Raw genomic sequence first — 72089 nt, 5'->3', positions numbered from 1 at the left:
CATCAAACCATAAACCCAATGTTGTTGAAAAACTTATTGTATATTAACCTCTTATAAAATGACTATTCTGTTTGTAATAGAGCATAAAAGTTTTTAAGAATTCAAATGAGATATTGTAAAGGGAAGGGGGTGTCACTACAAGAAATTAGTCTTTTAGAGACTAATATTTAGAGACTAACTAAATTTGGTCGCTAAAAATAATCTTTTAAGGACAAATTTAAACATATGATAATTATTTATAAGATTGTAAAAATAACTATTAATATTCTCACTTAATATTTACATAATTTTTTTAGACCAATAAATTTGGTTACTAATATATTATTATCATCTTTAAGGACCAAATATTTTCATCATTATCAATTAAGTACGTTTTGAGACCAAATATTTTTATCATTTTAACGATTAAAAAGTCAGGACCTCACTTCAGCCCCAACTTGTTCATTCTCTCTTCAACGGGTTTGCTCAATCTTCAGCGCTAAAGTTGGGAGCTCCAAGGCATATTGGGACAATCTTCTTCAAATTTTGGTGCCCCTCTCCCTCTCTCTCTCTCTCTCTCTCTCTCTCTCTCTTTCTCTCTCCGCAATCGATCCCCGTAATCAACCTGTAAGAGCTCCAATTCGAACTTTCAATTCTGATCGTAATCGATCTCCGTAATTGACCTGTAATAGCTCCAATTTGAACTTTCAATTTCTTATTATTTCATAGATTGAACTTTTTTTGTGCGTATATATATATATCTTAATGCGTGTTGGAATTGAAGAATTCTTTACATAGATTGAACTTGTGTGTGTGTATATATGTATATCTAATTTAATGAGTGTTAGAGATGAAAAATTGTTTTCTCGCATAGTTTGATCAATATTGTATTTCGTATGCTGTTAATTTGTTGTTTTAGTGAGTTTCAAGGTGTTACAGTATCATTTTCGTTTTTTGATTTTCAATTTCTAATTATTACATGGATTGAACTTGTAACGCCCTCAAAATAACAACCTTAAACCCATCAGATAAGACATGCATTTACATATAAACTAACCACGTTCTTTATTCATTAGAGTTCCATTACATAAGTATTACATGTTAGCATCAAAACAAAATGCCCTACGGGCTTACAGCTTTCCAAGTTAACACTTGGTTACAACAAAAGAGTACTAACTCGTTTACACATTAAGCCCTTGGCTTGAAGTTACATGTAATACATCAAAAGTTAAGCGACAAAAGTATGTCCGCCTCTAGCCTCCCAGCTATGTCCCTGGAGGTGGCATGCTACCTGCACCTGAAAATGATATTCCCATATAGGGTGAGCCACAGCCCAGTAGAAATACACTAAACCAACCATGAACAATGACTAAAATATTAGCAATTGATAGATGGCCAACACTGATACAATCACATAAATCACATATTTATGTTATACAACTTATGAGTCCAAGTTTCCTTTCATTTTCCCTTTTTCAACGGATAGGCATATAAGCACTACCCACATTCTCAACAGATACGTATAACAACAATATCCACAGATAAGCATATAAGCTATATCCACACTTCACAAAGATAAGCATATGAGCTCTATCTTCACTTCTCTAGACAAGCATATGAGCTGTATCTACGGAGTTCATCCCCTATCTTCTCCCAACACTATCCGGTTTAGAGGTACATCCCCTATCTTCCCCTAAACCGCGGAGTACATCCCCCATCTCCTCCTCTACACATAACGTATATAAACTCATTGGTTCTATATACAATCACCTAACACATACAGTTAATGTATTCTATCAACCGTCAAGTTCCATGACACATTTCATTGATTAGTTTCAGTTTGCCTAATCATCATGCATTGTCTACAACAATCACGACTATCCTCCACCGATAGCCCAAAGCAGTTATTTCTAAACAGAAAATAAATGCACAAATGGATATTCAATCAACATTTCATTTCCTCATTCTTCTCAATTAATTATCCCAATTAATTAAACAATGTAATTAGGTTAATTCCCATAATTAACATTTCAACCCTTAGGTCCCATTTTCATCAATGATTCAACATTTATTCCATTTCTCTATGCCAAACATGCATCTAGGTTTATTATGATTAAAACCCCAACTTTTGTAAAATTGCACAAAAGCCCCAAACTTTTACCAAATTACCAAACCAAGCCCAACATCTCAAAATACCAAAATTTAAAGACAAAATCCATAGAGAGGAGTAGGATATCCCTACCTCAAATTCGGAGTCCTAAAGGAGAAGACGACAAAACCCAACGTGCTCCAAAACCCGAGATTTTCAGATTAAAAAGTAGCCCTCGACGATCAACAACTTTTTTGTAAAGGCCAAAGATGAGCAAATCACTCCTACTAGATCAAAACCTAGAGAGAAGGTAGAGTTCTAGAGTGAGAGGCTCAACAATGGTGATTTTGGAAAAGTAAGAGAGAGAAGAGAAAGTAAAAAGTGATTTGAAAAGTCACAATTTCGGGACTTAAACCCAGTCTCCCGCTCGAGCGTAAAACACCCCGCTCGAGCGTCACTCACAGACGCCCGCTCGAGCGTCCAAATTTCCGCTCGAGCGCCGGATGCACTCTCCCAGCATTTATACAGAACCAGGCCTCCGCTCGAGCTTCCAACTCTACGCTCGAGCGTCACTCAGACAACCCCGCTCGAGCGTCCAATACCACGCTCGAGCGTACAACGTTGCACAGGAAAAAAAAATACTGAATGGGTGTAATCTCCGCTCGAGCTCCAAAACCCCCGCTCGAGCGTACAGGCCAAAATCTGGGCAACTAGTTTTGGTTTCTAAACTCAACCAACCTGTAACAAAACCCGCCCAACACATCCTATAACTCAAATACAAAGTAAAGAGGATGCAAACAAGATGATAAACAACTACCAACATCCACGGACACATGTCCGGATCTCTGTATAACAAGGGTAAACCCGGGATCGCTATAGAACTTGTGTGTGTGTATATATATGGCCTTCTTCTCTGTTTTCTCTCACTAAGAATAAGAATGATGAATGAATTGTCTCTCACTGGGCCATATGTATGTAGTATTGCTATCAAACTCTTGAGATTTTAATGACAATAAATTGCCTACTACTCAACTAATGACGGTAGTAGTAGGAATGACGATTTTTAAACTTCTAACAATTGATCTTAAACATTAGGAATGACAATTTTTAAACTTTCCCCTCTTGCGAATCACAAGAGTTAATGTCCATGCTAGTTTCACCTCCATTTTCCAATTTTTGGTTATTCATAAATTTCTCATTTATGTATTCTTGTTTTTTTTTTTTTGGGCTGCTTACAGGATAAAGATGTGTCTAGTGAGATATAGAACATTAGAATCGTATATGTTTCTGTTGTTATTTTTCAAGCCTTTTAGTATTGCTTTTGAGACATTACGGGTACTTTTATTGGGAAGTCTTTTCATTTTCATAATGGATAGATCTATCTGTAGATCATGTGACATTTTTCCCGTGGAACATATAATAAACACAGGCTGAAGGTTCTTTGGTCTGCAAATTGTTTTTTGAAGGCTATTGCGATTCATGGTTTTCAATTGCTCGATATATGGTGCCATGATTTGGCAGGGAACAACACAAATTGCCAAAGGTCCAAACTCCTTGATATATCAACAGCAGGTAGTTTGCGAACTTTTTTTATGTAGCCATGTTATTTTGTTGTTGTGTTACCAAGTGGTTGGGGGTTCTCATGCTTTCTGGTCCCGTTATTCATTTTTTCCTTATTTTCTTATAGCTCCCAATTTTTTTTGTGATGCATTTATTTTGCTGTTTTCTTTCTTCATTCCTCTAACTCAGTATTCCTTGTTCTTTAAAGAAGATGTGTTTTGTGAAGCATGGCACCGTGTAGTTTTCTTTATATTCTTTTCCCTTTTCCCCCTATAAAATAAAATTATTTGAATAAACAGGTAAAACATGTTAAGCCAACTATGTTACCATTTTTTTCTTGTCAACTTATATCTCATAAAAAAAAAAAAAATTTAGTGCTGCATTTATTTTGCTGTTTTCTTTCTTTCTTCCTCTAAGCCAGTATTTTATGATCTTGAAAGAAGATGTGTTTTGTGAAGCATAGCACTGTATAGTTTTCTTAATTTCTTTTCCTTTTTTTTTTTTTTCTTTTCTTTTTTTTTTTCCTTCCTATAAACATAAGGGGGTTTGTTGCTTGGTGCAATAGTAAAAGCTCTACAGGACCTTTTTACCTATGCCTAGCTTGCTCAGTTAGTGTCAATGTCAAGAAAATGCACCAATCTCTATCTTTTTTTCTTAAAGGTTTATATGTTTGTGATTATTTTAATTTGACATGTTTTTAGTTGGTGGGTTGTCTTGGTAATGTTTATATGTTTATTAATTCTTTCTAAGACCATGGCTTTCCATGATTCTTGCCAATCATTCGTTTTCTATTGTTATTGTTGATGCTGTTGCTAAAGACCAAGGGTACCTCTGATTGTTGTTGTGGATTGGATTTGTCATTATTGTAACTTAACAAATTTGAGTGCAGGTTCATTTTGTGAATGGAAAGGCATTCTCATACGGAACTTGGGTTTTCTTCTGGACATCATGACGTTATTGATGGCACTTTGTCATTATGTGCATATCTGGTGGCTTCATGGCATGAAATTTCATCTTGTGGATGTAGTTCTTTTCCTAAATATATGTGTAAAGTTTCTCGCTATTTTTTTGTAGCAATATATTGACATTCATTTGACTTGGACTTTTCAACATTATTATTTCATGTTTATTTTATTTAGCACTTCATATTATTGACCAGGCCTTGTTAGGTGCAATTGTAAAACGTATCAAAGGATTTATTAGGTTGAAGATAGCTTTAGGCGCCCTTCATGGAGCACTTCCAGATGCAACACCTGAGGAGATTAAAGCATATGATGATGAATGTGCTATCCGTAGGGTGAGCTTGTTAGCTTAGTTCATTCTCAATTCCCTGTTTGATTTTCTGTTAATCTCCAAGTTGTTTGACGGGTGGGCAAATGACAGGAACCAATGGCAAAGGTGAAGAGACTATCTTGTAAACATCTTTTCCATCTAACCTGTTTGAGATCATGGTATGATCTATGTTGCTTGTTACGATCTTGGACCCCCCCATCATGAGCAGAGAGGAATTTGAAGCTCGGAAAGCTGATCTATGGAGGAAGCATACAACGGAATCTATTGCGGCAAAGGTACTATCAATAAGCATCATTCCTTATTATCAGCTATTATTGCTTGAGTTTTTGTTCCTAGGAAATTTAGCAAGAAATAGAACTTAAAAAGTTTTACTAGCAATAATGCTTCCTCATATTTATATCTATCTGTGGAAGTGGATATCAGATGCTACTCTGTTTTTGCTGCATAGTGTGAGAATGCTGCTTTGAGTTTGTAGGAAGCTACTTTTTGCAAGTGCAAATGTTGCCAAAGGCTTCATAGATTCTAATCATGCCATTAATTTAACTAGGCTCTACAATCCAAAATTGAATCCCAATCAACAAGGGTCCATCTTGGGCCTGTAGGCCTGCAATGAGTTGTTCACATGTGCACAACTACAATGACAGAGATCCTAATCTTCCACTATGGTGTAGCTTAATTAGATGGTAGTTCATAGATTGAATTCCTTTGTTTTGTCATAAAGGGGTCCATGCCATTGAGTCATTTACATTTTGTTTTATTGCCAAAAACCTAAGACTAGCTTGACAAGTGACAATAATGTGAAGAGATAGTTATTCGTAATTGCTTTTATGTGTTGTACTTTGTAGATGAAGCTGTCCTTTGTTTTGTTACATGTCTTTGGCAATCCTATGTAAAGCACAAATAGAATCATTTAGAAACACAAATATCATTTAGCTATAACAACCACAACTAGCTGAGTCAAATATCATTTAGAAACACAAATATCATTTAGCTATAACAATCATTTAGAAACATAGATATCATTTCGATAAACCTGTTGCACCCACCTCAGAGCTTCTGAAGAAACTTAGGACCTATTCAGGTATATTGAGGCTAATATTTTTCTTTTTCTTTTCGTTATCTTTCTTTGAAAAACTTCTTTTCATATGAAAAAACTAGTCTCATCGATTATGTACCATTTTTACTTTTAGTCACCTATATGAATGAGTATTTAGATGAAGCCTTGAAATCATTGTTGACAGAATAGATGTATGATAATATTAAGATTTTACTAAGCAATTGACAAATCGTGATGAGTATTACGTAGTAGAGCTTTTCATGACTAGGTAACTGTCTAATGTTTATCACATTTTTCTTCTCTAGTATCAATGAAGATGAAGGAATTCCAGGCAGGAGCAGATCGGGCAGGAAGGGTAAATTCTGGTTTTTAATAATTGTGTTCCTTTCTACCTTAGGGAGCTTTGGTGTTTGTGATGCTGACAACAAGGAGTCCCAAAAACCTACCAATTCAGTGTATAATTGCCAATAACCATATTTTTTGCTTTCACATTTTGAACACAATGGCATGGCATACATTCAGAGAAACATGTCCTCAAAGATGTATATATGCCTGCATTTTCTTCCCCTCCCTAATCACACTATTGAACCCACAAACACACCATCTCTAACACCATCCCCCACCAATCCCTTAGGATACATGTTTGGATTTTGATTTGGATTTGGAACTGAGTTGGGCTTTGCAAATCCCCCTCAAATCCATCATCCAAACATAATATTAAAGAAAACTAACAATAGAACAGAGGAAAACTATTCCCATTACACAAACAAACAATAATAAGCCCTACCCATTAGCTATCATTCTCTGCCGGTTATGAAACTTCATAGATGGTGTCGTTGGAAACCTATCTTCCACTTCATTTATAGAAATATGAATTGTACTCTAAGCTGAAATTCTGCACCATACCTTGTAGTTTTTATTAATTAGTTCTATGACACTGAATTATGGGTGGCATGAGTATCCCAAAAATTATCCTAATATCCTATTGTTTTTTCTCTGATAAGGAGTTTCTTTTGCTTTTTCTCTTTAAAATAATTTGTGCCAGTCAACTCTTCTTCTGATGCCTTTCCAACAAAGTTGTGCGTTTCTAAATTGTGATATTTTACTTCATAATGTGTGAATTTAATCTGTTATTTGTTAACTTATCTATATTGTCCTTATCTTATTCCTATAGGTACAGGGTTTCAGTTCTTTGATTTGAGTTAGGAATAGATTCTTAAACAATATGATATTGGAGATGCATGTGTAACTCTTGAAGATCCTCACACTGAAGATCTGAGCCAAGAAGTTAGAGGCTTCATATTCTCTAGAATTCTGGTTCATTTTTGAAAGTCATATTTGCCTTAATTGCAATTCCATTTCAAAATACTTTTGGTCACTTCTATAGCTGCATTAATTGCTGATCTTTCTCTCTATACATGATCTACATATATTTAGCAGATGTATGTTTACTAGAGACCATTATAATCTTTTATTTTCTGGATGAAGAATCTTTTTTGGCTGAAAACTCAAGTTTGAAAAATGTTTTCAAGCAATCACGAGCGGACTTTTGTTCATTCTGTAACAGCCTATCACATAATAGGAAAATAAAGTTCTGCTTGCTCAGAAACAGATTCTTGATAGCAAAGACGCAGACACTTGGCACGAACATGACACAACATAGATATAAATACTAAAACAAGACATAGACATGGCAACAGCATTAGAATAATGAAAATTGCGTATAAACATGGGAATAATTAAAAAATGTCCATTGCATACTTGAGTTGTGGCAGCCATGTCTATGATGCCAGTGTCTTGCATTTCTTCCTTTATCTATTTATTTGAATAAATGGTTGGGTGCTTTTGGGTATGTTCATCCTTTTAATAAGGCTGTTCGTATGGCTACAATTGTTGGCTTTGTGTTTGAGTAAGTGTTAGCCGAGGCCCCAAAGTTGCAAAGCATATTTAAATAATGTACACAGCCAAGAAGTATCTCAAGTCTCTAGGTGTGTCCAAGTGTAGGTATTGAAGCAGTGTTCTACATGGACACTACTTATTTGTGTCCGTGCTGCTAAGACTATAGTGGGTTGTTAAATGGTATGGAGAGTCTAATTTAACTATAAGTAGTTTGACTATTAACACTTTTTGACAAATACTATATTGACTACTATTATTATTTTTATTGTTATATTTAGTAAGACAAGAAAATTGACTATCACTAATACATAGGATACAGTTACAGCATGGAAATGAACTTTTTTCAAAGTAGAGACAAAATTATGTGTTTACTCTCGTGTATATTTGCTAGGCAATGTTGGACTTGCTCTAAGTTAGTGATGTGATTAATAGGAGCTTGCCATGTACAAAGGAACTTATGGTTGTTAAGTTAGACTCATTGTGTACACAATTTGTATTGACATGGATAGAAAGGTCTATACAATGTAATTGATAATATATTAATGTTTGCCTTATTTATTTTCTTTGCAGATTGGTTTTGATGACGTTCGGGAGCATACTTGCAAATGAAGATCAACTGTTGAATTTTTTTTCCTAAACTGATGCTTAGTTGTAGTTGCAAAATAAGATTGAGTGTTGATTTTTTTTTTTTTTGTGGACTCCACGTAGTTGATTTTGAGATTTGCTTTGATGGTTTTTTTGTGATACTTAATGGATTATTATTAAAGTTGTTTGATGGATACATTTTGATTTATAATATAAATTGTTTAGTGAATTTTTTTGTGGAGTGATGTATAATAGCTAGTGGATTTCTTAGTACAATTAAAAGGCTATTGGGATATGAGCAGGGATATTTGTGGAATAATAATTTAAATTGAATATAAAATATGGAACAAGTTTAGTGACGAATTTGTTTTGTCATTTATACTTGTTATTATGACAAAGTGATTATTCATCACTAATAAACTTTTTTTGTGACAAAATTTACTGCAGTTTATATATAAAAGTTTTTATTTATTTTGTTGTTTGGTGACTAAAAATTTCGTCACATATAAATATATTTGTGACGAACTATATTTCGTCATCCATGTATGACTTTTGAAGACGAAAAATTTCGTCACCTTTACATCTTATTGTGACGAAATTATTTCCTCATCAATGATCAATATGCGTGACAAATTTATTCGTCAACTAAAGTTATAAACATGGTACTAAATAACTATTTGGTGACGAAAATGAGAATTTTTTGCGACAAAATGTTGTTTCATTGGTGACAAAAAATTATGACTTTTGAAGACGAAAAATTTCGTCATCTTTACAGCTTATTGTGACGAAATTATTTCCTCATCAATAATCAATATGCGTGACAAATTTATTCGTCAACTAAAGTTATAAATATGGTATTGAATAACTATTTGGTGACGAAAATGAGAATTTTTGGCGACAAAATGTTGTTTTATTGGTGACAAAAAATTTTGTCGCTGAAGTAATTTCATTGGTGACGAAATTATTTTTCGTCACGTTGGTTTTTAGTGACAAACATTCAATGACGAAACCGGTGACGAAAATATTTCCTCACAAATATCTATAGTGACGAAATTAGCTCTTTGAAGACAAAAAAATTTCGTCATTCAAGACCCAACTTGTTGTAGTGGATTCACGATTCAATTCACTTTTTACGATTCATGCAATTCTTGAAACTATCGTGTCCGACATATTTTTAACTTTTTTTCTCTTCATCTTTTAGTAAAAATAACATAATACAACTTTTACTAGCATTTAAAGCCAAAATAACCAATATATATACATGGTTTATTGTTATTTTAGTGATCATGGAGTTTTTAATAGGATCCAATTAGATTCAGTCAAACTCAACATGTTTTTAATCTTTCCTCTAATTTTCTTTTTCTTTTAAAAAATCAGAATATATCTTCTAAAATGTTGAAGATTAAAGTAACTTAAACCATAAATTATCTATTTCTATATTATTAAATTAAATATAGTTGAATATTACATGGGTGAGGTCAGTTGTACATGTTAAAATGTTTTACGCTTTAAAGTAAAAGATCCTAAATAATTATTTCTTATTATTTGGTCATTGTTGCTTGAAAAAGTGTGTATGTTCATTGTCCAAATATCAATATCGTTGTCAAATTATTGTTACTTTAGAAATTGAGAGTTTGCCTTTGTTTACTATCTTTTATTAAGAAAGGTTGATAAGAAATATCTAAAAAAAGGAAAAGGTAAGATGGTGATCTTACATAGGAACCTTTGGTAACTTATTACATATTAAACTACATGATCAACATTCAAAATAACATTTTCATTGATTTAAGTCTAAATATTTCATATTCACAAGATATGTTTAACATCAAAATGTGTAGATATATTTTTCTAAACAATTTAGAAAAAATGACAAAATCTTTACAATCTACTATTCGATTCAATTCGGGATTCAGTACGACGCCATTTCGATTCACGATTTGAATCCCAATTTGACAGAGTATTAGGGATGTGAACATATGTTTACTTCTAAAGTGGTGGTGGAGATTTGGTTGCGATGATAATGCTCTTTGGAAAAAACTAGTGAGCATTAAATTTAATGTTGAGGGTGGAGGGTACCATCTCTCCAATTAACCAACTAAGTTTCAGGTATTTGGTGGGATATAATCTCAATTTCTTTCTCTAATCCGAATCTGATAACTTTTATTTGGGAAATACTGAGATTTTTGTAAGGGTTGGTACTAGAATTCATTTTTGGGAAGATAAATGGATTGGGAATCGAAGACTAAAAGAGAAATTTCCTAGATTGTTTAGCTTATCAATAGAAAAAGAGGGTACTCTCAGGTTGTTTGTTGATAAAAAGGTTAGCTATAGGAATTGGAATTTTGATATCAGAAGAGCTCTTTTCGTTTGGGAAATTGAGGAGGTTGATAGGTTATGTGAATTGTTAACCTCATGTCAGGCTCTAGGGGAAGGTTTTGTTGATAGGCTAAAATGGAAAGCCTCAAATTTTGGCGTATTCAATGTTAAATCATTTTTTTTATGGTGTGAATCTGTATTTGGCCTAAAGTGCAGAGTTCCAAGGTTACTATGGAATAATGTTGCTCCTCCTAAAGCTCAGTTCTTGGCATCGCTTACTTGGAAGGGTAGGGTGAAGACTTCAGTTTTTTTGGCACAGGATTGAAGTTTTGGACAGAAATGCAACTTTCAGCTGCTTGTTTTGCAAAGATGAGCTTGAAATTTTGAATCATGTTTTTTTATTGTGTTCGTTTGCGTGGAAGGTCTAGTCGAGCATGATCAATTGGTGGGGACTTTAGTGGGTAATACCTAGTTCTGTCACTACCTTGCTGGTGTGGTGGTTGTAAATCAAATTCAATAGCATGGAAAGTCAAGTTTGGAAAGCCATTCCTGTTGCTATGCTATGGTTGGTATGGAAACACAGAAATGATTTGTCTCTTCAATGGGAAAAAACCAAATCTGGTTGAAGTATGTGAGTTGATATAAGTAAGGGTTGTGATTTGCATGAAGACTTCTACAAAAGAATTGCATTATTCAATGAATGACTTCATATATAATCTAGATCAAGTGAGATATTGCGCCATGGGTAAGTAATTTCATGATTTGGTAATAGTGGATCTTGAACTGGAACTTGGATGCTACTGGTTTATTTTTGCATTTGTGGTAATGCTCATGTTTGGGTAGAGTTGGACTGCTCTTCTGTTGCTGATAACAGAGGGAGCTGTTATGCTCAAGTTTGTTTATTGCTGTTGTTTTGTTTTGTTTTGTTTTTTATTTTATTTTATTTTTTTCTGTTTGGGTTGTCCTCTTGTCAACATGTTTTTACTTTGTTAGAAGTGTTCGCACATGATTTTTGTGAGCCTCTATAGTGCCAACCTAGTTGGGATAAGTTAAGTTTTGCCATGATGCACATATTTTGCACTTCCTCTCTTTCCTTTATTGATGTAATATTTTGATCTCAATAATAAAAGGTTGCTTTCTTTTGATGATCAAAAAAATTCTCACCGTATTCATAATTCCATCTAACCTAATCTGGCAAGGAAACATGGCATATGGTTTGTTAATGAACCCTGCATCAGTAAAGGCAATAAAGCAAGGCATCATGAGTTTTGTGACTCTATACAAGTAAACAATTTGTAATTCCACAATTTATCTTTTCCTGATTGTGTATGCCTTTTGATACTCATTTTGCTGTGTATATGGGATCTATCCAAAATAAAAAATCATTCTCCTCCCCCCCCCAAAACCATAGAATTTGAACTAATACAAAAATAAAAAAAGAACAAAAGGGGTTGCATTTCTCAACTGTATGAATTCAATTCATAATTCGTATAAATCTTTCAAATATGTAAAAGAATGAACAATGTCATTCAGATGTATAAATAAAGAAGAAAGGTGGTACTCCACAAATATGAAAATGACTTCTAAATAAATTTACTCAACAAGATACATCCTGTTAAATAAAGAATCAAGCAAATCACATATCTTTTTTGACAGTGCATGAGAAAGATCACCTGCAAGTAACTCTTCAACAACACCATTCACCTTTATAACACTGCAACCAGGTTTCTTCTTCATTCTCGTCTCTGCGATAAATCTTCTTACTCTCCCTGCCTCTATTTCCTAGCCCGCTTCCCTATAGATATTGTACGATAGCACATGCGTTCGATAATCCGATACTCCCATACTAGCCAACTTTTCCAAACTCGATTTCCAATTTCAACATTTCCATACACTCTATAAGCACCCAATAGAGCTCCGCACACATTTGCATCTACTCGTTCTACACCACCCATTTCCTCCTTTATAAACTTCTCGACTTCCTTCAACATACCTGCTCTAGCCAAAAGGTCAACTACACATGCATAATGCTCAAACTTGGGTTTGAACCCATAGAAGGTATAGCGACCTCGGTCTTTTCTCTTTAAATTATTGTATCCGGACTTAGGTTCCGTGGATCCTGTCATTACTTATTGGTTGTCGTTGTCCTTTAATCTCTTTGTATTTGAAGTATAGGTTGGGTTGGGCGGGTCTGTTACAGGTTGGTTGAATTTAGATGCCAATAGGTGATGCCCAGATTTTGGCCTTTACGCTCGAGCGGAAGTTTTAACGCTCGAGCGGTCCCTTCGTTGTTGCTTCTCCGCTCGAGCGGTAATTTTGACGCTCGAGCGTGATTTTCCATCTTGCAGTATTTTGCTCTGCAGTTCTTCCGCTCGATCGGTAGTTTTTACGCTCGAGCGTGATCCCTTGTTTTTGCTCCTCCGCTCAAGCGGTGAGTTTGACGCTCGAGCGGGTACCAGCGCCTGCAAAACTTCTGGAAGGGTGCAATCGACGCTCGAGCGGCTTTCTTCACGCTCGAGCATGATTCTGTGTCTTACGCTCGAGCGGGGCTTTCTACGCTCGAGCGTAGAGTCGATTATATCAGTCCGTGATTTCACTTTTTGGATCACTTTTTGACCTACTTTTCCTTCATAACTTTTTAAAAACCGCCCCTGGAGTGTTTTTATCTCTCTCTCTCCCTCTACACACCTTCTCTCTTTCGATTGATCTACTTAGAGTGAGTTTCTACCTTAGATCCTTTATTAAAAAGTTAGAGTGGGTTGAGGGCTTCGTTTTAATCTGAGAAACTTGGGATTTGGAGCACGTTGGTCTTTGGTCTTCATCTCCATCTTCTCAATACGGGTTATTTTCTTCGAGGTAGGGATTTTCCTACTCCAATTTATATGTTTTGTTCTAAGTTTGGTATTTTGATAGGTTGGGGACACTTTGAAAATTTTGGGAACAAAACCTAGTTGAATTGCTAAATTGATTTGAGTAATTAATTTAAGGAAATTGGGGAATTTGGTTAAATCCATGAAATTGGGGAATTTATTGATTAAATGGTGTAGTTGGTTAATATAAATCACTCGCCTATTGAATTGTTGGTATATTTATTTTTCGAGTTTAGAAATAACTGTTTTGGGCTATCGGTGGAGGATAGTCGTGCTTGTTGTAGACATTGCATGCGGATTAGGGAAAATTGAAACTAATCAATTTGTTAAGTCATAAATTTAGACTATTGAATTAATACAGAAATTACATGTATTGATTGAGCATTGCATATGCATATTGTTTGGGAGGAGATAGGGGATGTACTCCACGGTTTAGGGGAAGATAGGGGATGGACCTCTAAACCGGATTATTGTTTGGGAGGAGATAGGGGATGGACTCCATTAGCACCATATTTATGTGTGCTTATTATATTGAAGTGTTTTTACATGATTATTGATACAGCACTAAAATGTGTATCAAATGGGAAGTATGAAGTGTTTTGATATGAGCATGAGTCTCATTTGTTTTGTTGATATTGGAAGTAATGTGAAGATGATATATAATTCACTGTTGTAAGTTTGGCCAGGTTCAGAGCCATGATTGATAATAATGGAAAGTGAAATATGTCTTAGACATTAGTGTCATGAGACTGTTTAATGATAAAATTGATTATCTTGGTTAACCATCTATTGAATGCCGTAGCTTTATTCAATGCTTATATTTGGTTTAGTATTTTTCTACTGGGCTGTGGCTCACCCTTTATGGGAACATCATTTTCAGGTTCAGGTGATAAGCTACCTCCACGGACTTAGCCTGGAAGGATTTGATATTTGGGATTTTGAAGACTTGTCTTTAGTTATATGTTTTACTTTGTTATTTTTTTTGAGATTTCATGTAAACATTCAAGCCTAGGGCTTAACTTATAAGTGAGTTAGTACTCATCCTTTTTGTGTCCAAGTGTTAGCTTGGAAAGATGTAAGCCCTTAGGGCATTTATTTTGATGTTGCAGGATGTTACATGTGATGTCTTTCAATAAGAATACTCTGATGAATAACCCAAATGATTCGTTTTCTTTTATAAATGCATGTTAATGTTATGGTTATTATGGGTTTATTTGAGGGCGTCACAGAAGGTAACCATTTGTTCAAACAATTTAAGGCCATCCTTAACCAACCTTGCGTGCGTGCAAATGGTGAGAAGAGCAACAAATGTGATCTCTGTGGGTCGAGTCCCATCACTACAAGAAATGTCACTTTTGGCTACCAAAATATTGGTCGCCAAAAGTCCAATATTTAGTCGCCGAAACCATTTAGCGACTAAAATATTTTGTCGCCAAACTCGTCGCCTATACCCTGTCGGCGATAGTATTAGCGACTAAACTATTTTTGGTCGCTAAAAGTTAACGTTTTGGCTACTAAATTTTCGTTAGTCGGCAAAGGTTATGTTTTGGCGACTAAAATATTAGTAGCCAAAAGTAAGCATTTGGCTACGAAACTTTGAGTAGTCGGGAAAGGGGATATTTTGGCGACTAAATATTTAGTCGCCAAAAGTGTTCAAATAAAATTAATTAAACTTTCAGCGACTAAAACTTCTTGTCGTAGATAAGTTTTAGTCACAACATTACTACATTTAGGGACTAAAGAATTTAGTCACCAAAAATATTATTTTTCATTTTATTAAACTTTTGGCTACTAACCATTTGGTAGCCGAAAGTCTTCATTATATTTTTAGCTACTAAATTTTTAGTCACCAAAAATCTTTGGGTTCTTTATGGCTACCAAATATTTGGTCACTAAAAATATTGATTTCCTTTTTGGCTACCAATTGGTTAGTCACTAACAAATTCACTTCTTTTTTTTTTGGCTACTAAACATTTAATGGAAAAAACTTTATTTCGTGTTTTTTTTTATTATAATTAATTTCTTCGTAACCTGTATTTATTTCGTACAACCTGCACCCTGTATTTAAACAAAATAATACATATATCTATTTCTATTTCGTTTCAACAATACAAAAATTTGATCTTTTAACATCAAATTCTATACAAATCTGAATTATCCAACCCAAAATAATAATTCCATACAAATACAAAATCATACAAAAAAGATGTCCTTTGTACAAAAAATTCTACATCAAATGTCATTTACAGAATATTTTGAAGGTGTAAACATGATGGGAAAATTAAATTTATTTACTAAAACACTTGCTTAATTTAACAATGAAGCCATTGATCTAAACGCTTCTCATCCTTCAAGCTTGCTTCATATAGTTTGGTACCTTTCTTTCTGAAGACACCAACTGCAAAATAATGCAATGTAGTAATGCAATTAGAAAATCGAGAAATGGAATGGAAAGATGCAAGAACATTTTCCAATACACCCATTGCCCATGTCTTATAAAACATTGTAATAATCGCACCTTCAAATATAGTAGGAGGCTAAAAATCAAATATAGTATGAGGCTAACACGTGATATATATTTTAATCCCTCTCTCGCTCTAGTCCCATCCCATCACCTCTTGATTTGTCCCAATCCCAATATGATAGGGAGCGGGTTAGGTTATTAAAAATCCACGCCAAACCCAACCTATGTCCGTCCCTATTTAAGAGTGCTATAGCCCCATTGACTCTAATGTAAAACATTCAACCTCTAAGATTCAAGGACATGAATTTCAAAAATAAATTCATTCTGATATTAAAATTTTTGTTTGCAACTATTATCAGAGCGTCGTCTAGTTGAATATCCTAACTAGTAAGCAATAGTACCAATAATGTTAAAAGCACTGAAACTGCCCCAATTGAAACCAAATTGCCAGTTACCAATAAGGGCTGGTTGATATTCACAGCTTTGGCGAAATGTCAATTCATTTTTGTGGATGCAAATCTAACTTTGGCCAAGGCCCAGAATGAAAATGAAAGCCCACATTTATGTAGTTCTGGACTTTAGACCAAACCCAATGCAAGGCTCAAGACACCAATTATGTTTTTTTTTTTTTTAATTTTCAAATTCAGCCCAAATAATCAGAGGCCTAAATAAACATCTAATTTGGATCAGTGAGAACTTAGAAATATGAGTCATTTTAGATAATGGGTGTTCAGTGGATCACAACCTCTTCAACTATATATATCTGGGTCAGACATATTGTGAGTCTTTTCCTTTCAACAATTAATGTAGTCTAGCTTGCAATTGAAAATTACGTAGGATTTCAAATTTAAGGTATCACAATAAATTAGTGTCTTAGAGGCTAACTTTTTTTCATTTCTATATGGGGGAAAAAATTTGTAGCAAAAAATACTAGGAGACCACTAATTATCATATGAGTCAACACGAAAAGACCGTCTTAAAATGTTAAAAAAAGACTTAATGAATTTTTTTTTTAAAATGCCGCTAATAAATACACTTTTAGGAACAAAATAATTTATTGTAAAATACGTTTACTTTTGTAAATGAAAATTTTAGTCCCAAAAGGATAGTATTGTGCAATTTTCTCACTTAAAAATAGGGGATGACTCTTTTCCATGTCACTACTATCCTCCATATTTCATCATACTCTATTTTATTGGCTTCATTTCGGGTCCACAATGATAATTCAAATCATTCATCTTGTAAATCTCATAGTAAAAATGTATGTACAAAAAATTAGCTTCATCGAATATCATTAGATACGTGAACAAATTATATATATATATATATATATATTTAAATGGACAACAACTATGTGTTTAAATTTAAACCACTTATTTTATTAAAAACAAATATGATTTTTTCATCTATTTATTGATATCTAATGAAATTTATTTTTTGCACAAACGATTTTTAGCATGAGATTTACAAGATGAACAGTGCTGTGGATCCGGAATGAGGCCCCAAAATAAAGTATAGTCAAGTACAAAAAATAGTGATATGGGGAAGAGCAATTCTCCTAAAAATATGACATTTTTAACAACAAAAATATTTCGTCCCTAAATTTTTGTCTGAAGTTCTTAATTTGTTGTACTGAGATATAAATTTAAAGCTCTTGTTATAAGACTATACCTCAATAAATCTAAATTAAAAATAAAAACAACAATAACAATAACAATACAAAGGTGCCAAATAAAAGAAGCAAAATATTATTCCAAATGTAGCAATAAAAGAATTTTAAAATCTATGAATATGGCCAAGGTCCCATTCTTCAAGGTAATCAGTGTAGAATTGAATTGGGTATGATAATCACAGGCTGCTCTATTCATGAAAAAGTGTGCTTCTTAACAACCCCTTTGGTGGATTAGTTTTGTCAATGTTCCCTTACCAACTGGCCATTATGGATCTTACTTTGTGTCCTAATCTCTATCAAGAGAGCCAAAAAGAAAGATTTATAAGAGACAAATGCCTAGATTATAATATATCTTTTCCATTATTCTATTATATGAAGTGTTCATTCTATTATATGAAGTGCTATTGTTATGACAACACATTAGATATTAAGGAATCAATCAGTTATGGAAATCAACCTAGTGGCGAGGAGTACGATATTAAGGAAGACCTGGAGAAGATATTAAGGAAGCACATTAGAAATTATAACTTCATCAGCTAAATAAACGAACAAGTATGACAACACGACAATGATATCACTTCTGCATCTCCACTAAAGGCATTGTTTAGATTTACTAAAAGAGAAGGAGAGCCTAGAGAAAAGTATCTTTTTGGATATTACTTTTACTCAGTTTTTCAAGTGGCATTTCCGACATATTGATCTCAAATTCCATCATTGCAGCTCTGCAATAGTTAAAAAGTTCTTGCAAAGACATTCTCTAAAAATTAAAATGCAGAGTAAATTGAATAAATAGTAAATATGTCATAACCTGTATGCATTAAAGAGCATCTTCATCAATTCTCCTAATGGGGGGGCAAGTTGGCTTCCTGCATCGTTAATATTTTTCTTCTTAGGGACCACCTCTTTATTGACCCCCCATAATCCTACAAAAACAAATATTCTGACATCAGGAAAAGAATACTAGATATGGGCCCAATAAGGGAGCTTAAACATTTGGAAAAAGAAAAAACAACCTGAACTTTTATCCTCTTGAATGATTTAAAGGATATCGTAACTTCAAAGAGAAAAACAAACAAAAGTTTAGATTTATTAATACAAAAAAAGAAGCACATGGAAATGAGGGCTCTAAAAAGGAAATATTATATCAATTCATAAGTCCATTCCACAACAAATTACAGTTAAGCAAATTCAAGTGAGGTAGAAATAGAATTTAGAAAGTAACCCCCCACCAATTGACCCAGGCACACTTTGGACACCTAGGTGGACACACACATAATAAGTTTGAAAAAATAAATTTGGATACAACATAAATTTATACATATTAATCCCTCCTACTTTAAACCTAAAAAAATAATGTTTATCATCTTTGAATGAAAATCATATATATGAAAAATAAAATTGACTTAGATGATTCTACTAGAGTTCCTAAATCAGGTGCTATCTTATCTCAGCAAATAAATTGTAATTCAAATGCATAAAATGTGACGATTAAGCATAAAGATTCATGAAGAATAGTAACACCTGTTGCAAATAACAATATTGTTATAGTCCCAATCCTCAACCCATCCACATATAGTACATCGTTCTGTTGTCCACTTTGCATGAACAGGTTCATATTTCTCTTTCACAGTAAAAACAGTTGTAAAATCAATTAACTGCTCAGTAAGATTTACCCAACAAATGCTTTCACACCATGTTCAACAAATAATACATAAACAACTTCAACATGTAAAAATTTCAGTGAAGTACAGTGTTACCTTGGAGAAAAGAAAGTAGCTACTTTTGAGACCCATACCTCCTCAACTCAGGCCATGGGCAATTTAGTCGGATTCCAATCCAGAAAAGAAAGTAGATACATACACAGATTCAACAAAAATTCTTAAGAACAAATTCAAACAAATTTCTTAACATACATACATACATACACAAATTTCTTAAGAACAAATTCAACAAAATCAACATGAATCTGATTAACATACATACACACAGATTCAACAAATTCCTTAAGAACAAACACACAGAGAGTGATCGGTGCAGAATAAAATAAACAGAACAGATCAGATTCCAAAACAAAACAAACACACAGATTCCAAAACAAACAGAACAGATCTGTTGGTCCAAAACAAACAAACAGAACAGATCTGTTCGATCGGTGCAGAGATGAGAGATCAGGGAGAGAGAGAGAGGCTTACCTGTGAGTCGATCGATGCAGAGATGCAATGTGAAAACCCATCTTTTAATTATTCTTTAAAGAAAATTAATTAATTAATTAATTAATTTTGTCTACAGTCTATCTGAATTATATATTAGTGTAAAAGTTAGTTTTAAATTGACTCAATTCAATCACTAACAAGACATTATTAAGAATAATAATTTTGTGGGTGTTCAATATTTGTTGTTTATAAATTATTTTAATTAGGATTCAATATAATAATTATTCTTACTAAATACCTTAGTTAAAAATCTTAGTGTGTCAATTTTCAGAAACCCACACACAAAAAAAAAAAAAGGGAATCAAACCTTTGCAGAATTTTGGTGGAGGCTTTCCACATGTTGATTTGCATGCTTGTTTAGGGAAGAAGAGCTAATGATGCTCTTGGAATTGAGAGAAAGAAAACTTAGAATGAAGAGAAAGAGAGAGAGAGAATGAGAGGGAGAGAGAGATGTCTTCAACTAGCATTTTATATATATATATATATATGCATGCAAGCCTTCTTTAGGCATGCAAGCATTCGGTAGAAGAAAAAAAAAAAAGAGAGGAGAGAAATCTCTTAAGCAACCAAGCTTAGTGATAGGAGAGGAAGAAGAGTAGGAGATTAAGGAAGCCAAAATTCTCAACCATTTTGCCACCCTATTACTAAGTAAGAAAACCCTCTCAACCCTCTCATTTCTTTTTATTAGTGAAATTTTCAGATTACTTCCTTGTGATTAAAATGACTACTCATAAATAGAAATTTTATATATATATGTGTAGGAATTTTGTGATCAAAATAGTCTGTTTTGAATATGCTAGCATGTTGCCTGAATTTTTAGACAATTTTATACTCAGAATTTCGAGATGATTTCTTCTACAAAGTGGTTGATAATGATGTCTAGTTTATCCAAAAAAATTTGGAAACAATTTTTGAGCTTTCTACGAATTTATACAAATTTTTAACTAAATCTGAAACTGTGTTGAGAATAATCTGTTTTGAATCTGCCATCATGTTACCCGAATTTTTAGACAATTTTATACTCAGAATTTCGAGATGATTTCTTCTACAAAGTTGTTGATAATGATGTCTAGTTTATCCAAAAAAGTTTTGAAAACAATTTTTGAGCTTTCTACAAATTTATACAAATTTTTAACTAAATCTGAAACTGTGTTGAGAATAATCTGTTTTGAATCTGCCATCATGTTACCCGAATTTTTAGACAATTTTATACTCAGAATTTAGAGATGATTTCTTCTACAAAGTTGTTGATAATGATGTCTAGTTTATCCAGAAATGTTTGGAAACAATTTTCGAGCTTTCTACGAATTTATACAAATTTCTAACTAAATCTGAAACTGTGAGACAGATTTTACCATGTATTTGAAAATTTATTTAAAATTCTATACTAAGCCAAATCTGGTAATTTCTAACTAAAAGATGAAATTTGAGAAGTCTAGTTTCATGATAAATTTTTAGATTATGGGTTTGATCTATAAATTTAAGCATGGAATTAATGTAAGGAAATGTGACAAATCTGTGTCATAAGCACCCTTGGAATTTGTTTAGAATTATTTATAAGTTATTTTTGGAAAATGCTTTCTGAAAAATAACCATAACATGTTTATTGAGTATTCTGTAGATTGATATGAATTTTAGAGTTGTATAAGTAATGTATTTATAATTTTATTTGCAAGATATATACTCTGAAAATATTTCTGGACAGAATAAAATCACCACTTTAATATTATGCTAGTCTAATTTTGTAAATCAAGAATTTGTGCATGTGTGTATTTATTGTTTAATTCTTGTATCTAAGTTATTATTTCATACCATGGTTTAAATAAATTGTTTATTTAAATTCTGTACTTTTATTTAGTATTGTGTGACACATGCAATATTTTATGATGGGGAATTTTAATGAGTTGGTATAACATTACTTGTGATTAAAATTTGGAATTATTTGTGATTAATATCAAAATTAACTGAAATGATTAACGGCATATACAAAGTTAACAATTGACGGTTAATACCAGTTGTTCGGGGTGAGTCTTGGTTTAAAGACTGTACGGAATTAAGAGTTGACGGTTAACACCGGTTGTTCAGGGTGAGCCCTGGTTTTGAGAATTCTCACGTAAATTGTGTTGCGAAACTCTAAGATGGCACGGGACTTATTTGACCCCTTTTCGGTATTCGGTTTTGGAATAAGGGTGGATGTGCAGGTGGCACACAGGGAGGTTACTTACCCCTGGCAGACCGTTTCCTTGGGGCAGACCACGGATGCCACTACTTGGGTATATAACTCCGGATGTGGGCATCCCTGGTAGTTACAGTTGGTAACACTTAAATATTTGACCAAGGGAGGGTTTCAAATTAACCGTTGCCATGCTTAGTGGTTGGTAAGTTAAATCTCTTTGGTGAGATGTCGAGTGTCACCTAATTTATAAAAAAATTACTGAAATTATTCTAATGGTTGTAATTTCTGTGTATAATTATATTGTTATCTCATGTTTAGAATATTATTTTTCTCTTAAAAAGAATGGTAGGTTGGTTATGTTTTCTTACTGTGTTGCAAAACTCATGGCATATATTTTGTTGCCCTGGCGTTTCATGCCAGATTATGTTGAAGAAGGGACTGGGGCTGAAATTGGAGCTGCTGCCAATATCGAACCTTGGCTGACTTAGAGTCAAGATTTTATCGAAATAAAATCCTGTTATCCCTTGTATTAGGATTTAACTATGTTGTGACGTTGGGTGTGAATTTGTAGTTTTATTTTGTTGTTGGACTTTGACTATGTATGAACTTAAAAGTTCCTAATTAGTAGTTAAAACTTTATCTAGCAAGTTATCGTTATTTTAATCTTATGACGTTTCAAAAAAAATTTGGGGCGTCACAGTTTGGTATCAAAGCCTAGGTTTGAACCTTTGGGCCATGGATAGTAGTCTATTATTTTTACAAAAAAAAAAAACCTTAAGTTAATTTGTAATTCTCGATGACTTAACTAAGTTAGAACCTTTTTATTGTAGGATGCCAGGGCCATCAGACATTAACTCTAACGAGGAAAATTCAGTGGAAAACTATGACATAGAATCTGACCCAAGTAAAGAAGTGGAGATGCCTATAGAAGACTATGAATCCATAGAATCTGACCTAAGTGAAGAAGTGGAGATGCCTATAGAAGACTATGAATCTGAGCCTGAGCTTGACCCTGAACCTGATCCTGAACTTGAGCCTGAACCTGAGTCTGAAGAAGTTGAAGAAGTTGTGCCAATATACAACCCCCCGGAGGTTATTGTGATTGAGTCAGACACTAAAGATGAGTCTATGGAAGGCAATACCGAGGAGAACACTGGAGATATAGGAGCCACGTTTGAGGGTTGGGATGTGCGAAATGGGTTGCAGATTGGCTCTTTTGTATATGTTAGACTTGATCCCCTAGGAGGTTGTGCTTGGAAAGCTGAGAGCTGGGTGGGTACCTATATCGGACCTGTCAAGATTCTAGGATAAAAGACTCCTTGGGTATATCAATTAGGCCCTTTCCCGAATGGTTTCACCGATAGGGTAGGCGACCTTTTTGACTTTTGGAGCCTTCAGTGTATCATGCCCGACCCAAGCAGAATTATGAGGAGGGATGGGTCAGTGGACTTCAGAGACTGGAGGACCTATCGGGAGGAGTCGGTGCTGCTGCTAGGGCATCGTGTGTGTGAAACTGCTATCTTCGTAAGGGTGCTATGGCGATTCATGGAACTTTTCCAAGCCACATGGGAGCCGGAAGCCCTGGTGTAGAGAGACTTTCCTTGGCTATTTTAAGAGGTCTTAAGGGAACTATAAACTAGGCTAACTGATTTTTTTGTATGCTCACATGTAAAAAATTGCCTAGTTTAGAATTGTGAGTGTAGGAGTTAACTCGGATTGTAGGGACTATCTCTTGATCGTAGTATGTTATTTAATATTTTCCTTTGTTTTATTTGTATTTTGCTAATTGTAGCTTATCTAATCTAATTAATGAAGTTTTTTTTTTTTAACTATCCTTGCACATAAGTATGATAATAATAATGATAATAAATAAATTAATAAATCACAAGAAAATCCCATCATGCAAAGTGGCTGGACGAACAAGAAATAATAACAACGGTAATGATGATGGAGTGCCTGATGGCGATGTTGCTCGAATTATACGCGTGATTGCTGATAGGGTAGGCAATATACCACCCCGAAACCAAGATCAAAACAAATCAGAGATGATAGCAAAATTTGAAAAGCTACGTCCCCACAAATTCCTTGGTGGATCAAACCCCCATGAAGCTGAAGCTTGGTTAAGACAAATTAAGAAGTTGCTAGATACTTCGGACATCCGAAATGAACAAGATAGAGTGACCATGGCGGCATTTCAAATGGAAGGGGAAGCAGATCATTGGTGGGAAATGATCAAAAGTACTCGACAAGTAGAGGCATTAACTTGGAGATAGTTCGAAGACATGTTCATGGAAAAGTATTTTCCTAACTCGCTAAAACAAGAAATGATTCAAGAGTTCCTCCAACTGAAACAAGGAAAAATGTCAGTCGCTCAATATGCGAACCGTTTTGAAGCTCTTTCACGGTACGCTTCAGGCATAGTAGCAAATGAAGAGGATAAGGTTAGGCGATTTGAATGGGGCTTGGACACAGACATTAGAGGAAGATTGATCGCAGTGCAACTCTCCACCTATGCCCATATGGTGGATTGAGCTTTAATTGTGGAACGAGAGTTAGCAAATTCCGAACGCATTCGAAATCAGCGATCAAGGAACAACAACCAACCACGCGGAGGAGGCCCAGTCCGCAACACCAGAAACCATCATGTGCCAACACCTTATGCCGGAGGGATGCAGCAGCAACAAAGGCAGAATCGGGGAAACCAGCAAGGAGGAAACTTTGTAAGTGAGTGGAAAGGAAGATGTTTCGGATGTGGTCAACAGGGGCATCGTCGAAGTGAGTGTCCTCAAGGTGGGAAGTATTTTATGGATCAGCAAGGGGCACAACCATACAACAAATGCCAACCAGGGCAAGGTTCTAAGCCTACTCAAAATACTCGGACCAACAAGGGGCAGCCACAAGCCTCTAGGAATGCAGGACGACCAAGAACACAACCACAAGGAGCTGGAAATGGGAAGAAACCAGGAGAGACTAACCAACAAGTAGTAGGGAGAATGTATGCTCTCCAAGAAGAAGAAGATGTTGATAAACCATCAGTGATTCAAGGTATGTTAATCCTTATGAATTCTTGGGTTAAAGTATTGTTTGATTCTGGAGCTTCGCATTCTTTTATATCCACTGCATGTGTGACAAGTTTGGGTCTAGCGCCAGAGACGCTAGGGATAGCTATAAGTGTCGCTTCGCCCTTAGGAGGTCAAACCCGAGTAAATCTAGTATGTAAATCTTGTGAGCTAGAAATCTCCGGTTCACATTTGATCTGTGATCTAAGAGTTATGGATATGTCTGATTTTGACGTCATCCTAGGAATGGACTGGTTGTCAGTTCATCGAGCCATTATTGATTGTTACTGTAAGACAGTGACAGTATCCCCCCTTAACAGCACGAAAGTTCAATTTAAAGGAGATAGACAAGATTCTCTAACTCCAACGTGTTGCAAGTCGCGATGGCATGATCAACTAAACGGATGGTTGGCAAGCCTAATTTTGGAAGACGAAAATCGAGAGGATCCAGGATTACCCCATGTGGTATGCGAGTACGCTGACGTTTTCCCTAACGAATTACCAGGATTACCTCCAAAACGAGATGTAGATTTCATGATTGAGCTTCAACCTGGGACTTCGCCGATTTCAATAGCACCACATCGTATGGCGCCAGCTGAACTTCGAGAATTGAAGGAGCAGTTGCAAGAACTGTTGAATAAAAAGTTCATCAGACCAAGTACGTCTTCTTGGGGAGCGCCAGCATTATTCGCGAAGAAGAAGGATGGAACCTTAAGATTGTGCATCGATTATCGACAACTAAATCGAGCCACCATTAAAAATCGATATCCTTTACCCAGAATTGATGACTTGTTCGATCAATTAAGAGGTTCAAAATGTTTTTCCAAAATTGACCTTAGGTCGGGATATCACCAACTTCGTGTCAGAGGAGAAGATATACCCAAAACTGCGTTTCGAACCCGTTATGGCCACTATGAGTTTGTGGTAATGCCATTTGGTTTGACAAATGCTCCTGGGGTATTCATGAGTTTAATGAACAAAATTTTTACCCCCTATTTAGACCAATTTGTGGTAGTATTCATTGATGATATTTTGATATACTCACGATCGGAGGAAGACCACGAGCAACATCTGAGAACCGTTTTGCAAATTCTAAGAGAAAACCAATTGTATGCTAAAGCTAGCAAATGTGAATTTTGGTTGAAGGAAGTAAAGTTCTTAGGTCAGGTACGGAGATTGTTAGAGAGATGACCGAGAAAGTTGCTCTCATTTGAAAGAGGTTAGCTACGACTCAAAGTCGACAAAAAAGTTATGCCGATAAGAGAAGGCGACCTTTATCTTTCGAGGTTGGTGACTATGTATTTCTTAAGATCTCACTGAGATGGGGTTTGATGAGATTTGGTCAGAGTGAGAGTTGTCTCCAAGGTTTATTGGACCTTTTGATATTTTAGATCGGATTGGAGAAGCGGCGTACCATTTGGCCTTACCGCCATAGCTTTTTGGGGTTCACGACGTGTTCTATGTATCTATGCTTAGGAAGTACGAACCCGACTCTTCGCATGTACTTGATTGGGCTAACGTGAAGGTAGATGAGGATGCCTCATAGGAAGAGCTACCGATTCAAAATTTAGGTGTCCGAGAACAAGTGTTGAGGGACAAGACTATATAGTTAGTGAAGGTGTTGTGGAGATACCATGGGGTTGAGAAAGCAACTAGGGAAAAAGATGCGGAAGCCCGCTCCAAGTATCCAGATTTATTTGAGAACGCTTTGCTTGTTCTAGATTGTAATTTTCTCTTGTGTTTGAGAATAAATCGTTGAATTTGTAAACTACTTGTTATTACGATTGTTGTTGCCTTTTAAGCATGAGAACTATTTTAGGATTGTTGCAATCGTTGTTGGACTTATGCTTATGATTATCATGCTAGTGGTTGTTGGTATTGTGGCCTTAGCCCACGGAAAAGTTTGATGATGATAGTGAAACGTTGTTGAGATCGAGATCTCCATGCTATAATTGATTTGTTGTTATTGTAGATTCATTATGGTCATTAGTGTGTTTGTTACCACTCGGAGCCTTTTGTTGTTGTATTGTCCTTGTTCTTTGGAGGAGGTTGGTGAGAGGTGTGACCAAATTTTGGAGGCAAAATTTCTGAATGGGGGAAGGTTGTGATGTCTCAAGTCTTGGACTTGACCGGTATTGCATAGTAAGATAGTTTGTTTTACTTTCGACACTTTGATTATCATATTGGGCTGTTGAGATTTCTTTTCTTCTCTTACTTAACCTCTCTTAACATTCCCGGGTTGAAATTTTTGAGTTTTGGGCAATGGAACTTGTTTCGGAGTACAAAATCAATTTATGAGGTTTTGGGCAAAATCGCTGGTGTGAATTTGGCAACCACTTGAGCGGATTCACACAGGGATTTCTATATTCTCTGGAGCAAACCGCTTGTGGAGCATCAAAATCTACTCGTGCGAATTTGGAATTCCGCTCGTGCGGAATTTGAACTGCTCTTATGGATTTTGGCGTGTCTGTCTTGAATTTTGAGCTATTTTCCTCCAAACTAATGCCAAAAACATGTTAGAGGCACTTTTTCACATCTCTGTCCCTCTATACTCATCGTTTCTCTTCTTTGTCTCTACAAACACACCCAAATCCAAACTTCTCTCTATGATTTAGTTCAAATCTTCAAGAATTTGAGAGGGCTTTTCACACCAAATCAAAGAGGCGATGAGGGCTACATTTACACCGATTGAATTGAGTTTTCGTCAACGTGGAACTTTAGGGTTTTCAACTCCTTCCTCTTCCAAGCTTGAGTTAGGGATAATCTTTGAGCTATATATATGTTTTTGCATGTCTATGCTTTTTTGGAGCATTTCTTACATGTTTGGATCATACTTTTAGGTTGATAAATCCTAGATGATATTAAAAGTAGATTTTCTCTATTTTTTCCAAAACTTTTGAAAGTGTGAGCTATGTTCTAAAGTGTGGGTGCTGCTTTGGAAAAATCGTGTCAAAAGTGGAACAAAAACCTAGTTTTGGTGAATTTAGGGATTTTGAAAAAAAGTTGAGATATTGTAAAATTTATGATTTATAAATTGTTATATGAGTAAATGATGGAGGAAATTTCTATATTTGTATCAAATGAGAAAATTTCATGAGAAGATGAGAATTGTTTATTTGGGAAGCTTGAGGAATTGCTTATTGTTGGTTTGTCTTGAAAAACCAAGTTTAGAAAATGATGTTTAATATTTGGAGAATACATGTATGTTGATATTATTATATTATCTCTTGGAAATATATTATGATGTTATATTGATAAGAGATGTGAAAATTTGATCACAATGGAGGATTGTGTGGTGGAATTGAAAAATGGAACTATATTAATGCATCGTTATATTTTGCATTGCCATTCCATTTAATCATTGTTACAATTGATTTTGAATCTTGTATTGGAAAATTATTGCTTTGAGAAAGGAATTGTTTTGTGAAACAAGAACATCTTGAATTGTTTTGGGGTAAATACGTTGGTAAGTCCAGATAGAGGGTGTAATCTGGTATTGGTTAAATTAGCTTGAGTGTCCATGGTAAAAGATCGAAAACACACGCGGAGGAGGTGCCACATGCCTTCCGCTTAGCAATCGATAAAGTAGTGATTGGTAGTATTTGATATGCCTACTTGCAGACACCAACCTAGGGATTTCCTAAGTTGTATTTACCACCCCTTGAACTATATTTAAGTTATTGAATTGTTGTGTTTTCAAATTGTATTGAGCACAAGGTTTTCAAAAGATAGAGATATATGTTTTGAGCATGACATGGCTTATGCATTCATTTCAGGAGACTTTATAAAATGTATCTACTTTGTTAAGATTTTTCCTACTAGGCTTTGTGCTCATCCTATGGGATTTTGTGTAAAAAAATATGTGGTGATTCTACTGAGTTAAAGGCATGGAATGTATTTTGAGAACACAAGGCTCTTTTCTTTTTGTTGTATTTATTTTGACAAGCTAAGGGCTTTACTTGTATAGGTTTGAAAATCATTATTTTGTGTAACCGGGCATAAGCCTTGGAAATTGTAGCCCTTGAGGGCATTGAATTGTACATGACATATTGTGCCACATGTTATAGATTCATATTCTAGGAATATTGAACGTATAACCACACGTGAAATATTTTTTGTAAATCTCTAGAGTTTTAATGAATATAAATGTTGGAGATTTGATGATAATGTTAATGTCGAGGATTTATTTTTCGTTTACATTAAGTAATGGAAATTATTGATTTGGAAACAAGATTATGTAATTGGAAGTTGATGAGACTATATTGTGTTATTTCTTCGGGGTGTTACAAAGTCGGTTTGAAGGCTAAAAAATGATGTGGGATTCGCAAAAATGGATTGTGATAAGATAGACTGTGCAGTCGAGGGCAAATTAGAAAAACAAAGCGCCACAACCAAATTCAACACAACAGGGCTGGTATGATTCTCTAGGACATCCAAACCATTTATCCATAAGCCTTCCAAATTGTTTAGATAGCCGGTCCTACTATCTAGGCATGTGTGCATGTTGTTTTGTGTTTTCTTCGCGATTTCTAAGCTTTTTAAGTTTCAAAATGTGGTTCTTGAGCTTGAGCCTTCAAAATATTTTGAAAATTATTTTATGTAAGATATAAATAATCCCAATTTGAAATAAAAAAAAAAGGCCCAATCCAAGTCTGGTTTGTTGATTTTGTAAAATGATCATTTTGCTATCATTTGTCGGAAGCAATCGTAAAATGTCTACCAAATCTTCATTTTAAATCGGATTCAATCGAATCTTATATCTTGGAAAGTCTCTTTGAAAATAGTACAAATTAAAATCAACCAAGTTTTGAAACTCAAAAGTTTTTCACATAAAATGTCATATAGAATATCAAATCATATTCTAAATTTGCGAGAGATAGGAGAAGAATGAAGGAATGAAACCAAGGGGATCCAATATATCTCAAATAGATCTAGAAAGGTTTGTTAGGTTGTCTGGCTAGGCTAAAGTCCATCTGAACACATCTGGTTATGGGTAAAAGTTGACAAATCGGGGGTTCTAAACCATTTTTTATATTCGTTATCGGGCGGCGTTTCCAAAACGGGAACCACGTATTATAGCCACCAAAATGGAGTGTCTACAAGGTGGCCTAGTGGTTGAGCTACTCCTTACTAGATGTAAAATTTGGGTTTGAGTCTTATTACTATGACTGCAACTTCTTTTCCCCTATTTCCTTAATTTTCTTCACACAAATAAATCAATACATAAATTACAAGACATTAATGTAGGAGCTCCTTAAGTTAGAATTCTAATATCATGGAAAGTTTTATCCTTTGTCACTGTTATTTGCATTTTGTATCAATTTGATCCATATAATTTTAATTCCATTAATTTGGGAACTTGAGCTATATACGTCCAATCTCAAAGTTTTTGGATAGCAATATCCTTAAGCTCTATTATTTACTTTCTTAAATTTCTCCAGTTTCATTTGGTAAGTCTTCAATTTCTTCTTTTTCATTCTTGTTCTTTACTATTCTTTAGTATATTTCTCCTTTGAATTTGCCATAAGCTCTTTATGTTGCATTTGCCTCCCGTGCTTGTATTGCTGTAGGCATCTGTATTTGTATTTGCTTATTTTGAATCTTCATCATTCATGAATGTGCCTTTAGCCCATTGTTTACTGATAAACGTTTATGCTTATCCCTTTATTTTGATTTTTTATGTGCTTGATCTCAACTGCATTCATCCTGTTTCGAACTTGTTCCATAATTCTCCCATTGTGCGCTCTACAGAAGGTCCTTCACTGGGCCCCTATTGAGTTGTGTGCATCCATCCTAAGTTGAGGACTTCCTTTACAAGATCCATGAAGGTGTATGCGGAAGCCGTGCTGGAGGCAGATCACTTGCTCATAGGGCTATATCTTAGGGGTACTGGTGACTCTACATGCAGAAGGATGCTGAAACCTATATAAGGAAGTGTAAAAAGTGTCAAAGGTTTGCGCCTTTGATACATCATCCAGTAGTAGATCTAAATCCAGTATCCAGTCCCTGGCCATTTTCCTAGTGGGGCATGGACCTTGTTAGGCAATTGCTTCAGGCAACTAGACAGAGAAAATTCTTGCTAGTAGCCACAGACTACTTTACAAAGTGGGTAGAGGCTGAACCCCTTACGAAGATTTGAGATATTGATGTGAAGAACTTCATCTGGAAAAACATCATTACCAGGTTTGGGATCCCAAGAGCCATTATGGCAGACAATGGCACCCAGTTTGATAGTAAGTTGATCAAGAGCTTCTGTGTAAGGTATAAGATCAAAAATTATTATTCTACCCCTAGCTTCCCCCAGAGCAATGGTCAGGCAAAGGTATCCAACAAGATCATCTTGGATGGGATCAAGAAGCGGTTGGAAGTAGCTAAGGAAAAATGAGTAGAAAAATTGCCCAATGTGCTATGGGCATAACGGAATACGCCAAGAAGATCCACTAGAGAATTTCCTTTTGCTATGACATATGGCACTGAAGCAGTCATCACATTAGAGGTCGGCATCCCTGGAATCAGAGCCCAAGGAGTGGATAAGGGAACCAACGAGGCATTCCTTGCCCAAGATTTGGATCTGTTGGAAGAAAGAAGGGAGAGAGCAATAGTTCGGCTAGGGGCATACCAGTAGCAGCTTGCTAGGGCTTACAACAAGAAGGTCAACCCAAGAGAATTCATGGTTGGGGACCTCATCCTTAGAAAGGTTGTCGGCAACAAGAAGGATCCCAAGGAGGGCAAGTTTGGCCCAAATTGAGAAGGACCATATCGAATCATCTCGGTCGTCGGCAATGGCGCATATCGGCTGGAAGATACTGATGGCAAGGAGTTGCTAAGACCTTGGAACACAAACAATTTGAAGTTTTTTCACCATTAGTTTTTTGTTTATTGAGTTTCATGTAATAAATTTATTAGCCGAAGTATTAATAAAATGCTAGCTCGAATTTGTGTGTACGGATTATTGTTGACACTATTGTGATAAGACTGAATAGTGTTATGACGATATTCCTATAGTGAACATGACGAATAACTTAGACTTACCATATGATAGAGTTAAATTAAACTTATCATATAGTAGAGTTAAACTAAGTTGGCGATGTTTCCGAATGAAACATGACGAATAACTCAGACTTGCCATATAGTAAAGTTGAATTAACACTTGCCATATGGTAGAGTTGAACTAAGTTGGTGATATTTCAAAATAGAACATGATACATAACTTAGACTTGTCATGACGACAGAGTTGAACTAAGATTGATCTAGTTAGATTAGCAGAGACATTGAGGTAGAAAACCTCGGCTAAGATTTGTTTGAATCAGGCAAGAAAAACAAAGAAAGTAAGACTCAGAATCGATAAAAGACTTCTGTTGATAGGAAAAATGTAATAACTTGACCCTCGTACATGATTTCTTAAATGTTTACTGTGTAGCTCCGTGAAAAATTATGATTAAGGAAGTGAAATCCATGTCTATGAATGTCTATCTGTCTCACAAGGAAACTATCTGTCACCATCAACGCGTTTGAATTAGAAATTGGAAGCCTTAACAGCTTAATTAGCTGAAATTGATTATATATCCATAATCAGCAAAATTTTTAGATAATATTAAGCATGTTCGTGAAATTTTAATTTTGGAATGATTAAACGATCCATTTTTGTCTTATATGCCTTACTTATGCCTTACTTATATATATATATATATCTCTAAGCCTTTAGGAGCCTTGATCAAAAAACAAACAAACGTGAATACCATTTTTGGGGGAAAAGAGGAGAAATCGGGGGAGAAGGGATTCCACAAGGAAGCTTGGCAAAATTGTTAGAGGTGTAGGATTGAATTCAAGGTAAGCTCAAATCCTTCTTGCTATGGCCACTTAGAGTTTGTATTGATGTGTATGTTTGATTCATGTCTAATTCATGCATGAATGATGAGGGTTTCTCTTACTTGGTTGCTTAGGCATCTAGATTTGGGTGTGGTATGAAAGTATACTTCAATCTATGGTTTTCTATCATCACTTCATGGAATTATGTATATATCATGTGTTATGTTTCAAAGATATGAAAGAACTTGAATTCAAGAGTGGAATTAGAGAGGGAGATGACTTTTTAAAGCTCCTAATCTTGCTTAATTTATGATACTCAAGGTAGAATTCATGTTATAGTGAAGTTAGGTGAGTATATTACATTAACCTAACCTTGGGTTGCATGTAAAAATGGAATGAATACCTGGTTGGGACTCGAATGAAGGTCCAGAATTTCAGAAAATTCGCTTGGTCCGCTCGAGCGTAGGAAAGCCCGCTCGAGCGGGAAAAACCACCTCTCAGCAGTTTTGTGCAATTTACAGTTCGCTCGAGCGGCCAAAGTTACGCTCGAGCGGAGGACTCATTTTCAAGAAAAATTAAATGTTTGTTCAGCTTTGAGTGCTTGTTTCTCTGGTATTTTTTAGAATGTTTTACAGATGATTTTAAAGTGGTTGTAAGCATGCAAGGTGTAAGACTCAGGAAATGCTTTATAAAAAAGAGAGACTAATGTATTACTTGTGTGCAGGGCACATTCCAGAAGAAAGCAACACGCCATCTCAACACAGTGAGTAGTAGTACTTATGTTATGTTATGCAATCATGTTAATGTCTCAAGCATGTAATGCTCTTATGCATGTTTAAGATATGTTAATGTTATATGTAAAGAAAAGCATTTACAAGGGCTATATGCCATTTTCAAGGGCCGTGTGCCACAAGTTTCAAGTACATTTTCAAGGACCATGTGCCACAAGTTTCAAGTGTAATACAAGGGCCTCGTGCCATATGTTCAAGGGCCTCGTGCCATATGTTCAAGGGCCTCGTGCCATATGTTCAAGGGCTTCGTGCCATCATGTTTCAAGGGCTTATAGCCACAAGCTTATGTCACGGGAATAGGCCTAGGGCCATTATGAGCTAAATGCAGAATCAGACAAATCATGTGCATGCTACATCTCTTTATGTATTGATGTATTTAAGCTTCAAGTCAGACGTCTTTCATTATGTATTACTACTCATTGAGCTCGGCTCACTCTTTATTATGTCTGTTTCTGTAGGTTATCAGTCAGGGGGTCAGTCCTAACTTTGACGCTGCCCCTTTTGTCAACCTTTACATGTTCAGGCACCATACCAGGCCATTTATTTTTGTGAAGCTGCTAAGACATGGGTCTGCTTTTGAGAGCCACCTATGGGTGTTGTACTTAACTTTTATATTTCTTTTGTTATGCCCAATTATCGGGCTAGGACTGTAAATGTATATGTTATACACGATACCCAAGGAAAAAATTTTAAACTTTATCCGCTTTTGATGATGTATGTAATGCATGAGATCCTAGCATATTAGAAATAGCTCAATGGAGTATGCTTGTATTTTTTGTTATATTAATATTTTATGCTTCCGATAAGGCCCCGTACGGTGTGTACACCAGTTTTTATGACAGGTCTTGCTTAGGTCATGCCCAAACCTTTAGGGGCAGGTGTAGGGCGTGACAAAAAATCTAGCCGACTTCAATCTAGTTTTGTGTGCTTCCTTTTTATTTGCTGGCAGCTTGCCATCTCTGAGAAACACAACTATGGTGTCTATCCAGCTTAGACCCATCTCTACACATATTGCTTTATATTCTGTGATAAAAGGTTCTATACTTGGGCTTGACAAATAATCCACCATTATTGTCCTGGCCTCACCTGATTTCATCGTGCTGGCCAGTTTAGACAAGGCGTCGGCATGGCTATTATCATCTCAGCTAACCTGTTGTAGCCATCAATTCTCAAATAGTGTTAGCAGCTTGACAACCCCCTTGACATAGGCTATCATTCTTTCATCTCGGGCTACACACTCGCATGTTGCTTGGTTTGTAATGAGTTAGGAGTAGCAAAAGACTACTACTTCATCAGCTTCCATGGTTGCTGCTAGCTTCAACCCTGTAATCAGCGCCTCACACTCTGCTTCGTTATTTGAGGCCTTGAACCCCAAACGAATAAACTGCTCTATCATTCACCCTTCTGGCAATACTAACATTACTCTTGCCCCTACTTCTTGTCGGTTTGAGCTTCCATCAACAAAGAGCCGGAAGGAGTCTTTGATGTAGATATTGCAGGGCTTTGGTTTCTCCTCTTCTTTCTGTGTTACTGGCGTGGGGTTTTTTGGCCCCAATCGGGTTTCTTTTCATTCTCTTGGGCATCCTAAACCGTAGCTCACCGGAGCCTGCCTTGGGATGGCACCAGGAGTGAACTCGGCCATAAAGTCGACTAGAACCTGGCCCTTGATTGTTGTTCTATGCCTGAATTCCAAGTCATATTGACCCAACACCACTGCCATCTAGCTACTCTGCCTATCAGATCTCCATGCTGTAACAGGGACTTTAGGGGATGCTCAGTTAGGACCACAATCTTATGGGCTTGGAAGTTATGATTCAACTTTTTGGAAGCCATTACCAGGGCTAGTTTTAACTTCTCCAAGGGCAGGTACCTAGTTTCTGCGCTCGCTAGGGTCTTGCTCACGTAGTATACCGCCTTCTGTTCCCCCTCCTCTTCGTAGATTACCACCGCGCTAACAGGGTGGTCTGATACCGCCAATACAGGAATAGTTTTTCTCTAGGTATTGGAGTTAACAAAACTGGAGCTGTTGTCAGGTATCTTTTTAAGTCAACTAAGGCGACTTCGCATTCTTCCGTTCACAAAAAATCTGTCGCCTTCTTCAACAAACTAAAAAATGGTTTTCACTTATCCAAACTTCGGCTAATGAACCTGTTCAAGGCTGTTGCCCTTCCAGTCAACATATGTACTTGTTTGGCTGATGTCAGGCTCTTTAAATTAAGGATGGCCATGATCTAATCTGGGCTTGCTTCAATGCCCCTCTTGGTGACCAAGTATCCCAGGAACTTACCGGACCTAACTCCAAATGCACATTTTGAAGCATTGAGTCGGAGCCGATATGTTCTAAAGATGTCAAAGACTGCCTTCAAGTTAGCCAGATGGTTCCCAGGTTCTTTGGTCTTCACGACCATGTCATCGATGTAGACCTCTACTGTCCTCCCAATTAGATGCTTGAATATCTTCGTCACTAACCTTTGGTAAGTTGCTCCTGCATTCTTCAACCCAAAGGGCATTACCCAGTTACAGTATAGCCCTTTTGGAGTGATGAATCTCGTCTTCTCTTCATCAGGGGGATACATCGCTATCTGGTGGTATCCTCTGTAAGCATCTAAGAAGCTCATCCTTCCATGCCCGAATATGGCATCCACCAGCTAATTTATCTTAGGCAAAGGGAAGCTGTCCTTGGGGCAAGGCTTATTCTGGCTAGTGAAGTCCACACAGACCCTCTACTTGTCGTTCTTCTTTTTCACAACTACTATGTTGGACAGCCAGGTAGGTAGTTCACCTCTCGGATGTCCTAGGCTTCCAACAGCTTGTTCACTTCCTCTTCGACTGCCGCCACATGTATTAATGTCGGCATTCTTGCTTCCTAGATGACACGTTTGGCTGACCTGTCCACATTGAACCTATGACAAGTGACCTTGGGGTTAATGCCAGGCATTTCATAGAGCATCCAGGAAAACACTTCTATGTTTGCTCGCAAGAAAGTCTCTAACTCTTTTTCCTTTTCCTTCTTCGCTAAGCTTGAGCTGAGAAGAAAAAAGCGCTCTTCATCACCTTCTTGGACCAAAATCTTCTTCAAAGCTTCCCCACTCTTGTCGGCTGGTTCTTTGCCGACATCATCTAGAACCTCCTTGTCCTCGTCTTTAATTTCCACTGTTTCTGTTTCTCGCACATTGCAGGTGGACTTCATTACTGCCATAGAGCAATTTTTCTCCTACACTTGGTCTCCTCTAACCTCCTCTACTCCCTGTTTAATAGGGAATCGTAACAGCTGGTGCAATGTTAAGGGAATAGCCCTCATTGCGTGCAACCACGGTCTACCTAAAATAACATTGTAAGGGAAGGGGGTGTCAATTACTATAAACTTCGTCCTTACCTTCTTGGTGCATGCCTGCACCTCCAAATTCGTGGCTTCGAGAGGCCATGTTGGGGTCCCGTTAAATCCAACCATCGGGCTATGGAATTGTTCTAGATCATCTGGGTAAAGGCCAAGCTCTTTGTAATATCTAATATACATGATGTCGCACGAACTGCCTTGATCAACCAGTATGCGTCTCACCTTGCAATCTCTGATCTTCAAAGTCACCACTAGAGCATCATTGTGTGAATGCTGCACCATATCTAAATCGGCCTCAATGAAAGAAATCATCGGTGCCTGATATTCACTCTTTCGCGACTTTTTCTGTTGGACCTGATACGCATGCTACAAATGCTTTACTCTTTGGGTATCCCTAGTACTTCATTCTCATTCACTTTTGAGTGAATCACATTGATTACCCGAGGTCCATCTGCCTGTTGTGGTGGTGGCCAAGGTGGTGTTGCTGGTGCCTGGGGAAGCCTTGCATGCTTTTCCTTTGTCCTTGTCTCGTCTACTAGGTCTCTCAGGTGGCCTTGTCTGACCAGATCTTCCAGGTGTGATTTCAAGGCCCTACATCCTATCCTCATTGTGGTAAGCACAATGCTTTCCAGTGCTTCTCCCCATAAACTTGTCTGGGATCTTTTCTGATGCCCTGTAATATGGCTGGTTCCTGATCCTTTCTAGAACCTTGTAGATCGGGATTCTGAATACTGTGTTGACTGACTGTGCAGCCCTCAACCCTGTCTCCTGCCTATTAGCACTGGTGCTACCTTGGCCTTGCTTTGGTAGAGTTTTGGCAAGTGATTTCCGAAGCAGGCATTCATCATCCAGGCTGTTTTTGAATGATATGATCGCTAGCTCCTGCTTACAAGCCGAAATTCAATTGAACACCTCATAATACCTTTTAGCATAAGCTTTGAGGCTTTCACCATCGCTAATGTTCAAAGCCAGCAGGGAGTCTACCCTTAGTGGCTGTAACTTGTTCGTAACAAACCTGGCCACAAACATCTTAGCCAGGCTTTCCCAACTCTTCACAGTTTCTTTCGACAACTTGTGGAACCAATCTGATGCGATCTCCCCAAAGGATGGGAGGAACACCTTGCACAACAACTACTCATTCCCACTCCACAAAGCCATTGAATTCAAATATAAACCAACACGAAAGTTCATATCAGACTTACTGTCATCAATCTGAAACCTCGGCATGTGGAATCTCTTCGAGGCCTCAAACGTATCCAACTCTACTGAGAATAGCGTCCTCAGCTTGACGAGGGATATGATCTCAGCGTTGAGCCGCTTCCTCTGGAGGTAGTCTCTTAAATCCTCCTTCGTTTAACTAGGAGCTCGGCTATCAATATATTTTAGCCTTTTTGGTGCGCTACTCCCGGTGTCATTATGTGTCCTCTTGGACTTCTCTTCATTCACTGTGTCAAAACATAGGCCCTTTCCTTGGATATGACAAAGTTCTTTGACATAGGTCCCCTTGGTTTGAGGCATCTTCTGCGACTCACCTTTTACTGCCTCAGTTCGCCCGACATCTCGTGACGGTTGATGTGAGCACTCCTTTCCCCTGCCATGTTGTGGGACTACTGGGATTGTTTTCTACCCTCCTTTCTGGGCATCAGTCTTGGCCGCTGGTACCAGCGTGTCTTATAACGGGAACGGTGGTTGCATCACGTTGTTTTGCATCATGAAGTTGACAACTGACTGTAGGTCTGCCAACTTGTTTTCCATCCCTTTCATCTCGTTGTCCCTCCTCAGGCATCTATCTTTCCACACCTAGAGGTCACTTTCATTGTAATACTCATCTCAGCCAGCTTTCTTCAGGGCATTACCCCCTTTGCCGACGTTTTTCTCTCCAAGATTCATATATTGTGCTCCTTCATTATGGTTTGCCTCCCTAACGTTAGGATGCATGTTCATAACTCTCACTGTGGATATCATCTCCAATCTTTTCTTCCTGCCCATTATTGGCCATCCATTCTCCTTAAGTTGCCTTAGACAATGCCAAATTGTGGGTGTTGATTTCCGACCACACAACCAAAAAGGAAACTTAGCTGGAAAACACCGACAGAATAGATTAAGCCCAATAACCTGTATCAAGAAGATGAGAATACCGCGGTGGTTCGCCACTTGGGGGCACTTCGACAATCAAGTCAGTAGTCAGTATCTTTCACAAAGAGGAAATAGTACTCAAAACTCACAAGAAGGAACTTACCTCAAACCCACGCGGATGCCATGCTTTTATAACCAACAATGACCTGATCCCTTTAGAAGCCTCACTTTAATGGACATAAGCTCAGTGCTCATCCTGGACCCTCAGCTAGATAGAGATAAACTCTTTTTGAGCCTTATCATTATCCAAACTAAGATCCTCCCTTGTTTTAGGACTCTTGTCCCTTATCTACTTATCTCAGATTTTGGTATCTCCTCAGATGATATCATCTCGGCAACGTGACTAGGCCACGTAGCACCTTGTGGACGCGCTCCCGGGAACTCTCCGACATCCGCGCCTGCGAGGGCGGGAATCTTGTTTTGTTCCGAGCTACTACAATTCGGACTCAAATGTCACGGTTCTTAATCTAATCTCACAATGTGCGATATGAGACCGATAAATCACCAAAGAGTTCAAATCTGACAAATCATTTTGGAAAACTGATTTTTGTAAAGAAGTGCCAAACATGGACTGCTTTTCCAGATATAGAGTTGCCACCTAAATATTTTATTTTAGGGGAAATTTAGGAAACCCTGACTCGTGCCTAAGGCCACGTGTCTGTCATCACCAAAGTTGCCTCGGCTCGGGAACTTGGGTACGATTGGAGAAGGTCATTTAATGAGCACCCCCACTCGCCCGATCAAAAATCGGCCTGTACTAAGCATGATATTTTGTTTTTGAAAACACATGTGCTCTTACTCCAATTAATTAGCTAATCTTATTATGTGATGCGCACAGCAAACAAGTATAGACTAGATCGCCTAATTTGGAACAAAACATTGAATATTCATGTGAAAATGGTTTGAAGTTTGCTACTCGCAAGTAGGCTAAAATGCAGATTTCAATGAATTGTTCCAATTCAAGTAATCCAACCTTCATCCACAGGCATTCAGGAAGTTTGATCACATAAGCGGTTAGCCTCATGGTAAACATGCTTTCATGGCAACATCAACACACATGCAGTATGCTAAAGCGTAAACACTCACAGTGTACTCCGAGCCAAAACAGAGAACTAGTTAGAAATCATGCATGATCCTAGTTCATGTTAAAATGGCTAATGCAACACATGGGAAAAATGCAACTCAGATAGGCTGGGTTATCCTAGAATGGCATATGAAATGTAACTTGATACACGTATTCAAATAGGAATTGAAATACAATGCTGTTAGTATGATGCGCCGAGCCCGGTGCATGCAAGACAGATGAATGGATGCACGCATGCGAGCATAAGGTATGCTAAATGAAATATGCCCTAAAACTAACCATCGTAAGCGGTTAAGTAAAAGGGAGAAAGAAATGGGGGTTAGAAGACATGCATCGCACACACGCATGCTTATTACAACAATACGCCCTCTCGAGGGAGGGACCGAATAGGAAGCTAACTAGCTAATCTAAGCTAATTAAACTAATTATTACATAACAAATTAACTAACTAATCCTAGTTAAGTAATTATTACAAAACGAATTGAATAGCTAACGCATTAACTTTTAAAGTACAAACCAAAGCAAAAGCAAGCTATCTAAGCATGGCAGCTAAGGAAAGCAGTAAATCAGGAGCCTCAAAGAGAGAGGAATGCATGCAAGCCCGGTCGCCTCGTTTGGAAATCCAATGCGATGCCCCGATTTGCCTCTGTTTTCATTTGTTCTCAGAAACTTGCACCAAGCTCCAGAAAGATGAAACTCCACCTTGGGAATCCTGTAGGAGGGTGGCCGACCACTTTTGGTCTCTCCAGACACCTGCCAACCACTTTTGGTTATTGAAAAATCAGAAAAGTGGTCGGCCAGCTACTTTTTCTGGCTGGCCGACCAGTTGCTGCTACTGGACTGCACTTTGTTGCAACAAAGAGCAAGAAAGGGCATGGCAATGTATTTGCAAGATATGTGAGCACAACCACCCTTCCTATCATGTCATGAACTCAAGGGGGTGTGGTTCTCGACCCTCAGGCCACCAATCGCGCATTTCCATGCATGATGGCCGAGAGGCGAAGTTGCACAATTCAATATGAAAATGAATGCACAAGCATACACATAAAGCCTAAAACTCTATCATGTATGATCAAGAGCGTCGGCGACCGAGAATTAAGGCACGTTTCATCACTTGAAGTATGGAACGTCCCTCGCTTCCCGTGTTTGGACTAACACCTATTCCAAACACAATGCAACACAAGACATGGCATGCACAATGCTATGTAATGCAACCTTAGCATGTGAACATGCAACTACATGGCATACACAATGCAAGGGATAACATGGCATACTCAATGCTAAATGCTAAGAACTAGATGGCATACTCAATGCAAGGCAATCATGAAGTCCTAAATAGAAATGTAATGCATGCATACACAATACAATGCAACAAGGGCAACAATATGCAATACACTAAGCATACAACAACATGCAAACCACATACTCAATGGACTTAAACCGAAATGGATAGACCTCAGCCATGCCAAAACGGTGGCCATAATGCTAAAATGAAGGCACCGAAAACACATACAAGCATACATGCCAATTGGCTCACCAATTGAGGCACTAAGGTGCAACTCTCAAGAACACTTAAAAAGTGAAAAGCATGGAAGTGCAACAACACTAAGTGCACTGAAATGAGGTAAGAAATGATGCCAAATCATTTAAACAACACAAGTATAGCATGGTAGGGTCCTTAAAGCATGAAGCTATCAAAGAGGACTACAAAGGAGGCATGCAATACATGGCAAATATGCATGAACCAAGTATGGATAGAGTTCAAGTAGGTCAAAATAAGGACCTAAACATGCAGAGATGAAGGCTCAAAGGCCTAGGCATGCGAGCATACAAGCTAGGCTACGAGTAAGGCAACAATGCACAACACTCAAAGGCATTCAAAGCATGAATGAAGTGGGAACATGGCAATGCTAAATGCTCTGAAATGTCATGTTAGGTGATGCCAAATCATGTGCACAACATAAATGAAGCATGCAATGGTGCTCAAAGCTTGAGGCAAGCAAGAGGATTTGTACTACAAGTATACAAAACATGAAGCATGTGACCAAGGCAACCCAAAACAGTCCTAGTACATGTTAAAATGAATCTAAAACATGCATGGAAGTAGGCCAAAATATGCTAGCATGAGGGGCATGAAGCATGGAAAATGCAAGGCAAATAAGGTGGATTACACTACACCTATTAGGACCAAGCATGGTATGACTTAACCAATAGAAATTAGAGTTATATCATGGTATAATAACCCCAAAAACACATTGAAATGATGGCTCGCAAGCTAAGGCATGAAGGAATACGCAATGGTTCGTGTTAAATCATAAAGGGGGAATCCCTCCAACGCATTGATTGAGTGACAAATGTGAATACATGGCCATGAAACATGGACTGAAATCACATAAAAAATGATGCTAAATCACTAAAATAGGCCAAGTAATGCATGCTAGAGGATTCAATACATAAGGCTAACAAGCTAGATTGAACCAAGGCTATACAAAGCAAGTCATGCATGACCAAAACAACCAAAATCAAACCTTAAACATGGTAAAACATGAACAAAATCTTCTTTAAGCTAAGCCAAAAGCATGCTAAAATGACATGTCAAGGCATGAGGCATGTTAGGCTATTTCATGGCATTACACTACAAGTGCATGAGGCATGCAAGGGGCCAACAAACCCACCCAAAACAGGTCATGTCATGGAAAAACATCACCAAAAACATGCTCAAATGGAAAGAAAACAAGCTAAAATGGTATGCTACTTCATGAAGCATACGAAGCTAGTTTGTGTGATTTACATTACAAGTGTATTAACCGTGCATAGAGTGACCAAACCAAGCAAAAATAGTGGTATGCCTCACCAAAATAACCACAAATACAAGCTAAGATATGGCCAACATAAGCTTAACAAAAGTGCTCAAACATGAGGCATATGAAGCTAGTAAACACAATACAAGGAGAGGGGATGACCCTCTCCTATTTAAGACACCAAGACCACCTTTCCACCACTAAAAATTCTCTGGATTTCAGTGGTAGAAAGGTCATGCAAAGGGATCAACAAGAGCCTAAAGGGATGGCTCAAAATAAGGTCTAACAAGGCCTAAGAGGAGGTAAACCACCCCAAACAAAAAAGTGACCTAAAACAACTATTTTAAGCACTTAAAAATGAAACTTTTTTCAGTTATAAGTTAAGCTCAAAACAGCATCCAAGAAGGGCTAAAAGCTTAAGCAAGAAAAGGGTATTTAAAGGTCAAATGCTCACCCTTGTAGAACCACTTCAAGGCTACAACTCCAGCAAGTTTTTCAAGCTCAAACCAACCCAAGAACACCAAAAACAACCTCAAGGGAACTCAGCTCCAAGATTAAGGTGTTTGAGTGTGTGTTTGTGTGTTAAACTAAGACAAATCTACACTTTTGAAGCACAAAAATTGAGAAACAAGGAGATATAGATATAACACTATATCTATCCCTCTCAACTGGTTTTTCTATACCTAGAGGAGGGAGGGGGAGCTTCCCTCTTATAGAAGAGGAAAGACAAAGCTTCTAGGAGAAGCTAAGAACTAAAGCAATCCCTCCATACACGTGTATGGAGGATGGCCCTAATGTCCTCCAGCTACAGCTGGAGGAAAATATCTCCAAAAATGTGTCAAAAAGCAGCCGACCACTTGAAGTGACCGACCTGCTACTTAAAGTGGTCGGGCGACCACTTCAAGTGGTCCACAAAGACAAAAACTGGTCGGTCATGGTGGGAGAGAGTCTAGGGCATGAAAACAATGCAGTGGTGTGGTGGCCAACCAGAAAAGATGCCCCAAAGGCCAAGGAAGCCAGTTGTCCGACCAGAAAATTGGATGGCAGAGGAAGAAGTGGTCGGCCAGGAGAAATACTGGTCTCCCACCCTTGGACCACCTTCCAAATAAGGAAAGCAAGGTTTGTACCAAAAACAAACCAAAACGGATGCAAGACAAGAGATCGGGAGGCAAAGCACGCGGTCGAAAGCCTGAAAAACTAGTCTACGAACATCAAAAGTGGTATGCGACCACAAAAGTGGTCTCCCGGACCACAGTGTTCCTCTAGGCAGAGGCAACAAGGTGTGGTTCAAAAACCATGCCAAACGGAGAACGTTAAGCGGTCCCGAGACAAGGCGAGCGACCAAAGGCTCCAAAAACCGGAAACTAGTCTCCAAACTGGAAAAGTGGCCTATGACCACAAAAAGTGGTTTACGACCACAAAGAGATAGTCTACAAGACCACTCCCTCCCTTCGGGAAGAGAAAACAAGATTCGGTCCACAAACCGAGCCAAAGCACAAAGAGTTCAGAGGCCCGGAGGCAAGGCTCTCAGCCAAAACTCTAAAACCTCTAAACGAGCACATCATGCACCATCACCGAGCGCTCAATCGATGAAGTTTGAGTCTTAAGGTCGGTAAAAAATAGGGTGTCTACACACCTTGGCTGACACTTCGACGTCACCTTATCCATGTGTTGTCATTCATAAAATACTTCCCCACAGATAGGACTAGCATCTCCCATATGGGAATATTAGCTAGAGATTCCTTAGCCATTCACCTTCATTACCTACCATTTCTAGAACAACAAATTCAGATTCCATAGTAGAAGAGGCTTTGCTAGTTTGTATGGATGATTTCCATGATATAGCACCACCTCTAAGAGTAAACACATAACCACTGGTGGAATTAGTTTCACTATTATCTAAAACCCAGTTAGCATCACAAAAATCCTTCTAATACAACAAGGTATCCTGTATAGTGAAGACCTAGGTTCATAGTACCTCTTATATATCTTAACAATCTTGTTAAGGCTACCCAATGTTCATGGTTGGGATTTGTAGCTCGACTTTTTCGTACCCCCTCTCAGAAGTTGAAAGAAGCCTTACAGTTCGGACTCCCGCAGTTCTGAATCTGATCCCACAAGTGCAAAAGTTTAAAAATGAACATGTGGCCAAAGTGCCCTAAAAACAATAATATATGAACTTCACACATATGGCTCAAAGGTTACATAGTCTCCCCCACATCCTTGGCCCTTACCCAATGACAAAGGTCTACATATAAAAAGTGCAAGAAAACTAATAAGAAATCAATGTGGGACAAGGAACAAGAACGACATTTTAAAGCACTTCCAACATATATAGATGAACAGATTAATGACGTTTGGACAGACAAATAGGTAGGATTTGAACAATGTGTCTTTTTAGACAAATAGATATCATTTTAACTCCAAAAGACTAAAACTTGGACATATTGGTCTAAAAGTTTAAAAATGAACATGTGGCCAAAGTGCCCTATAAACAATAATATATGAACTTCACACATATGGCCCAAAGCTTACGTAGTCTCCCCTACATCCTTGGCCATTACCCAATGACAAAGGTCTATATATAAAAGGTGTAAGAAAACTAATAAGAAATCAGTGTAGGACAAGGAACAAGAACGAAATTTTGAAGCACTTCCAACATATATAGATGAACAGATTAATGACATTTGGACAAACAGATAGGTAGGATTTGGACAATGTGTCTTTTTAGACAAATAGATATCATTTTAACTCCAAAAGACTAAAACGTGGACATATTGTTCTAAAAGTTTAAATATGAACATGTGGCCAAAGTGCCCTATAAACAATAGTAGCTTCTCTTCATAGAAAGTGCAAGCTATTATATACTACATTTATTTATTTTATAGGTACTTCCCTGATGGCATTGACATATATTTTGACAATGTGGGTGCTGATATGCTTGGAGCTGCAGTTTCCAACATGAACCCGTTTGGTAGAGTTGTAGTTTGTGGGGGTAATCTCTGAGTACACAGACGTCACAAAATGAGCTACACTAGACATGATTGATGTTATTTATAAGAGAATCACTATCCAAGGCTTCGTAGTTACCAATCATATGAATGCTTATGTAGATTTCCTCTCAACAACTGCTGATCACCTTCGCAATGGGAAAATAAAGGTGCTCGAGGACATTTCACATGGTGTGGAAAGCATTCTAACCGCTTTTATGGCACTTTTTAGCGGTGATAACATTGGAAAAAAGATTGTTCAAATCACAGCAGATGTTTAGAACTCATTTTGCGTATTAGATGTTTTCCTTTCCATTGATTCAAAGAACATTTTGATACAAATTTCTTTAGGTTCTGTAGAATTTTGAGATGTTTTCCTTCACACAAATTGATATGCAAACAATTGACAAATTTGAAGAGACATTATCTTCGCATATTTAATCATTTTTTTTTCCTAGACCTTACATATGTAATTACTTAAAGGGGCATTTAGATTGAGAGATTTGAGAGAAAACAAAACAAATGAATAGGAAGAGAACTTTTATTACTTGTTAGAATGATTAAGGGGAAAAAATGTTTCAATTGGTTAAATAAATAGCAACATAAGAATAATTTGCCTTTATAAGTATGTCTAGGGGAAGTAACGGTGTTCTTGAAGGCATGGGCCAAGTCTTCTTTTCCAAAGGAGGCAAATAAGGGATATGTTCCTTCGAATAAGAATGGGACGATGGGAAAGTTGGGGATCACACCTTTGCGTAGAAAGGAAAATCGAAAGAAGCACAAAGAAAAATTTGCAATTAACAATTTTCAAATAGGATTTGGCTTCTTTTCAGTTGAACTTTCAACTGAACCAAATAGTTGAGGTTTCTTATCGGTAAGAATCATTAAACGGAGGTTTCTTATCGGTAAGAATCATTAAACGGAGGTTTCTTACAAGTAAGAGTCTATGAAAATATGACCCATTAAATTTTTTCAAATATTCTTACCAGTAAGAGTCTTCCGTTTAATGACTCTTACCAGTAAGAAACCTTCACGTTATGATTCTTACCGATAAAAAATTGCAATTGTTTGGTCTAGTTGAAAGTTCAATTGGAGAGAAGCAATCCCCTTTCAAATAATATTATGTGGGCATATTTAACCGTAACTACTGAAGCCAGGCTCAGCCCTATTGGTAGGGACAAGGGCATCCTTTCCTAGGACACAGTTCTTGGGTTCGAGCTTTATTTCTTCATCCCTTTATCCGTTTATGTACTAATGTTTTTGCAAGAGCAAAAAAAATAAATAATAACATAGCTTCTCTTAAGCATGTGTAATCACACACACACCCCATTTGGGTTGAGATGATACGAGAAAATAAAAGAAACTGAGGAAAAAAAAGTCTTAGTACTTATTGAGATTATTGAAGGTGTGAAAAATTGTATGAAATGACCAGAGGAAGAGAAATTTTCTCAAAACTCATGTTCAACAGGGGTGTAAATTTGGCTCGGCCCGGCTTATGTCGGGCCTTGCAAGCTCCTGCCAAAATTGGGTCGGGCCAACCCACGGGCCAGAAAATTAGGCCCAAGCCCAAGCCCAAGCCCAGGGTGTATTCGAGCCTTAGGCAGGCCGCTGGGCTGGGCAACTGGACCTAGGATAGGGCTTGGGCCAGGCTTAGGCAGCCCTGAACAAATTTTTTGTTTGTTATTATTTTTTCAACTAAAATTTTATTATTTTCCACTAAAAAAGACACTAGGCCTCAAGCAGGCCAGGCCTTGAGTGGGCTTTAAGCAGGTTAATGGGCTAAGCCACAAGTCGAGCCGGACTTCAAAATGATGGCCCAGGCCCAAGCCCAAGGTCTCGAGCTGGGCTTAGGCTCGGGCCCAAACGGGTTGGGTCCATCCCAGGCCACGGGCAGGCGGGCTTCGGGCCACCCATAGGCTGTGGGTTATTTTTACACTCCTAATGTTCAATTTCTTATCAAAATTAATGAAATCAGTGAGACACTTTATAATATCTATGTTATTCATCTAAATAAGAAATTAAAATAAAAAATTGAAAAGACACTTTATCCACTTTTCTTAACTGTAGCATTCACTAATATGTATATCCTATAAAGCATGGACACTTCTACGAAGGCAGCATATGGGTCTCCCCAGTTTTTTTTTTTTTTTTTTTTTTGAATTTTCGCAGCTAGACAAATTGGGACCCTTGTCACGCCCTCAAAATAATAACATTAAACCCATCAGATAAGACATGCATTTACATATAAACTAACCACATTCCTTTATTTCTTAGAGTTCCATTACATAAGTATTACATGTTAACATCATAACAAAATGCCCTACGGGCTTACAGCTTTCCAAGTTAACACTTGGTTACAACAAAAGAGTACTAACTCGTTTACACATTAAGCCCTTGGCTTGAAGTTACATGTAATACATCAAAAGTTAAGCAACAAAAGTATGTCCGCCTCTAGCCTCCCAGCTATGTCCTTGGAGGTGGCATGCTACCAGTACCTGAAAATGATATTCCCATATAGGGTGAGCCACAGCCCAGTAGAAATATACTAAACCAACCATGAACAATGACTAAAAGATTAGCAATTGATAGATGACCAACACTGATACAATCACATAAATCATATATTTATGTCAAACGACTTACAAGTCCCAATTACTTTTCATTTCCCCTTTTTCAACAGATAAGCATATAAGCACTACCCACATGCTCAACAGATATGTATAAACAACAATATCCATAGATAAGCATAAAAGCTATATCCACACATCACAAAGATAAGCATATAAGCTCTATCTTCACTTCTTTAGACAAGCATATGAGCTGCATCTACGGAGTTCATCCCCTATCTTCTCCCATCACTATCCGGTTTAGAGGTACATCCCCTATCTTCCCCTAAACCGCGGAGTACATCCCCTATCTCCTCCTCTACACATAACGTATACAAACACATTGGTTCTATATACAATCACCCAATACATACAGTTAATGTATTCTATCAATCGTCAAGTTCCATGACACATTCCATTGATTAGTTTCAGTTTGCCTAATCATCATGCATTGTCTACAACAATCACGACTATCCTTCACCGATAGCCCAAGCAGTTATTTCTAAACAGAAAATAAATGCACAAATGGATATTCAATCAACATTTCATTTCCTCTTTTCTCGCCATTAATTATCCCAATTAATCAATAATGTAATTAGGTCATTATCCATAATTACCATTTCAACCCTTAGGTCCCATTTTCATCAATGATTGAACATTCATTCAATTTCTCTATGCCAAACATGCATCCAGGTCTATTATGAATAAAACCCCAACTTTTGTAAAATTACACAAAAGCCCCAAACTTTCACAAAATTACCAAACCAAGCCCAACATCTCAAAATACCAAAATTTAAAGACAAAATCCATAGAGAGGAGTAGGATATCCCTACCTTGAAGTTTTAGCCAAAAAGGAGATGAAGACTCGAAGATCAACGTGCTCCAAATCCAAACTTTTTCAGATTAAATCAAAGCTCTCAACACCCTCTATCTTTTTAACAAAGACCCTAGGCTAGATTCACACTCTAGGGAGATCAAATCTTAGAGAGAGTGTAAGTTTAGAGAGAGTGTGTGGCGGATCAAGGGTTTGAAAGAAGAATGAAGTGGAAAAGTGATGTTTAAAATCGCTACTGTCCGCTGATATAAAACACGCTCGCTCGAGCGAAGGCTTGGTCGCTCGAGCGACCAAACACAGAAAACTCTCGCTCGAGCCAAGAAGTTCTCGATCGAGCGAAGAAAAACCCAGACCGCTCGAGCGAAGGAAGCTCGCTCGAGCCAAGAAAGACAGCTCTCAGGTCCAGAACCAGGTGCAACCGCTCGCTCGAGCGAGCCACTCTGGCTCGACCCACCAAACACGAACCCACTCTCGCTCGAGCGACCAACTCCTCGCTCGAGCGAAGGTCCAAAATTATGGGCAGCAACACTAGGCTCCCGAACACAACCAACCTGTAACAAACCTGCCTAACACATCCTATAACTCAAATATGAAGAAAAAAGAATGTAAACATGATAATAACCAACTACCAACATCCACGGACACATGTCCGGATCACTGTACAACAAGGGTAAACCCGGGATCGCTATAACCTCCCCCCCTTAAAGAATTTCGTCCCCGAAATTAAGCACAAGTTTTTCAAAAACAAGTTTTCCTTCATTTTAGACAATGTTACAATTTAACATTCAACAATTCGACCCATTACCGGTCATCCCATCTCTTTAACAAGAGACATATCACAATATGTAAACAACATATGTACTTTCTTTCCAATTTCAATAATACAATCAACATATATAATGTTACATTCAACTTCCATATGAGGCAAGTTCCCAAAACATACTTCCAATAAACCAAACATTTTCAATGTTTCACAACTTAAGACATATATAAAAAGCTCTTAAGTTCAACAAAATGCAAAATATAAATACAAGATCACATATCAACAAGCAAGTCCGGATATTTCTCACGGACTCCCAACTCACGTTCCCAAGTGGCTTCCTCCACTCCGTGATGTTTCCACAAGACTTTCACCAAAGGAATGGTCTTGCCACGCAGGACCTGATCCCGCCTATCCAAGACCCGAACCGGTCTCTCCTCATACGAGGCATCCTCATCTACCTCTAAATCGGTCCAATCCAGCACATGTGATGGATCTGGCTCATACTTCCGAAGCATACTCACATGAAACACGTCATGCACTCCGGACAACTGCGGTGGTAAGGCTAACCGATAAGCAACTTCGCCAATCCTCTCAAGGATCTCAAAAGGACCAATAAACCGAGGGGATAACTTCCCACTCTTCCCAAACCTCATCAGACCTCGCCTAGGTGATATCTTCAGAAAGACATGATCACCTACCTTAAACGCCAAAGGCCTCCTCCTACGGTCGGCATAACTTTTTTGTCGACTCTGGGCTGTAACAAGCCTCCTACGGATAAGCTCAACTTTCTCCGTCGTCTCCCTAACCAACTCCGGACCCAACAAAGGTGCATCACCCACCTCGGCCCAACAAACTGGAGACCTACACGGTCGGCCATACAAGGCCTCAAACGGTGCCATACCGATGCTAGACTGAAAACTGTTGTTGTAGGCAAACTCTACCAAGGGTAAGTGCCTCTCCAACGTCCCACTGAAGTCAAGGACACAACCCCGAAGCATATCCTCGAGGATCTGAATAGTACGTTCGGACTGCCCGTCAGTCTGAGGATGATAGGCCGTACTAAAGGTCAACTTAGTGCCCAAGGCACTCTGCAAACTCTGCCACAACCTAGCAGTAAAACGAGGATCTCTATCTGAGACGATCGTCACTGGGACCCCGTGCAATCTCACTACGTCCCGAACATACAAGTCGGCAAGATGATCTACCGAATCTCTCACGCGCATAGGAATAAAGTGCGCCGACTTAGTCAACCGGTCTACAACCACCCAAATAGCATCACTACCCCGCTGAGTCCTCGGAAGACCTACAACGAAGTCCATAGTGACATGCTCCCACTTCCACTCGGCAATAGGCAAGGGTTGCAACAAACCTGCTGGCCTCTGATGCTCGGCCTTCACTTGCTGGCAAGTAAGGCACTTCGACACGAAAACTGCCACATCTCTCTTCATACCCCGCCACCAAAACTGGCGACCCAAATCCTGATACATCTTAGTACCTCCCGGATGCACTGCAAGGCGCGAATGATGAAACTCTCGGAGTACTTCCTCTCGGCAAGACTCCGGTACAAACAAACGGTCTCGGTATCTCACACTCAAGTCGGGATACACCGTCAAACCCTTCTCAACTTTCCCATTGGAGATCTTCTCTCGGAGGGATTCTACCTCAAGGTCACCTCTCTGTGCCTCTAACACTCTAATCACAAGTGTAGGTTGCGCAACAACAGAAAACAAGGCCGCAGCCTCAACAGATTCGCCCAGTAGCAAATCAAACTCGCCAAGTGCTCCCAACATCTCCCATTCCCGGATGGCTATACAAGCTACATCACTAATGGATTTCCTACTAAGGGCATCGGCCACAACATTGGCCTTTCCCGGATGATAATGCAACTCAAAATCATAGTCCTCGATGAACTCCATCCATCTCCTCTGCCTCAAATTCAAGTCTCTCTGTGTAAACAGATACTCCAAACTCTTGTGGTCCGAGAACACCTCGAACCTCTCACCATAAAGGTAGTGCCTCCAGATTTTCAAGGCAAAGATCACTGCTGCTAACTCTAGGTCGTGTGTGGGGTAATTCTTCTCGTGTATTTTCAACTGACGTGAGCCATAAGCTACCACTTTCCCCTCTTGCATCAACACACAACCCAAACCCTCTCGTGAGGCATCACAATAAACCGCATAACCCAACCCTCTCTCCAGAATAATCAACACCGGAGCGGTGGTCAATCTAAGTTTCAGCTCTTGGAACGACTTTTCACAAGTCTCATTCCACACAAACTTGACTCCTTTCCGAGTCAGCCTAGTCAACGGTGACGCTAGCCTGGAGAAATCTTTCACAAACCGACGATAATACCCAGCTAATTCCAGAAAACTGCGGATCTCAAACACACTCTTAGGCTGTGCCCAATCTTGCACTGCCTCAACCTTGGATGTATCAACAGACACCCCTTCCCCGGATACCACGTGACCTAAGAATTTGACTTCCCTCAGCCAAAACTCACACTTCCCAAACTTGGCATATAGCTTATGGGCTCTAAGCAACTCAAGCACCACTCTCAAGTGTTCCTCGTGCTCCTCCTCTGAAGGTGAATAGATAAGGATGTCGTCCACAAAGACGACCACAAATCGGTCTAAGAACTCTCGGAAAACCCGGTTCATCAAGTCCATAAAGACTGCCGGTGCATTGGTAAGCCCAAATGGCATCACCAGAAACTCGTAATGGCCATACCGCGTACGAAATGCCGTCTTAGGAATGTCCTCCTCCCTGACCCTCAACTGGTGGTAACCCGATCTCAAGTCTATCTTAGAGAAACAACGGGAACCCTTCAACTGGTCAAACAAATCATCTATACGGGGCATAGGGTACTTATTCTTAACCGTAGCCCGATTCAACTTCCGGTAGTCAATACACAATCTCAAGGCACCATCTTTCTTTTTAACAAAGAGGGCCGGTGCTCCCCACGGTGAAACACTAGGGCGAACAAAGCCCTTATCTAGCAATTCCTAGAGCTGAACTTTCAACTCAACTAACTCCGCTGGAGCAAAACGGTAAGGTGCCATAGAAATCGGCGCCGTGCCGGGCACTAAATCAATAGAGAACTCTATCTCTCTGTGAGGTGGTAAACTAACAAGATCTTCGGGAAAGACATCCGAATACTCACAAACCACCTTCGGTAACATAATCTGGGTCTCATCACACTCACTACTCTCAAAGCTAGCAAGTAGACCACTAAGCTCACTTCGCCCTCGCGAATCATACCCCGGTGGCAAAACACTACCAACCCGGTCTCCCAAGAAATGGAACCACTCCCCGCTCAAGGTACATAACGTAACCCTCTGGCGGTAGCAATCGATAACAGCCCGGTATGACGATAGCCAGTCCATACCCAAAATAACATCAAAACCCTTCATGGGCATGACAACAAACGGAAAAGGAAGCCTATAGTCGGCGACCTCTATATCACATCCTCTAACACCCTGTTTCAGGATCAACTCACCACCCAAAGGCGATACCACACAAATAGGAGATGCTAACTGTGCTAACTCCAATTCCAAAACAGATGCAAATGCAGCAGATACAAAAGAATGAGATGCACCCGTGTCTATCAACACACTAGCAACCGAGTTGCAAAACAGAAAAGTACCTTTCACTACTGATGGAGCCGGTACTAAATCCTGAGCGGTAACAGCATACACGCGCCCCGTAGGCCCCTGGTCTACCTGCTCACCTCTCGGAGCAAAAGACTGCTGCACAGACTGGGATGACGAAACTCCCGGATTGGCCCTCGAGGCCTGCACAGACTGAGCTGGCTGAAAACCCTGCGTCTGCCTAGAACCAGACGCTCCCGAAGTGGCACTCAACTGCTGGCAGAACCTTTTCAGGTGCCCAGGTTGTCCACACTGATAACAAGTCAAGGGCTGCCCCCTGCCCAAACTCTGACTCTGCGGTCTAGCTGAAGAAGAAGCAGCTTTCTGACCCCCACCCTTCTGCGGGCAAACTGAAACCTTGTGACCCAGCTGGCCACACTTGTAACAAGTGAATTCCCCCTGACTGCCTCTCCCCGAGCCTACACTCGGCACTGGAAAGGTCGATCTAGAGACTGCACCCTGAGACTGCTGAGGGTTATAACCCTTCTGTCTCCTGCCATCACTCTGACTATCCTGGCTCCCCTTGGAGCCCCTCTGTTCTTCCTCCTCCTCCTGCATCATAATCTCCATATGAGCAGCAGCATCAACTAGGTGTCTATACTCTCGGATGTAAGACCCACCAACTCTCAACTTGAGGCCCCGCCTCAACTTCCGTTCAAACTCATAGCAACGGCGTTCCTCAGACGCCACCAGTTCCGGTGCAAACCTGGACAGACTGGTAAAAGTAACCTCAAACTCGGCCACTGACAAGCCCTTCTATTTAAGCCGGCTAAACTGATCCCTCAGCTTCTCCCTAGCTACTGCAGACAAAAACCTCTCCTGAAAAGCATTTATAAACGCCTCCCAAGTACCACCAACACGAGCCTTCTCGTACTTCCACCATTGACCCGCATCTCCCTTCAGTTGGAAGGATGTCAAGGTCACTTTCAGTGCTCCGTCCTCGATGCCAAGCATCTCGAACGTCTTACTCATTTGCTCTAACCACTCATCAGCCTTCAGTGGCTCCTTCGGATCCCTGACAAACTCATCCGGATTAGACCGGAAGAACTCCCTCTTCAAGAAAGAAGGCCCTGCCTCAGCTGCCTGATTCCCAGCTCTAAGAATACCCAAAGCTCCTGCTATCTCTCTGGCCATGGCACCCATAGCCTGCTGACCCACTGGCTCAGCCACATTGGCCTGACCAACTCCCTCTTGCACTGCTGGAATCTCACCCGGTAACGGTACTTCCTGCCTCGCAGGTCTACCACGCCTAGCTCCTCTTCCTCGTCCTGACATCCTAATAAAGGCAACACAGAACGTTAGCACATTCACAAACGTGCCGAAACTACACACTCATGTCCTAATACATGGACAACTGTAATTCACTCCACATAAGCACATAAACACATAAGCACTTACGAATTTCATTCCCGGATAATGATAGTCCCAAGGCGTTACTAGAGTTCCGGTTAGAAACAGCATTGATCAAGTGCTTTTCCAACAAGACTCCCAGAAACTCAAGGATCCAATCAACATCCTAGAAATTAAATCCCATACCCACATAGTCACATAAGCATGTTAGCATTTAAGCACATAGCATATGATACTACATTTAAGTCTCTATCAAGCGAGACAAACCCATTGTGATACTAATCACTTCCCACGTACCCAAAGTATTCGAACCCAGTACGCTCTGATACCAAGTTGTCACGCCCTCAAAATAATAACATTAAACCCATCAGATAAGACATGCATTTACATATAAACTAACCACATTCCTTTATTTCTTAGAGTTCCATTACATAAGTATTACATGTTAACATCATAACAAAATGCCCTACGGGCTTACAGCTTTCCAAGTTAACACTTGGTTACAACAAAAGAGTACTAACTCGTTTACACATTAAGCCCTTGGCTTGAAGTTACATGTAATACATCAAAAGTTAAGCAACAAAAGTATGCCCGCCTCTAGCCTCCCAGCTATGTCCTTGGAGGTGGCATGCTACCAGTACCTGAAAATGATATTCCCATATAGGGTGAGCCACAGCCCAGTAGAAATATACTAAACCAACCATGAACAATGACTAAAAGATTAGCAATTGATAGATGGCCAACACTGATACAATCACATAAATCATATATTTATGTCAAACGACTTACAAGTCCCAATTACTTTTCATTTCCCCTTTTTCAACAGATAGGCATATAAGCACTACCCACATGCTCAACAGATATGTATAAACAACAATATCCACAGATAAGCATAAAAGCTATATCCACACATCACAAAGATAAGCATATAAGCTCTATCTTCACTTCTTTAGACAAGCATATGAGCTGCATCTACGAAGTTCATCCCCTATCTTCTCCCATCACTATCCGGTTTAGAGGTACATCCCCTATCTTCCCCTAAACCGCGGAGTACATCCCCTATCTCCTCCTCTACACATAACGTATACAAACACATTGGTTCTATATACAATCACCCAATACATACAGTTAATGTATTCTATCAATCGTCAAGTTCCATGACACATTCCATTGATTAGTTTCAGTTTGCCTAATCATCATGCATTGTCTACAACAATCACGACTATCCTTCACCGATAGCCCAAGCAGTTATTTCTAAACAGAAAATAAATGCACAAATGGATATTCAATCAACATTTCATTTCCTCTTTTCTCGCCATTAATTATCCCAATTAATCAATAATGTAATTAGGTCATTATCCATAATTACCATTTCAACCCTTAGGTCCCATTTTCATCAATGATTGAACATTCATTCAATTTCTCTATGCCAAACATGCATCCAGGTCTATTATGAATAAAACCTCAACTTTTGTAAAATTACACAAAAGCCCCAAACTTTCACAAAATTACCAAACCAAGCCCAACATCTCAAAATACCAAAATTTAAAGACAAAATCCATAGAGATGAGTAGGATATCCCTACCTTGAAGTTTTAGCCAAAAAGGAGATGAAGACTCGAAGATCAACGTGCTCCAAATCCAAACTTTTTCAGATTAAATCAAAGCTCTCAACACCCTCTATCTTTTTAACAAAGACCCTAGGCTAGATTCACACTCTAGGGAGATCAAATCTTAGAGAGAGTGTAAGTTTAGAGAGAGTGTGTGGCGGATCAAGGGTTTGAAAGAAGAATGAAGTGGAAAAGTGATGTTTAAAATCGCTACTGTCCGCTGATATAAAACACGCTCGCTCGAGCGAAGGCTTGGTCGCTCGAGCGACCAGACACAGAAAACTCTCGCTCGAGCCAAGAAGTTCTCGATCGAGCGAAGAAAAACCCAGACCGCTCGAGCGAAGGAAGCTCGCTCGAGCCAAGAAAGACAGCTCTCAGGTCCAGAACCAGGTGCAACGGCTCGCTCGAGCGAGCCACCCTGGCTCGACCCACCAAACACGAACCCACTCTCGCTCGAGCGACCAACTCCTCGCTCGAGCGAAGGTCCAAAATTCTGGGCAGCAACACTAGGCTCCCGAACACAACCAACCTGTAACAAACCTGCCTAACACATCCTATAACTCAAATATGAAGAAAAAAGAATGTAAACACGATAATAACCAACTACCAACATCCACGGACACATGTCCGGATCACTGTACAACAAGGGTAAACCCGGGATCGCTATAACCCTGTTGGACACGTTATGGACACGTTTGGAAGAGAGAGAGAGAGAGAGAGAGAGAGAGAAAGAGAGGGTGAAGCCGAAGCACGAAACTAGAAAAAGGAAGAAGTTGAAGCACTTACCCAACATCATTCGAGTCGAAGAACAACTTCGTGCAGCCTAGATTGCTTGAAAATCAAAGTCGACTTTGTAGATTGGTGCGAAATCTAGGCAAAATTGAACAAACAAATCAAACCCACATTTGATTCAAGCACACGAATCATCTACGAACTCGAATCAATCCAAGATTCACAACCCAAATTGCAATAAGGTCTTGAAAGTCGAGATTGAGGTTGAAATTGTAAGTTGATGAGTTCCAGCCAGTCACAAACCCCAAATCACGACTATTTCTCTCTTGCTTTCTCTGTGTGTTCAACTCTCTCTCTCTCTCTCTCTCTCCTTTTTTGCATGTTTCACCTTCTCTTTCTCTCTCTGTTCATTTTTTCTTTGCTTTTTTTTTTCTGACTCTCTCTCTCTCTCTCTCTCTCTCTCTGATGATGAACTTTTTTTATAGTACTTTTTTTTTTGGTAACAAAAACTTTTTTTTTCCTTTTTTTTTTTTGGGATATTCTTGATTGCTAAACATTAACATATATAGATTAAATTATTTTCATTTGCAAAAAAAAAATTAATTTGTGAATCATATTTGATATTAAAGTAAATAAATAAATAATAAATATATTTTTTAATTTTACATATAATAAATATATAAAATTATATTTATTGAGTGTCTCCTCAGCGTGTCGTGTTCTCTATTTTTTTAAAATTTGCATATTCACGTGTCTGTATCATGTCTATATCTGTACTTCATAGTGTATATGTTTGCCTCTATCTTCTCTTATACAAAAATATGTGAAAGAAAATATACACTTGCTAATTTTATAATCAGAGAAAAATATTTATACATTTCTATTGAATGTATATATAAACTATGGGAAATTCTTAAGTGTACCATATACACTTGCATAAGTTCTAACAAATATATGTAAATTATCTCACAAAATCGCGTGAGTTTTTACAAACATACGTAAGTTAACCCATAAAATTTTGAGAAATCACGACTTATGTATATTTGTGAGAATTTACGCAATTTTGTGAGGTAACTTATGTATATTTTTGAAAACTTACACATGTGCATATGATATGCACCTTGCACACCCAAACACTTATATGTTAAATGAGAATTAATTCTAAGGGTAATATTATAGTGCACACCCTCATGACATTTGTGGGTGTGATTATCACAAATATCATAACTCAATTCCTATGCGAGTCATACAACTTTGAAAAAAAAATAATAAATCACCCATAAGATATAACCAAAAAGCTCTTGGATAATAACCAAAATAATGTGATAACTAACACTACAATATGTAATATCCAAAAATCACAATGGTTATAACCAAAGATGCGTGCGTACTATAGAATTTTCCTATGTAATTAAACAACTCAAAATCATATCATGATCGACTCAATTAAAACTCATTTAAAATTAATTTAAAATATAACTAAATTAAATTTAAAAATATTTTAAAATACGTTAAATTTTAAAACAAAGTTTATAATTTATGAAACACACAGTTACCTAGTAGAATCATACTACCATATAATTTATCTTGCAAGTCACACCAATTTACATACTTCTAACTTCCCAACCTAGTACCACCCAACGTAGTACCATTTACTTAAACTTGGTGGCCTTGGGTCTAAGGGTGGCTCTGAGTGCAGTCCAAAATATTAGTTGGACACTCCATTTCTTTGTGCATCTCAATCATAATTTTGAATGTGATTTTTGATTTTTGTTTTTCGTTGAGCACCCCAATACATTCAATTAAACCCATTTCTACCCCCTCACCCATGGTTGCTACTGGAGTAGTCGGAGTTATTGCCACCTCCTAACGCACACCACCTCATCTCATCCATCCATTACCCCTTTCTTCTTCTTCATCTCGAAACCCTAGATCTAGGACTTCATTGGGTTTCGGAATAAATGAGAAGAAAATGAAGAAGAAGAAGAAGAAGAAACGATGGCAAAGCAAAGGGAGAAGAATTGCGATGGAAGGAGGTCATGGTGGTAGAAGAGTAGCGTGACGGTAGCGATGGCAATGGTAGCAATGCGACGCGGAAAAAAAGAAGAATGGGTTAAGAGGAGCACGGTGGCAGCGACGATGGCAGTGATGATTATGGTAGCAATGAGATATGAAGAAAAAGAAGAGGAAGAAGAAGAATAATAATGGGTTGAGAGAAGCATGGCGGCGGCAATAGTAGTGGCGTAACATGAAGAAGAAAAATGAGAATAATGTACCAGATTGTTGAAATTAAGGAAGGAATGGCCAGAGCTAGGTGGCTGGCCGGAGCTAGGTGGTTGGAAGGGTTAGGATTTTGGCCATTTTGGTCATTTACTTCAAGGACAAAATTGTATTTAAAAAATTGAAAACATGGGATACACCACCAATGTTTTGGAGTGCATTTAGAGCCTCATTTTGTCTAACCATCTGCACTAGGGTAAATTGCACTCAGACCCATTGAATATCTTTGAAATAACACTATCACCCCTTTATTCTCTAAAATATCAATTACTTCCCTTATTTTAGAAACGTATATAACAAATAGACCAATCTGTGAGTCAACCATGACTTGAACTCATAAAATTTATTGATCTAAGCAAAGAATTATCCCTTAATACCTAATTTACAAAAAATCATTTCATGCCTTTGTAACATTGCCACAAATCAATCCAAATTATTCGGTGAGTTCTACTATTCTTAGAGGGTGTTTGTTTGGAGGGATTAGAAGGGGGAATTGGACTCCACATCTACCATATTGAGTAATTCATTTTTTGGTTAAAAAATTGTAAGTTGGGTTGATAGTCCGAATGGACTATTAGTCCCCTATATGTAGGATTATTCTGTCCTAGGGGAGGGGTGGACAAGCCCTCCTTTAAAATAACTATTAAAAAGACAATTTTTCCCACCAAATATTTAGGGCATGTTTGGTTTAATTTTCAAAAACTAATTTTTACTTTTTTTAAAAAATAAAAAAATTAGTTTTCTAAAAAAAAAATAAAAAATAATTTTAAAAATAATCATCTTGACCTTTAATCCCTAAACAAATATGAAATACATATCCTTTCTAACTAAATAGTCAAGGCCCTAAGATTAACAGTCCAATCATCTCTTTATCCCGTTCGTCAGAACAAACATATGATTTTGCCTTTTCCAAACCCAGCTCCTCACAGTAATCTTTCTCTCTGGTCCCCTAGAAATGTCCCGCCATCTTCACCTTTTTTTTATGAAAAATGCTTGGGAGCACTAATTAGTGCTCCCACTAATTAGGTGGCAGTGGGTCCCGCCATTAATGATGTGATGTTTTGGTTTTGGAGTTGTATTTTTTTTTTTTTTTACTTTTTTAATGCATTAGTGCTATTAGTGGTGGTGTTTTTAGTGGGATGAATCATTGTTGATTTTTTATTCCAATGATTCAAAAAAATCATCAAGTCCTACACAACCAACACCCTCACATCTCTCACACACAAATGCAAAACTCTAAACCACCTCAAGCAAATTCATGCCCACCTCCTCAAATCCCGCCGCCCTGAAAACCCAATCGCCATTGGACCTCTTCTCTCCTTCGCCGCCACCTCCACCTCCACCTCCACCAACACCGCCTTCTTCTCCTACGCCTGCTAAATTTTTCAAAACCTTTTTGTATAGAAACACCTTCATCTACAACACCATGATTAGAGGCTATCTTCAAGCTCATTTCCCAATTCCCGCCATCTTGTGCTATCTTGACATGTTAAATTATGGCCTTACCACCAATAACTACACTTTTCCGCCTTCGATCAAAGCTTGTACAAGTCTTTTACCTAATTATTCGAAGCCAATTGGTTGTGTAGTTCATGGTCATGTTGTGAAATTTCGATTGTAACATGACCCTTTGTTGTTCCCGCGCTTATTGAATTTTATTCATTAAATCTTGAAATGAGAAGTGCACGGATGTTGTTTGATAAAATTCCTGAAAGAGACATTGTATTGTGGACTGCGATGATTGATGGGTATGGGAAGATGGAGGATATTCAGAAGGCACGAGCATTGTTTGATGTAATGCCCTAGAGAAATGTGATCTCTTGGAGTGCAATGATGGCAGCTTACTCACGGGTTAATGAATTCAGAGAGGTGCTCAGTTTGTTTAGATGGATGCAAGAAGTGGGCATGGAGCCAAATGAGTCAGTGTTAGTGAGCGGTCTGACCGCTTGTGCTCACGTTGGTGCTCTTGCACAAGGATTGTGGATCCACTCCTACGCTAAGCGGTACAATCTTGTATTCAACCCAATACTAGCCACTGCGTTGGTTGACATGTACTCAAAATGCGGTTGTTTGGGGTCAACGTTATTAGTGTACAAGGATATTCCTAATAAGGACGCTGGAGCAGGGAATGCCATTATTTCTGGGGCTACAATGAATGGTGATGCTAGAAAATTACTCAATCTATTCGATAAAATGACAATTGATGGGACTCGACCCACAGAGACCACATTTGTTGCTCTTTTCACCGCTTGCACGCACGCAAGATTGGTTAAGGATGGCCTTAAATTGTTTGAACAAATGGTTACCTTCTATGGGGTCAATCCCAAGTTTGAGCACCATGCATGTGTAGTTGACCTTTTGGCTAGAGTGGGTATGTTGAAGGAAGCCGAGAAGTTTTTGGAGAAAGAAATGAGTGGTGTAGAACGAGCAGATGCAAATGTGTGGGGAGCACTCTTAGGTGCTTCTAGAGTGTATGAAAATGTTTAAATTGGAAACAGAGTTTGGAAAAAGTTGGCTAGTATGGGACTATCGGATTGTCGAACGCATGTGCTATCGTACAATATCTACAGAGAAGCAGGCTGGGAAATGGAGGCAAGGAGAGTCAGAAGATTTATTGCAGAGACGAGAATGAAGAAGAAACCTGGTTGCAGTGTTATAGAGGTGAATGGTGTTGTTGAAGAGTTTCTTGCAGGTGATCTTTCTCATGCACTGTCAAAAGAGATATGTGAACTGCTTGATTCTTTATTTAACATGATGTATCTTGTTGAGTAAATTTATTTAGAAGTCATTTTCATATTTCTAGAGTACCGCTTTTCTTCTTTATTTATACATCTGAATGTCATTGTTCATTCTTTAACATATTTGAAAGATTTATACGAATTCTGAATTGAATTCATACAGTTGAGGAATGCAACCCCTTTTGTTCTTTTTTTTTTTCTTTTTGTATTAATTCAAATTCTATGGTTTTTTTTGGGGGGGGGGGGGGGGTGGGGGGTTGGGGGGGGGGGGCGCGGGGGAGGGGGAGGGGGAATGATTTATTATTTTGAATAGATAGAATTATGAATACGGTGAAAATTTTTTTGATCAGCAAAAGAAAGCAACATTTTATTATTGAGATCAAAATATTACATCAATAAAGGAAAGAGAGGAAGTGCGAAATAAGTGCATCATGGCAAAACCTAACTTATCCCAACTAGGTTGGCACAATAGAGGCTCACAAAAATCATGTGCGAGCACTTTCAACAAAGTAAAAATAGGTTGACAAGAGGACAACCCAAACAGAAAAAAATAAAATAAAATAAAAAAACAAAACAAAACAAAACAACGGCAGCAAACAAACTTGAGCATAGCAGCTCCCTCTGTTATCAGCAGCACCAAAGTAGTCCAGCTCTACCCAAACATGAGCATAACCACAAATGCAAAAATAAACCGGCAGCATCCAAGTTCCAGTTCAAGATCCACCGCTACCAAATCATGAAATTACTTACCCTTGGCGCAATATCTCACTTGATCTAGATTATATATGAAGTCATTCACTAAATAATGAAATCCTTTTGTAAAAGCCTTCATGCAAATCGCAACCCTTACTTATATCAACTCACATACCTCAACCAGATTTGATTTTTTTTCCATTGAAAAGACAAATCATTTCTGTGCTTCCATACCAACCACAGCATAGCAACAGGAATGGCTTTCCAAACTTGACTTTCCAAGCTTTTGAAAAGTCCCCACCAATTGAACATGCTCGACTAGACCTTCCACGCAAACGGACACAATAAAAAAACATGATTCAAATTTTCAAGCTCATCTTTGCAGAACAAGCAGCTGAAAGTTGCATTTCAGTCCAAAACTTCAATCCTTTGCAAAAAAATCTGAAGTCTTCACCTTACCCTTCCAAGTAATCCAAGAACTGAGCTTTAGGAGGAGCAACATTATTCCATAGTAACCTTGGAACTCTGCGCTTTGGGCCAAATACAGATTCACACCATAAAAAAAGATGATTTAACATTGAATACGCCAGAATTTGAGGCTTTCCATTTTAGCCTATCAACAAAACCTTCTCTTAGAGCCTGACATGAGGTTAACAATTCACATAACCTATCAACCTCCTCAATTTCCCAAACGAAAAGAGCTCTTCTGAAATCAAAATTCCAATTCCCATAGCTAACCCTTTTATCAACAAACAACTTGAGAGTACCCTTTTTTTTTTTGTCAATAAGCTAAACAATCTAGGAAATTTCTTTTTTAGTCTTCAATTGCCAATCTATTTATCTTCCCAAAAATGAATTCTACTCCCATCCCCTATAACAATCTCAGTATTTTCCAAATAAACAGTATCAAATTCGGATTAGAGAAAGTAATTGAGATTATATCCCCCCAAATACCTGAAACTTAGTTGGTTAATTGGAGAGATGGTACCCTCCACCCTCAGTATTAAACTTGCTGCTCACTACTTTTTTCCAAAGAGCATTATCATCACAACCAAATCTCCACCACCACTTCGGAAGTAAACATATGTTCACATCCCTAACACTTTGTCAAATCGGGATTCGAATCGTGAATCGAAATGGCCTTGTACCGAATCACGAATCGAATCGAATCGTGGATCGTAACGATTTTGTCATTTTTTCTAAATTACTTAGAAAAATATATCTACACATTTCGATGTTAAATATATCTTATGAATATGAAATATTTTGACTTAAATCAATGAAAATGTTATTTTGAATGATGATCATGTAGTTTCATATGTAATAAGTTACCAAAGGTTCCTATGTAAGATCACCATCTTACCTTCTCCATTTTTTAGATATTTCTTATCAACCTTTCTTAATAAAAGATAGTAAACAAATACAAACTCTCAATTTCTAAAGTAACAATAATTTCACAATGATATTGATATTTAGACAATGACCATACACACTTTTTCAAGTAATAATGACCAAATAATAAGAAAGAATAATTTAGGATCTTTTACTTGAAAGCATAAAACATTTTAAAATGTATAACTAACCTCATCCATGTAATATTCAACTATATTTAATTTAATAAAATAGCAATAGATAATTCATGGTGTTAGTTACTTTAATCTTCAACATTTTAGAAGATATATTAATGTTTTAAAAGAAAAAAAATCAGAGGAAAGATTAAAAACAAGTTGAGTCTGACTGAATTTGATTGGATCCTATTAAAAACTCCATGATCACTAAAATAACAATCAATTATATATATATATATATATATATTGGTTATTTTGGCTTTAAATGCTATTAAAAGTTGTATTATGTTATTTTTACTAAAAGATGGAGAGAAAAAAAGTTAAAAATATGTCGGACACGATAGTTTCAAGAATTGCATGAATCGTAAAAAGTGAATTGAATCGTGAATCAATTATGAATCGTGCGATTCACTAGATATTCACTTTCAAAATAGATTCACCCAAAGATTCGTGTCGATTTTGCAAAAATTATGAATCGAATCGCGAATCGAATCGCAAATCGTAAGATTCTGATAACAGACCCAAACCCCCTTATTCCTTACTCTTAGAGACCTCCCTCCAACTTACCATATGAATTTTACATTTTAAATCTAACCCTCCCCAGAATAATGCAACTTGTATCTTATCGATTTCCATTGCAACCCCTACCGACATCATAGAGATCGACAAGTAGTTAACTGGAAGGCACAAGAGGGCTGACTTTATCAAAGTGAGTCTTCCAACAAAGTCTTGTCTTCCATGTTGCAAGTTTACACTTAAACTTCTCAAGCACAAGTTTCCAAGTATGCCTCCTCTTAGGATTAGCCCCAAGCGGTAAACCAAGATATTTAATTAGTAGACATTGACTAAGGCAATTTAATTTTGCAGCAAAATCAGTAGCAATTGTGTCTAAAACACCTACTCCACATACCACACATTTGTGATAATTGATCTTTAATCCTGACATTACTTTGAAACACCTTAGGATTCTCTTAACAGTCACCAGCCACAATTATGTCATCAGCAAATTAAAGGTGAGAAAGTTTTAGCCCATTAGACCCAAAAGTAACACCTTTAATCAAACCCAGGTTTCTTGTTGTTTCAAGAAAAATGTTTAAGCTTTTAGTATGTTAAAAAGGAAAGGGGTGAGCAGATCACCTTGCCTTAATCCTTTCTCAGGACAAAACTCTGATGATGGGGATCCATTCACAAGCACATAAATTCTGGTTGTGGAGATGCAAGACTTGATCCAGCTCACCCATTTAGGTCCAAAACCAAACTTGGTAAGCAAAGCAAAAAATTCAAATTAATTGAATCAGAAGCTTTTTCGAAGTCAAGCTTAAGAATCAAACTTTTCCTCTTTTATCTTTTCCACTAGCCAACAACCTTGTTTGCTATTAGAACACCATCCATTACAGTGAGAGTGAGTGATGAAATTACTAGTCTTGTCCTATTAGGTTGGAAATGTAAGATAAATTGTGTTTGTTTGTGGTAGTATTAATTGGTTTGGATTAAATCTATGAATTGCATAAAGTTCTCATTATGTAAAAAGTGATTGTTATTTTTGTAAGGGGGAGGAGAAAATAATCTTTTCACCTCCAATTCCACAAAATGGACTAGCAATCCCAACCTTCCACAGGAATGATAATACCACCATGTGGGGATTCATAACCCCATGAAACTATTAGTTGTATGTCAATTTTGCCAACCGAACATGATTTATGTGAGGTTCACCGAATTATTAATCTAATACCTTCACCCATGGAGTTAAACAATCATGGTCTCAAAATTTAGGGCTATGATAGCAAAAGCAAGAAAGAATGGTGTTAAAAATCCTATTTAAAGATCATGCAAAGTTTTATACTATAGCAATCCCAGTTTTACCCCGACCTTTATTGTGTTCCGGACTCGGGTTCCGTGATTGTATATTGTTGTCTATGTCTTGTTTCCTCCCTTTAATTCTTTGAATTTGAGTTTTGGGACTTGTTGGACGAGTTTGGAACAGGTTGGTTGTCTTTTGGTATAAATGGTTGTTGCCCAAATTTTGGCCTCTTCGCTCGAGCGAGGCTTCTTGCGCTTTAGCGAGCCCTGTGAAAATGTTTCTTTGCTCTAGCGACGATTCTTGTGCTCGAGCGTGCGTCTGCGTTGGGTGGCAGACCTGAAGCTTTGCATTCTATGCTCGAGCGACTCTTCTTGTACTCGAGCGAGGCGACCTTTTTGTGTCGGGTCGCTCGAGCGAGCCTGGTGTACATTAGTTCACAGCAGCACCGTTTTGCTTCAATTTTTTATCTCTTTTTTACTCACAAACCCTAAATCTGCAGCTTCTCTCTCTAGAAGCCACATTCTCTCTAAGGTTTCATCTAAACCCATTGAGTTCTTGACCCTAGTGTCTTTGAGAATAAGGTATAAGGCTTCAAGGGCTTTGTGTTGATCCAAGTAAGGGTTGGTTTCGTCATCATTGGAGTTTCGATCTTGCTTGATCGTCTTCTACACTTGAGGTAGGGAATTTCTACACTCTAATATGATTTTTAGCTTAGTTATTTGCTATTGTGTGTAGATGATGAGATTTGGTTGTGGTTTGGACAAATTTAGGATTTGGGTGTGAACTGAAAAGAAAGGTTTTTGATGAAATTGGCATAAGTGGGTTTGAGGTTTGGATACAAGATTGTATTGTGCCAAAATAGTTGTTTTTTGTGTTTGGGTTGAGATTTGGTAAAATGGAGATTTTGCCCTAATTTGATTAAATTATTATTTTGCATAAATAATTGGGATTACCATTGAAAATGTGAAATTGGAAGGTTGTGGTTATAGATGGTGATATTGGGTATGTATTATCTCACCTATCGAAGTTTTGAATAAACTATCTATTTTGGTATTGAACATTTCTTTTGAAATAATTGCATTGGGCTATTAGTGGAGGATAGCTATGATTGTTGTAAAAATTACATGAGGATTAGGCGATTTAATGCTAATCCATTGATGGTGTCATTGAATATGACCATGTTATAGATACATTGTACATGTATATTTATTAGGAGGAGAAAGGGGATGTACTCTATATGTGATTATGTTTGTAAATACATTGCATATGTATATTTGTTTGGGAGGAGAAATGGGATGGACTCCATTTAAATCAAGTTGGCCAGAATGTCCTGGTTGAAAGACCCGAAATTTCATATATAAATGGGTGCCGATTCCTTCGGACGAAATATCCGTAAAATGGCAAGTTTGAAGTGTTTGTGTGTTTTGCATAGTTGGAAAATCATTGAGTTGTAGTCTCATTTTGGTTGTTGAAAGATAATGAATTTAACTCATGAACTAAGTAGCATATATGAACTAGAAATGAATTGAAGGAAAATGGAACGAGATTAGGTCTTAGTGGCATATGAATATGCGGGCCTTGTGGATGTTTTAGTATCGGTATTATTTATGCACGTAGTATTTATACCTTTGCTAAACCTCATATATTGTGTTAAATTATCTCTACTGGGCTGTTGGCTCACCATGTACAGGAATATCATTTTCAGGTGCAGGTGAAATGTTTCCTCCAAGGCAGTAACGTGGATGGACTTTCAGGAAGCAAGAGCTTCTTAATTATGCCTTATGTGTGTATGTTTGTTATTTGTAAAGCCAAGGGCTTAAGATGTAATGAGCGAGACTCAATTTGTGTAACCAAGCAATGACTTGGAAAGATGTAAGCCTACATGGCATTTAACTGGCTGTTAAACAGTGAACTCTGATGTATGAAAGTATGTTGTTTCTCATATTTATTCCGCATATGAGTTGTCTTTATTGTATTATTTTGGGGGTGTGACATATACTATGTTTGGATCATAGATTTGGATATAGATTTGGAAAGGGAAAAGAAAATAGAGAAAAAATTTAGTTTATATTTCATTTGTATTTCTCTTACTTTTTTTTTTCCCTTTCTAAATATCTATCCAAATCCATGATTCAAACACAACTTTAAGGTTTCTGTTTTAAAAAAATTAAGAAAAATATTTTAGGAACTAGCAAATCTTACTAATTGATATGTCATATAATAATAAAATTTTGAGAGCTAAAACAAGACCCAATTTATAATAAGTGTCACATCTTTAAGTGAGACAAATTTATTGAATTTATTAATTTATATAACATTAGTCAAAAATTAATTAGTTCCTACTTCAAACACAACCATAATAGTCTTGACCTATGGGCTTGATAGATGTTTACTATAGAAATCCTTTGTTGTTAAGCATTGCAAGTAGGGGTGTAAAAATGTCCCGAGGCCCATGAGTGGCCCAAAGCTCACCCAAGGCTCGAGGTGGTCCCGGCCCATTTCGGCCCGGGTCCGTGCCCAGCCTGGTACCTTGGGCCTAGGCTTGGGTCCTCCATTTGAAGCCCGACCCAAAAAATTTCGGGCCCTGCGACCAACCCACCTAGCCCTCTCTCTATCAATGTCTAAATTTCAAAAAATAAAAATAAAAGGGAACTTGCAACGGTTAAATAATTAAAAATATATATAAAATAAATAAAATATTGATCTTGCCAAAATTAAAAAAAAAAAAACAAAACAAAACAAAATAGCACAACAGTCAATGTCATTTCCTTGCAATTGAATGAATAAAAAACAATATATATATATATATATATATATATTTCAACCTACTGCCCCTCTACCCCTCCCAACGTACTGCCCTACCCCTTGTATCACATCATCACCCTCACTTTGCAATGAATAATAAATATGAATGGAAAAAAAAAAAATCAAATGGTCCATCACTTATTGCCTGCAGTCTGCAGCCTACAGCTACTCCTGCCGCCCCCTACTAGCCTACCCATGTGCTAGATGCTTGCATCACTCAACAAACTCTTCATTCATTGAATGAAAAAAAAAATATATATATATATATATATGTATATATATTCAAACGGTCATATTACCGTTTACTACAATGGTAATATATATATATATATATATGTGTGTGTGTGTATATATTTTTATAAATTTACTTCACTCTTTCAAAATACTATAAAATTCTCCCTTTTCCAAAATAAATCTCACAAATAATTTTCTCTCTCTTAAACTCTATCAATCTCTCTCAACTCTCAATTAATTTTGAAATGTCATCCCTAAGTGACAATTGCAATTGTGCAACAATAAACTTTTATTAGAAAAAGCTAATTTCTGTATCGCATTCGCCAGTTGATAACATTAATTAGTTTAATTAAATTTATTAGCTACTCATTTTTTTCCATTAATTATTTGTGCACATATATTAATTATTTTTTTTTACTCATTGTATTTACACATTATTTAAATTAATTGTTAATTCTTATATATTATTTTACTTACATTACTATGGATCCTAATATTCCTAATATTTATGTTGATGTTGATGCATATACTACACAATATGAATCTGTTGATTCTCCTTCTAATATCCTTCTTCCAACAGTTGGATCATCATCTAGGAGCACAACTAGTACTGTTTGGGAACATTTTGAGAAAATATCTATAAATAATTCTGATGGTACAATTACATTTAAAGCAAAATGTAAATATTGTGCACATTTACTTAGTGTTGCATCTACAACGGGTACTAGTCATCTAAATATGCATGCTAACAAACATTTACAAAGTCAACAACTTGATATTAGAAGTCAAATGCAATTAGAGGCTTCATCAACTAGTAATTTGCAAACATTTTCATACATGCACAAAATTCTGTAGTTGATTATATTATTAAAATAAAACAACCTTGAAAATCCTAAGTGATTCGTAATTAGATCAAGATTAAAATATTCCAAATCCCAGAAATCCAAAACACACAATCTAAATCAACAAGCACTTACGAAAGTGATTTAGACTGTTTGTTTTTTCAGAATAATTAATAAATCGACACAAACGATTTTTACGTGGAAAAAACCACAATTGGACACCTCCAACTGTGATTAAAAAACCACGGGCGAAACGCCACTAATCAATCCACTACTGAAGTAAAAAAGATTACAAAGATATCATACAAATTACCCAACTCAGTCAATTTGTCTTCGAATCTTCTGTAACTCTTTCTCCACGACTTCGTCTCGGAACTGATCAATCCTGAAGTTGACTCCACAACCTCACTTGTCGAATGAACGACCACGTATAAGATCAAACGCCTTTTGAAACTATACGCTTGAATCTTCGGAATCCACCGAAGAGAACTCTCTCTTGAATTTAAAGAAACCAACTCCTTGATGTATGTATTTTAGATCATGAGTGAAGAACTCTTCTCAAGACATCAAGGAAAACTCACCAAAACTCCAGAAGAACCCCCCAAACAAAACCCTAGGACCCTTGAATAAGATTTAGAAAAAGTAGTCCTAAAAACAACCTAAAAAGATATAAATAGGAATCCTGAATCCGCGATCTCCGCTCGAGCGCCCAACATCCTGCTCGAGCGGCTTCAACAAAATACGCGTGTGGTAACACAGTGGTCCGCTCGAGCGCTTCATAACCCGCTCGAGCGCAAAATTACGCACTCCAGTACTTTTACAGACCTGTCAAAAATACTGAGAGACCACAAACTCCGCTCGAGCGTCAATGTCCCCGCTCGAGCGGGAAGAACAAAAACACAGAACATAAATAATTTTTACAACTCAAGGTTTTGTATCCGAATTTGACAATCAAGGGACCTAACAATCTCCCCCTTTGTCAATTCCCGGACAAAACCTTTCTAAACAAATGTCCTTAAACACACACACTAGACAAGATTAAAAACAAATACTAAAAACACTCAAAACAACTCTATAAACAAACAATCTTTCCAATCTTGCCATATATCGGTCCATCAATCCAATTCTTCATCCAACATTCACCTGTGAAAAGACTAGCAACATACCAGAAAAACCAAAACTTGTGGAACTATATAAGAATATATCAAAATGTATCCATACAATAGAACCAAAGGAACAAAATATTCATGTGAACAAAATAAAATAGAATCACCAGAGTACCATCAATACAATATACCATCAATATCACAGCAAATATACCATCAATATCACAGCAAGAACCAAACTCTCCCCCTTTTTGACCGGGAATGAAGAAAGCAAGAAATCAAGCACCAGGTGGAGGAGAG

At 37.7% G+C, this 72089-nt stretch overlaps 2 protein-coding genes and 1 pseudogene across 2 annotated transcripts; all 3 read left to right on the top strand.

Annotated features, from left to right (window-relative positions):
• Nucleotides 1–3313: 3313 nt before the first annotated feature.
• Nucleotides 3314–8691, top strand: LOC114291616 (E3 ubiquitin protein ligase RIN2-like). The gene is made up of 8 exons (XM_082900874.1): nt 3314–3345; nt 3498–3640; nt 4518–4675; nt 4788–4925; nt 5012–5026; nt 5130–5196; nt 6284–6333; nt 8448–8691. The coding sequence occupies exons 1-6, from the start codon at nt 3314–3316 to the stop codon at nt 5139–5141; spliced, it is 498 nt and encodes a 165-aa protein (XP_082757000.1). The 3' UTR covers nt 5142–5196; nt 6284–6333; nt 8448–8691.
• A 37179-nt stretch (nt 8692–45870) lies between these two features.
• LOC114269657 (2-alkenal reductase (NADP(+)-dependent)) lies at nt 45871–46461 on the top strand. The gene is made up of 3 exons (XM_082900873.1): nt 45871–45893; nt 46079–46185; nt 46304–46461. Exons 1-3 carry the CDS (start codon nt 45871–45873, stop codon nt 46459–46461), a joined length of 288 nt encoding a protein of 95 aa, XP_082756999.1.
• A 14720-nt stretch (nt 46462–61181) lies between these two features.
• Nucleotides 61182–62936, top strand: LOC145805694 (pentatricopeptide repeat-containing protein At5g66520-like; annotated as a pseudogene).
• The last annotated feature ends 9153 nt before the right edge of the window (nt 62937–72089 follow it).

The sequence above is a fragment of the Camellia sinensis genome, chromosome 13 (genome assembly GCF_055761805.1).
Source record: "Camellia sinensis isolate YWXY chromosome 13, ASM5576180v1, whole genome shotgun sequence".
NCBI lineage: Eukaryota > Viridiplantae > Streptophyta > Magnoliopsida > Ericales > Theaceae > Camellia > Camellia sinensis.
This window is presented reverse-complemented; position numbering and strand designations above follow the sequence as displayed.

Excerpts from the sequence above, each read along its gene's own strand:
- LOC114269657 (XM_082900873.1), top strand. The coding sequence starts at position 45,871 with ATGACATTTGGACAAACAGATAG. Across the intron at positions 45,894-46,078 it reads ACATTTGGACAAACAGATAG|GTACTTCCCTGATGGCATTG; the intron begins GTAGGATTTGGA and ends TTTATTTTATAG. Across the intron at positions 46,186-46,303 it reads TAGAGTTGTAGTTTGTGGGG|ATTTCCTCTCAACAACTGCT; the intron begins GTAATCTCTGAG and ends ATGCTTATGTAG.
- LOC114291616 (XM_082900874.1), top strand. The coding sequence starts at position 3,314 with ATGTGTCTAGTGAGATATAGAACATTAGAATC. Across the intron at positions 3,346-3,497 it reads AGATATAGAACATTAGAATC|GCTGAAGGTTCTTTGGTCTG; the intron begins GTATATGTTTCT and ends TAATAAACACAG. Across the intron at positions 4,676-4,787 it reads TTCTTTTCCTAAATATATGT|GCCTTGTTAGGTGCAATTGT; the intron begins GTAAAGTTTCTC and ends ATTATTGACCAG.